The sequence below is a fragment of the Corvus cornix genome, chromosome 1 (genome assembly GCF_000738735.6).
Source record: "Corvus cornix cornix isolate S_Up_H32 chromosome 1, ASM73873v5, whole genome shotgun sequence".
In the NCBI taxonomy this organism is placed as follows: Eukaryota; Metazoa; Chordata; class Aves; order Passeriformes; family Corvidae; genus Corvus; species Corvus cornix.
The window spans coordinates 111,753,952-111,825,730 of record NC_046332.1 but is presented as its reverse complement, the minus strand read 5'-3'; the positions used below and the strand labels follow the sequence as shown (position 1 = coordinate 111,825,730).

Below are 71,779 nucleotides of genomic sequence, written 5' to 3'. Positions count from 1 at the left end.
CAAGGAGATCCACATTTGTGGATGGTGCAGAACTCTTCAGAACAGCCAACAGCAAACAATTGCAGGAGGATCTCACTCACTCCCAGCTGGGTGACCAGGATCAAAGGCCAGTAGGAAGCCAGTGCTGGGAAGAGCAAAGTAGTGAAACAGAGGGGAAGAGACAAAATGACCACTGCTCAGCCAGCAGCTGGCAGTCAGCATGCTGTTGCCTTTCAGAAAGGAGTTTGGGATATTGATGGGAAATTCTCTAAAAGCACAGTTCTGATACTCAGCAATGGAAGGAAGAAATAGTTAAATTAAGTACTGGATACTACCAGGAGAGGAAGTTGTCATATGAATCATAAGCCCAAGCAATGCCACACTTGAACCACCCAAAAAAGGTATGGGAGAGCGAGAGGTAGAGAGAGAATTAAAACAAGAACAAGGAGGCTGTGACCAAGCTTGCACAAGAAGGGTGATGAAACAACTTATAAAATGGCCTGTTCAGGGGAAAAAAGGCAATTCAGTGTTTCTCATAATTTAAGAACAAAGAGTCTTCTAAGGACATGACCAGGTTTAAAAAGAGGGTGAGGATGTGCTGATTTCACAGTGCAGCTGCCTCGTGCCGGTGCCCTCCCCACAAGATTCTGCAAAGGCCAAGAGGGAAGAGGGGCTCCAAATCAGGCAAATTCAGAGAGGACCAGGCTGTTGGTGACTGTCAAACACAGCATTTCAGCTCCAGCTCAGGAATCCCTGTGACTATGGAGTGGTGGGAGCACTGCAGGGACACCAGGAAAGGCCCGATGGCACTGGTCCTGTTTCTTCTCTGCTGCGCTCTGAGCATCTGCTACCAGGCATGGTCAGAAACAGGATCCAGGGATGGATCAACCCTTGTACCGACCTCACAGGGCAGCTCTTGTGTCCCTCTGTCTCACCGAGAAGTGAGACAGTTTGTGGAAGTGCTGTGCTGATAACAAAATAAAATAAAATAAAATAAAATAGTCTAACTCTTAATAAACAGCATGTTCTCCTTGAACTTAAAAAACAAAGCAAAAAAAAGCCCCAAAATAAAACCAAGACAATGTTTATACTGGGAAATGTGCATTTTTTTCTTCCTGGATAACTCAAAAACAGCTGTAGGGGTTTTATTCAGACTCCCCCTCTCCAAAGTTCAATTTTAGGTTGAGACAAATGTTTTCAGTGCCAAAGAAGACATTTGAAGAAGACCGTAAATGAGAGAAAACAGAGTTAAGATGCAAATGGAGTTTTGCTGCAACCAAAACCAGAAATCTCATGATTTACAGTCATTTCGCTAACATTTGCTTATCTTCAAGGAGAAGGCTCTGGTTTAGCGGAAGCTGTGTTTTACCAGGAGGATAAACAATGGTCTTACTGACTAACCAGCATTTCCCAATGTTGTCTTGTGAAGATTTCAGGAAAAATCTCCTCAGAATAATGCTCTTGATGCTAGGGTGGAGAGATTTGAAAGAGAGCATTAGACCTGATAGCACTTAAGCAGTGCTGGGACAGATCCTGTGCATGTCACAAGAACCTAAGGAAATCTGGAACTAATCTTGGTGGCAGGCTCAGTGGGGGATTTTGCCTTCAGTAAAGACAGGATTGCCCAACACTTCCCACTATAATCTCTTGCTTATGCTTTCTCATAACATTGGCAAGCTTTAGCTCTTCAGGCTAGTATTATGTGCACTGGATATCTTGCCCTAGCTTACAAATTTGGGAAAATGTCAGTGTAGATGAAAAATTCTGAGGAGGAGGAGAGAAAGGAAGGAGAAATGGGGGTTTCCAACCCACCTGCCAGCTCATTCCTGTAAAAGTTACCAAGTCCCTGTAGAGGTGTGGCAGTGATTTGAAACCTGGGAAAAGAGCTGGTGTCAAGGAAGAGTTTTCTTGCTGTCACCACAAAAACTAGCTGTCATTTAGATCTGTGATCCTCTAAAGTCCCATTTTTACATGCTCAGAGATGAGCAGAGGTTGCCATTGCATCAGCAGAACCAGCAATGCTCCTATCCCATTATACCATTCCTGGTTGGTGTGCGCTGTGCTAGAGGAGTTATCCTGAACAGTGTTTTGGGGGGTAGGATGAACCATGCGTACTTGGTTTGGCTCTTCCCCTTGCAGGTAACTGGAAGGTGATTTTGTAAGAGCAACAGTGGTGTGACTTCAGGCCCTGCTGCATGAGGGAGTGCTGGAACAGAATGTGCAACCTTGGCAAGGATGGATTTCAAGGACAAGCTCCCAGAACTTCAAGAAGTCCCAGCACTCTTCCATCTTCCAGGTGGGGTCAGCCTGGTTCTCCAGTGTCAGAGGCAAAATTGTGTGTTAGCAGGCATGGTCCTCCCCCTCTGAAGGGGAGATGAGAAATGACCAAGGGTGATAAGTACCAAAAAGCTGTTGACATGCATTCAGGACTCTGGGAGAGAATGTAGGAAATTTGTGTTTCCTGTTCTGCCAGAGACACATTTGATGAAATAACCATAATATATACGTCCAGAAGGTCTGAATGAAGGGTCATTATATGTTAAATTAACTGTATTGCAAGAACATTAAAGAAAACAAGAACAGGAGAAACTCTTCAATCCATGAGAGGATTTGTGTGATGCCTCAGAAAAACAGATCTTCGTGTTAGCAGGAGGCCTATCATTCTTGTGGGGTCATTGGAAGACACCCAGGGCCTTTTGCACTCTGCATGTGCAGTGTAAAATAGCTTTGCATTTGCTTGATCTTTTTCATTATATTATACAACCTTGAAGAAAGAAAAGCAAGCATCGAATTTGTGATTTATGGCTTGATATTTACTTGCTGTATCCGGGTGCGAGACCTAGTCCAAGAAACAAAAAGAGACCATGAGCCCAGAATGAAAAATACATGCTTAAGGACTAAATGTATTTTTCTTGGAGCGCAGTCCCAGCGAGCTCTGCTTGGAAAGCCGACCGCCTGCTCACCCTGCGAGAGTTTCCAAGTTCAGCTTCCACGCTGGATTCTCTCTCTCTCAACACTCTTTGCACTTGGCTCAGCAGACCTTAACCCCCATCCTCACTGCTCCTTGTGGAGGAGATCCCTGCACCCCTCAGCTGGGCTGAGAAAACCCCTTTTTAATAAATTAACACAGTGCAATGGGATGCGGGAGCATCTGGTGCTCCCAGTCCTGATTTATTTCTGCAGCAGCACACAAAGCATGGGGTGATAAATTATTGAGAGTCAATGGGCCCTTGGAGAACAGGGCCGTGATGAATAGTGAGCAGTTGGCATCCCACATAACTGTGGCTCCCAGAGGGCTACCTAGGGAGAGGGTAAGGGGAAAGAAAAGGCCAAAGCCTTTGAAGGATACAGCTGTTGGGAAAGTCTTCCTTTCAGTGAGAGATTACTTTTATTTTTAACGCCTTTTTCAGCAGTGGGAAGTGAGGTTAGGAATCATCTGGGGATAAACAGTAACCACTAAACCCATGTTACCTGCAGCCTGGTGTAATATAGGACAACAATGAAGCTGAGTATTGATCTACCTAAGTGAGTTTTTCATTAAGAACATCAGGGGCTCATTTAAAAGATGCTGCAGTTACCAAAGCTGTCTTTTGCAAATTCCAAGGCAGAGAAATCCACAGTCTGTGTCTCACCAGCAAAGAGGCCACAATGTGCTTGTTTAGTATGGAAATCAGAATTATTTTGGAGTCAGTGTTCAAAGATGTAGGAACAAAGGCCAGGTAATGTAAATCCTTCCCAATTGCCCTTATTTTGTAGCACTTTCACAAGAAGCAGTGGAAAAACCACTGAGAAATACCTTTCCTTAATGATCCTGGAAGTTGTAGTCATGGGGAAAAGTTCCCCAGGCAAGGGGATGCGGTAACTGGCGTCACTGCAGGGGCCTGCTAGGTGGCACTGGGGCAGGAAATCACTCCCTGTGCCTCTATCCCATCACTTGGGAGCTGGGTGCAGAAAAAACACCATGGGTCATGAAAGACCAGTTGGCAGAAGGTTTGTTGTACATCAGGTTGTTAGAGCAGCCTTTTCCAAGCCCGTACATATCATGAGCTTCACTACGCCCTCTGAAGCAAAATACACCCATATCTGGCATGCAGGGGTGTGAGAGTTAAAATGAGCCTTGTGCCCAGAAGTAAGAAGATTGATCCAGAACGAGAGCTAAAAAGGGCAGTGCACTGGACACTGACCTCCCCACCTGACTCCAGCTTTTCACGCTGGATTTCCCTTCAGGAGGGCATGAAGGAACCTGTTCACGGACCACTGGAGCATCCTTGTGCAAGCATTTTGAAAATCTTGAGCTGCTTCTTCAGCCTGTCATGCTTTCTGACTTACCTATATTATAGCTGGCAGACAGATTATATCCCACGCTCACATGGCCATTAGTGATAACTTCACTTTGGCTCGAAAACTTTCATTTTAATTGCCACAGAAGCCATCAAATGCTACATCTTCCTGGCTGCTTCTGCTTCAGACAGCTCTGCTTTCACATACTTGAATTTGGGGGAGTTGTTCACACGCATAACTACCACAGAGAGAAAAAAAAAAAAGAGTACAACATTTTGGTGCTTGTTTTCTCTTGTTTGCATCTGCAGCTGGTCACATGTGACAGCATGTTGGCTGATGAAATTTAGCTTTGACTGTGCTAACTGAAGAGTCACTGATCTGGTGCAGAGTCTGGAGCAGATGAACTTGTACAACTCCTCTGGAGGGCTTCACAGCCCAGGCTGGGCTCTGGGCTGGCAGGGGTCAGTTCTGGCTCCCTCCAGTGTTTCAGGCTATATCCATTTCTATTTACACCCCTAGCACTATTTTACTGCAGCTGTCACAAGGGAGTGGCTTCTGAATTGCCCCTAGGAGGGTGTTTATAACACAGCCATGTCAGGGCATTTTGGTGCCCATTTAAAACCTTCCTTGTTGCCTTTCTCGCTCTCTGATTTTCACAATTCCCAGCCTCCCTTCCTTCTGCAGTGACATTGGCACAGGTTGTCCATACTGCCTTGCCTCTTCTCCCCTCCATCCTTGCTGTCAGCCTGCATTTAAAGCTCCAGCAGAGACCAGGGTCTGAAGGGACATTACAGCCTGAATTACTTCTGGCAGTCTATCCCCTTTGCCAGCCCTCTGAATGCACTGCCTGCCTCCTGGGCTGGGAAACACTGTCAGGGTGTCCACTAGAAGGTACCTACCCTGCTCATTCACGACTTTATTTTTATCAGAGTTAAACCAGTGATTTTCATTCATGCACTGCATGAAAGAAAAACACAGCACAGATATGTCATTTAGAATATTAATTAGAATAAATTCACCACTGATGTTACCAATAACGTCCTTCTTAGAGCATGAAAACAAAACATTTGCTCTTTTTAATGGAGCATTTTTTCCCCTCTGCTTCCCAAGTGAACAGGGGTTTACTATCATCGTTTCCACTCCTGTATTCCATATGTGACTCCAAATCAAACTCTGAGGTATTTCATCTCTTACCTGGCAGGGCCAGTTTAACGTATTGAAATCAGCCTGACTTACATCTGCTTTGCAGATCATCACTGGCATCTTTAAAAATTGTTATAAGTCTATAACGATGCCTTTCTCCCCTCCCCCAGTGCTCCAGTAATGTCAAGATTTATTGAATCTGAAGGTCCAGTTGTGACCTTGGCTCCCACTCGCTAAATCTGAACCTCTGGGGTCCATAAATCTTTGTGTGCTGTTCAATTTATAGAAGTGAACATCTGCTTATCATACAATATTGAAGTTGCAGGTGTATTCTACCAGTAAAATAAACACATGGGTTCAGTTGCCTGGGCTGTAGGACATTAGACAGATGTTGAAGGGATGGTGATGGTTTTGCCTGTTGGGACAGCCCTCACTGTTGGCAGAGCTGCTGGGTGGTGAGGTGGCTCTCAGGACTCTGCACCCCTGAGAAGTGAGGGTGGCACAGCTTTTACCCCAAAACTCAGCCTAATCCTGCTTGAGAGCAATGCCTGAGATACACACAAATCACAGAAGGGAAAAACTCCTGTCTTCCTGCCCCTCCTATGTCTGGTGGGAAAGGCATCAGCCCACGTAAAGATGGTTAACTTTCTGCACAACCCAGGGAATGAGAGGCAGAGCAGTGGCTCTGTTTCTTCATTCATGTGATGAAAAATATGGTGCACGAGAGAACCCTATCTCAGAGCAAGCACAAAGAGGGAGAGGCCTACAAACACCTGAATATGATGAGAAAGGCTGAAGAATCCAACTCCATAGTGTAAGCAAAGCATTGCTGACCACAAATCATTGGGAAGAAAGAAAAAAAGGAGCAGAAAGTATCCACTGTGGAAAGGAGGAAAGAGGAGGTGACCAAGCAAGTATAGGGTCAGTGGTGACTGAGCTGGGAAACTGAAAGGCAGCAGAAAACCAAGGTCCCTTTGTATGACCCATAGGAGATGACAGGACACAGGATTTTTGACAGCAACCGAGGAAACCAGAGGAGTTCCACTACAGTTCCACTACAAAAAGAGGGAGATGGGACAGTGGGATCCCTTCACCCAGCTGCTCTGCTCTACCCATGACTTGTACACTCACACTGTACACAGAAGTGCCTCTCCAAGCAGTGTCTGGAGAGTAACTGAGCTCTGAGTGTTGTGGGCATACACAGAGGCTGGGGCAGCATTTCTGGTAGCCTTCCATCCCAACAGCTGGCTGGGACAGAGCCTTTGTCCTGTTTTGCCCAGGAGACTCCTTCTAAAGGTCTTTGGCCCAGTGCAGGGTAAAGTGTCAATTGCAAGCAGGTCATAAAATTGTCCTTGGGCATGAAGCATTTTAAAAAGCAGATTTGCATTTTCAAAAGTGCTCATGCTCCCTTTGTGGGAGAAAGGGCCCCTCTGCCAGCAGCCCAGCTCCCACACTGGAGAATGGGGCTCTCTCCTCCCTGTGAGCAGCTGCCTGGGAAGAGAACTCTGGAATGCAGGCAGCTCCACAGCATGACATGGTGCTGAGTGAGGAACTGAGGGGGGTCCCATGTGGCTGTGTCAGCAGTGGGCTGGCACCCAGCTCAGTAGCCCCGTTTTTCAGGAGGACAAAGGAGGAGCAGCACTGGAGTATTTCCAAGGCAGACCCTAGTCAGTCCAGGCACAGGGTTGGACACTGTCTTTCTTCCTGCTCACTCCTCCCTTGATGCTCCAGGGTGTCCACGTGGCCCTGGAGCAGCCTGTGACACTGCTAGAGATACTTTGCACAGACTTTCACTGAAAATTCACTAATTGGACATGAGTTGCAGTGGTGCAAGATGTATTTTCCATCGCTTTTGTCCCTGCTACCAGAGGTGTGCTCATCAGCCCATTGTACACATGTTGGAGGGTGACCAGCTCAGATCATTGTTGCCCACAAAGAAGGGCAAGAGGGTGTCTAGTTAACAATAACAAAGCACCTGAAGAAAAAATATTATGAAATGTTGGAGCCCTACTTCAATAAAAACATCTATTAATATATTTCAAGACCTTCCACAGTTGTTTTCTCCTCCCTCCAGGGTAGTCTAACCCCAGCCATAATTTAGCATGAGGCACAAATATCTTCACTTTTTGTACCCATAAAAGAAGAAAATTGGGAATTTGCTCAGACTGCCAGGAATCTGGAATTTGTTGATGAATGGACATTTGGCTGAACATAGTAAATTCCCTGCTAATTGAAAGCAGATAACGAAATAATGCATTTACCTTGAAAAATATAATTTTCTTAATAAATAATTGAAACTGCATTCTTCTGACAGATGAAATAAGAAAAAAAAAGTGAATTCAGGATTAATTCCTGTCCTATATATTATAACGTCAGTCATACCTTAGGAGGAGATTAAAAACCGTAAATCTTTTTTTTCAGCACAGTGCCAGAGAGTGCTTTGGTCTAGAAAATGCAAGGGCCATCCTGTTCAGGGGAGTGTGGTTTCAGTCATCATCAGCCTCTGCTTGTCTCCAAGTAACATACCTAGGGAGAAGAATGGAGAGGCCAGGGGGAAGAAAACAACCTCAGAAAAATGTAAGGGATATCCAGCATGATTACAAATACTCGAATTAACATGTTTGTAGGTGTTCACCCTTCTTATCTCCTTCTCGTCCTTGGGTTGGGCCAGCAAACCTGCTTCACATTGCACTGGTGGGAATCTGTGGCTAGGAATTACACTTCAGTCAAGGAGAAATGATTTTCAGCTGAAGGGAGGTTAACAGCTGAAAACATGTCAGCTTGAAACATTTGCAGATGATCTGATCACACCCTCCATTTTAAGGAAAAGATTAGCAAAGGATCCAAGTAAAAGCATATGGGTCCAAGTACCCCAATCTGGGTAGGGCTATGACTTGGAAACCCTTCTGGATCTAGAAGTAGGTTCCTCCCATATTTATGCAACAGGACAAAATTAAACTGCAGAACTGAACTCCAAAGTGTGGAACTTAAAAAATGCAAAGGTGGATTTTTTTTTAAATTGCTTTAGTTTGACAGTAATAATTTCTTGTCAGATTGTGGTTTGAGTAGAACACAATGTTCCCAAAGAGACACGAGACCTGACAAATTTTAATCTGCTAAACTGCAAAACTTGGCTATCCTAATTAGAAGTGTTATTAATCCAGGTTAAGCTTAGAATTATTTTTCAGTGAATTTGCAGCAGGTTGTGGTTTTGGGCAAAAGGCATGGAAAAATTGGTAGTTTCACAGATTATTAATGGAAATAAGGGGAAAACCACAGTGATTTTTCTTGAGTTGTGATTTAGAACCTTTAACATCACCAAATTGATGGGCTGTGAGGCCGTGTGAAATAAAAGAACAAGTTTTGTAAATGGAAACTTCCCCACCAAGTACAGCAGATCTGCTCACAGAGATGCTCCCCCTCAGATCAGCTCCTGAGCTGTTCAGCACCAAGACATGTCCAACTTCTTCTTAAAATCAGTGGGAAAGAAGACCTACAAGGCCACAAAAGGAGTTGGGGAGAATGAAGAAATGGGATAGACGGTTTTGAACCTCTAGCTTCCTTGCTACTAATGTTCACTGATTTGCAACACCTGTAAGTCCTGCTGCCTTGAAGAAATTTCTGTGTGGTCAAGACAGAATAAAAATAACAACAGCTGAAAAGCTTAACATTGACTAAACATGGTGGTTGCATGAGCTAAGACATCTTACTTTGTTTGTCTGTAAGAGCATCTATCTGGTAAAAGCAAAGAGTAACTTTGGGAATGTTTGAGTGCTCTAAGGTGTAGAAAAGGGTCTTCCCAGTTGTCTCAGAGGTGAGACAGTCTGATGGTTGAAAGACTCACTGAAAGAAAGTGTGTGTCACCATTGACAATCTATTTTCTCAGATTTTTCTGGGATTAGAATAGACCTTAGGACCTTCTTGAATGATCTTCATTGTAATACAGCCCATGGAACCTACATCAGTTTCTTCAAAGTCAGCTTTAAATTCCCAAAGTCAATATTTTAGAATACCTTTTTTTTGTTTGTTTTTGGTTTTTTTTTAGTTTAGGGAATACTCAAGGCTTTATTAGAAACTGATTAATAACAAGTACTGATAAGTTCTTCTGGCAGTTAATTATTTCCCCCTCTGAAGAACAATGTCTTATTTCCATCAGAATGAATCTCTCCATCATCAGACCATGAGCTTTGTTAAACATTTGTCCAACATGTGAAGGATTTTGGGAAAGTTCTGCTGTCTGTGCAGCCGTAACTCATTAAGATCATTCCATCCTTGAGCCTTCCTCTGGCTGTGTCACATAAATGGAGCCCTTGAGTCTCTCAGAATAAGGAGTGCTTTCCTATCCTTAACTGAGTTAGTGTGGTTTTTTTCTGAATCCTCTCCATATTTTTTTCCGAACACCAAAACAACTGTAGGAGCTGTCCCACCACTGTGAAACACAGTGGATACCTGCTCCATGATGGACCCTGATTTGCACAGCCAAAAGCTGTCTTGGCCCCTTCAGACTCTGTGCTGAAATTTGTCTGACTTTCTACCAGGATCTGGAGATCTCTGCAGAATCACCAATCTACTCACCTGGAAAGTCTGGCCTCCTTTGCTCTCCCTGACTGTGGTCTGCCACAGTTAAGGAGCAAATGGCCTCTGCCATTCACCAGTCTCTCACAGCCTCTGTCTTATTTGCCATCAGCAGGGAACAGTTGAACAGTGATGAGCCAAGAACCCAGCTCCTTAAATTGGGCAATTCCCCAAACACAGTTTTATCTGAGGTAAAATAGTCCATTTGGTAAAATAGTCCAACAGTGTCATTTATATCCACTCTATCACCTTTACTGATTAAACATGTTCATGTTCCAGCATTATAAAATTATTTTGACAGGGTCTGTTTTTGATAATCTCATGATAATTTCAATGCAATTCTATTTTCCCCCTGTAATTCTTAAGAGATTTCCCAAATAACCGTTCTATTATTTTGTTCAGATTGGTGTCAGGCTGACAAGTCTATATTTATTCACATCATCCTAGTTACTGTGTTTAAGTGCTGGCACAACTTTATCTCTGCTTCACATCTGTAACTTCTCTAGTGTTCCAAGACTTATTCAAAATCAGCAGCAGGGGTTCAGTAAATATCTTCCCCTTTTGGATGCAAATTATTCAGGAACTGCCAATTAAAAATTTCTAAGTTTAGAAGGCATTGTTATAAAAGAAAGGGTTGTTTTTCTTACATAAGATGCAGCACATTTTCTGGCTTTTTCCCAAACAGAAGTGGGAAATATTTACTCATCATTTTTACTGCCTTGGGTTTATTATTGGCAGTCTTAGCCAATAGACTTTGTCCATTTAGAAGTAATCTGGTACCTTTCTGGTGATCCCATTTGTAACTAACATGCTTTTAAAGCTCCTGCTGACCATAGATATCCACATTTGTCCTTCTCTTACCATGATGCTATAATTTACAGCCTGTAATTCATAGTCATTACCATCAATTTACTCAGGTTTTTTTGATTAATGACTTCTCTAGACTTAGGTCTTTAGTACAGGTTCTCAGCTGACTAGACATCAGAAAACTCACTTCAGAATGTTTGTTCCCAGGTTGCTAGAAATATGGAAGCAGACCAAAACCTTTCTCACCAACAGTGCAAGTCCTCCTCAGATGGTGCTCAGCTGATCCTCGTGAATTACCCAATAAAGATTGATTGAAACTTTCCAGCCATGGGAGTCTTCCTGCCAGATTTCAGCCGCAGTGACCAGGTAAAACTTGTGTTTCTAAAGGAGTAAAAATCATTCCCAATTCACTCTATGAGCAATTGCAGATTTTTTTTTCCTGTACTTTCTGCTTTGGTGCTAAATAAATGGTTGGATCTTCTCTTGCTCATCACCCCTCTGCTCCAGTGAGCCTGGGAGGTTGGTCCCTTCCTGAGACAGAGGCTCCCTATCCCACCACAGCCCCTGCACCAGAGAACGGGACCAGCCAAACCACAATGTCCTGACAGCTCTCTTGGTATTTTAAAATGGCCAGTGGTGTTTTTGCTTATGAAATAAAATTTCTAGCTGTTTCTCACGTAACACAGGGGACAGCCTGTCTCAGTGCAGATTGAATTATTATAATGAAGCAGTCATCCTTTTACTGCAAGTCTACCCAAGTGATAAACAGAAACAATAACAAACGCAGCTGAAATATTGGCTGGCTCCCTCCAAAAAGTCCCCCCAGGTCTTTACAGAGACATGGAAAATTAGTCTAGGTTAGGCCAATGTTCTGCAATAATTAGGATAAAGAAGGGAAACATGAAGTCATTCTTCTTTGAGTGTTTCATTCGTCCTACTCATTAGGATTATCCGGCTGGTTTTCATGTTGATTTAATGGGAATGTATCACTTAAAATTCTCAGCTTTATTTTCTTGTTGATATTCAGTTTTGGATGAAAAACACAGAAAGAATAATACAGCTTGAAACAAACTGGTCATCATATTAGCAAAGGCTTATTCTGCATTTTGTACATACAAAAGTTGGATGGTACTGGTAAGGCTGAGCACAGTCATCTTAAAAATCATTTTCCAGAATAAAACCTCTTGGGAGTCATGGCTTGCTCTGACCAGGTGCTTCAGGTGGAATCTACCCAAAGCAAGTAGGCACTGAAGGCTCAAATAAATTGAGAGCAGTATTCATCTCACCTGGTTTTAGGAAGCTGAAAGGAAACTTTTCTGTCATCACTGGAGAACGGCAGGTTTGTCAGTTTTCCTTTTCTGTTACAGGTATCCACATAGCCTTCAGTTTTAATTAACCATTACTGTTCATTCTCAGCTGTCCCAAACTCTGTGGACAGTTCTGGTCCCCTCAAAAGGACTGTCCCAGGAGCAGAGTCCTGCCCAAACTGGGTGGGGTGGGCAGAGAGCAGGTCTAAGCCAGCTCATCATTGTGCACTGAAAATGTGATTTGATCTGCTTGCATTTCAGAGTTTGAGAGGCAACAATGGAATTCCCACAGCTCTTCCCTCCCAACTGTCCTGCCAGACTTGGAATGCTCTTCAGCCATTTGGGAAGGTATTAGACTTGCAAATCAATTTATTACTTTGACTTTGGCATTCTCATTAGGGCCCTGGCTGTACATCTGAACTGTTACCCTGGCTCAGTTTACCTTCTTGTAAACTTTGCTGATATGTGAAGTGCTGGATGGGTCCTTTCTAAAGCATATTGTCCTATTAAAACACATTTAAAGAGTCTTGTAAACCCTGGAGATTAACCCCAATGTTTATGGAGAGTTATAGATGCTAATTCTTGCATATTTGTCATTCCAAAGCATGGCCTGGTGGCAAACTTTCTTCCTACACCACAGCATTTGCATTAACGGGATTTGTCCATGCTCTGATTCCTTAGGACAGAGAAAAGAAATGGTGGGAAAGTGAGGAACATGGGCATTTACCATCCTAGACTACATTAGCTGGTCAAAAAATCTTAGAGCTAGCCCATAGCAGGAGACTGGAAAATAGAAGGACCATCCCCAGAGGATGGTTTTTGTTAAAAACATCTCAATAAGAGATGGTCTTACTCTGAAGAAGAAGTAGAACACTCTCCTTCAGTTTTTGTTAATGTTCCAGTCTTGGAGCACCTTTGGGTATGATCTCTCCTCCTTGTCTTGCCAAACACACTGAGCTAGCTGCAGCAACCCCACAAACCTTCAGCTTCCTCAGCAGCTGTAGGTGTCTTAATCTGCCCAGCACACATCAGTTCCTTCTCTTCTTGGGATGGAAGATTTTTAATATCTGCAAGCCTCTGTCTGGTGGTGAAATAGTAGATAAAACAGTGACAGACTCAACTGTTTGGTGTATATGGGTGTAACTGTAGGGAAATATGTCCTGTGTGATCGTAAAAATATGTGTATTGGTTTTGTGTGTGTATATATATAATATATGTACACGTAATATATATAATATATATTTATATATATATTACATATATAAAAATATTTGTGTGCACACACACACGAAGAGTTTGGTGCATATTTATATGGCCAACACAAATCTGAGCAAATTCAATTTGTCTTAGTTAACACTTTACTGTACCCCTGACTTTGGTGATATCTTTAACAAGTAACTTTGTAGATCTCCATAAATCTAATCCTAGGAACTTCTTCTGAGGAACAGAAAGCACGTTTTGGGTGATATAGTTTCTTTAGGAGACAGCAGATGTATCAATTATGACTCTCAGAGGAGTTACAACTAGCTCAAGAGTTTAAACCCTATGGATAGATGGGCTCTTTGGGGAGAACTGAGGTTTAAAAGAGAGATCACTATGTAAGGAAACATGATGATGATGATGATGATGATGGAAAGGTAGCACAGCTCTGACCAAGTCCTTTGTAAACAGCTGCTGTCCAGAAAGGTTGTGAGGGGTGCCCGCAAGGAGCTCCCTTCCTGATGTTGATTATTCTGACCTTCAGGAGAACAGGTCTTTATTGTTTTGGTGGGATTTTCCTTCATGCCTAATTTGTTAGATAAACAGATGCCTTCAATAAGTCAACTGGCTTTATTAGCTATTTAATTTGACAGTCTTCTGGATCCCAAATTTTGGCTGACTGCTCTGAGTGAAGTAGATGGAAATTAATCATCCTCAGGCTAGCCAACTCAAATCCAATTTTTTTCTTTTTGATGGAAGATTCTTTTAAGCTCCAACAAAGAGAAGAAGTTCTGTATACAACTGGGAAACCAAGAGGCAATTACAGGACAGTTAAAGGAAAGTAGATCATGCAGTCTTTTTTTGCTACTTGACAAAGTTGTGTTAGTAATTTGTCAGCAAAAATAAATCTGATAAATTTATTATTTTTTTTCCCCCCTTTTTAATGCATTTCCACCAGAGCTCATTACTTTGAATACATTCATTAATCAACAACATTTTCTGGGTAACTTTTCAAAAACATTTCTTACTCTCTTGGCCTACAGCAGGCCACATTGAATAGTAAATATTTACAATGTCTTGGTCATATGTTTCACCATGTTTCACACTTCTGCTCTCTGCCAAAGGAAGTGCAGTTCAAAAAATCAGGTTTCTAGCAACCATCTCTCTTACCCAGCTATACCTGTGATGTAACACAGAGAAAGGTGCATTCATCTGTTTAAAAAAATTTGATGTGCAGCATAGGTGGTAAAAAGACACGTTCCTTTTGGCTTTTGGAGCAAGCTGGGGCTCTGGGTTTCTAATAACAGTGAAATCTTTGGAAGCTCTTTCCCTTAATCCCTTTGCTGTGGCCAGCCTCAATAAACAGATATGACTAAGAGAGGGCAGCCTGTGAGCAGCAATGCAAACCCCAGCACACTTTTCTATCCGATTATTTGGTTATACTTCATTAACCAAGTTCTCCTGTTAATGGTTGTGTGGGCACTGCATGGAAATTTTACTGATAATGCTTGAAATTCACCTCTTGCCCTTCCTCAACATCTCATTTAGGAAACTTGCCTCGTGTGGGAGCAGCTTCTGTGTCCTGCTAATCCAAGAGCACAGGTCAGAGCGAAAATGAAGCCATAATATAAAGATGGTTTGGCCTTAGGATGACTAAGAAATTTGAGTTTGTTATCTCAAATAGCTAAAACGCAGGGAGCCAAAATTACTTCATCTTGGAGCAGCACAGAGTTGGATGAAGACAGCTCCTCCATGGACAGAGAAGAGGGAAGGCTCCCCCTCCCAATAATTTATTAATTTCACTCCTTCCATGGGATGGGTGATAGCTTCAAATAACAAATCCAGTCATTGCATTTCCTTGTGGGAGCAGACTGCAGCAGTTGATCCTGCAGCAGGGTGTGGACCAGGGAGCTGCCTGCCTTTCCCAGGACTGTGCAGGATCCTTCCAGGCACCACAGCTTGGGCCCTGGGGCTGCCAAAACAGAGCCAAGGGTGCTGCACCCTGACTAGGTACAATCTCTTCACCCAAAGACAGGAAAGTTTTTTAACTGGTAAAGAGTTCAGTAACAAAAGGCTGGCAAGTTTTGCTTGTATTCTGGGAGTCACAGTGGCCCCTCAATGTTTGTGTCCCTACTGTTTCTCTCAGTAGAGTCAATTTAGACCTTTATTTTGCAACACATGTTATGCGCAGGCTCCTTATGCTCTGCCTGAGCTGGAATTCCTTCCATGGTCACAGCAGGTCTCTGTGTGGGCAAGGGTGGTCGTGGAAGTGATTGCAGTCTCACTTCTCGAACAAGTCCAGGAAGGGTGGAAAAGCCTCCAGGCTGCTGTGTGGCCTCCCTCTGCAAAGGCCTTGGGACAAGGTGCTGGGCAGCAGGAATCAGGCTCTCAGCATTACAGGGAGAACCCAAAACTCCAGGATTTCCCAGTCGCTAACAAATGTACCCTGACTGTATCTGGTTTCTTCCTTCCTTACTGAAGAAAAGAGAAGATGTTATTTATTGAGTCTACAATGAAGACTAATGGGGTAGACACCAGAATACTGAATGTCTAACAAGTTAAAGCAACTTGTAGTTTGTGCAGCTACTGCAAAACATAGTGTGGGTGCCTGTGCAAACAGTTTGCCATAAAGCCTTGGGGAACACTGCATTCCCAGTAACCAGAGGCTCCCTCTCCTCTGCTGTTAGGGAGGGAGCCTCTGGAAAGGCATTCAGTTCCATGGCAGAAGGTGGAAAGCAGTGCAGACCCTGAGAATTCTGGCTGTCCTTAAGACCACCAGGAGTCAGGAAAGCCAGAGGAGATTCCTGTCAGGATCACAAGCTCTTTGTGGAATCCAAGGCTGCAGAACCATCAAGGGAATAAAAAGTGGCAGCTTCAAATGAAAACAGGCCTCTCTGCCTTTCTGCTTGCGAGGGCGAGGCCACAATGCCACCACAGAGACAACCACCAGCTCACTGTTTGCAAGGATGGGCCTGTGTTAATTCCTTGCTATCCCAAGCAATTTCTTGTTCCAATTAAACTGCAGCTCTTTCTCCCTGACTGGAGCTTTTGCTGCAGGGCTTTAGCTGGTTGGGCTGCAATAGGATGACTTTAGCATTTGTACCACCTTCAACCTCCCAGGGCTTGTGTCAGCATTGAATGGCTTGGCCAGGCTGCCCACAATTGCTTCTCTGCTTCAACTCCGCATGGGAGTGTTGCAGTGGGGATACTGCAACACACATATATCAAACCAGGAGTCCCGTGGAAAGGAAATATATATGGACAGACAGATTCTTGATAGATGTTTCAGAGAGATGTTTATTTCTCCAGCCGCATGGCCGGAGCTCTGCTGAGGAACTGTTCCAGTCACGGGACCAAGGGTCCTTCTGCCCGCGCAGGGAACACAAACCAACCAGTGGGAACGAGGCTGAGCAGGGACAGGGAAGCCCCGTGTCTGTGCCCTCAGGGCCCCTCTGCCAGGGCTACACGGCAGGGGAGGGACCCCAACATGGGAGCTCCTTTGGATGAGCAGGGCTGGAGGGATGAGTAAGTCAGCTTGTCTGGGCTGAGCCCTGGATGGTGTTCCCCTGCTTGGATGAGCACAGGGGGAGAAAGAAGGTGCAGGTCATGGGAAAGTGGTGAGAACCACCCTCGATGAGCCAATTACTCAAACTTTCCCCCTTGGATTGTGTCAGGTGCCTCTTTCAAAAACCTTAACTCACACTGTTAGGAGTTTAATTTTAGGTTCTTGCCTCCCACATATGGCTTTTATACTGTGGGAAGCCTTCAGACATATCACACTTAATCATTGTTTATCCTTACTCATTTTCTTGCCATGCTGGATATTTGTTTTTAATCAAGAACAACTTTTCTGTGTCATGCATTCATCCAGCTAAATGATAATGTGCAGTTCTGCTCCAAGAAGCCACTCTGTCTTGCTGCATCAGTTCAAAGCAGGACTTGCTGCGTTGGGTAACGATCTGGCTTTTTCTTCTGCCACCCCGGGGCAGCTGGCACAATACAGAGGCAATGAAATAGATTATTTCTTGGTTTTTTTCCTTGTCAAAAGGAATCAAACATAAATTCTTTATCTCTGGCCAGCTGTGTGGCATTTTTGGGACATAGGACTTTTCCTAGGAGAGGAGTAAGGACAGAAAGATTCCTGTTTGGGTGGCACTGTCCCTCTGTTAAATAGAAAAACCACAGAGAGTGAAATCTTGGCCCTTCAGAAGATAGCTTTGCTGCAGACTTTCATAAAACCAGGTTAAACTCACCTATTTTTAACACTAATAGAGCAAATTTTGCATCCAAAACACCTGACACATTTCTCATTGAATTTACTAGTAGCCCAAGTGGGATATTTGGTCTGAGAGTTAGTCAACTCCAAACCACAACCATATTCCACTGGGGAGCCAGTGCTCTCATACCACAGCTGACGTTGCCAGGGCAGAAGTATGTGGAAGACAAATGCAGTTTTAGCTCTGTAAACCTTGGATTCAAACTGGAGGAAGAACTGGATTAAAGGAAAATACATTCTTGAGTCCCCCACAGTCATTGAAACCATGACAGAGAAAAAGGAAAATGCTTGTCCACAATGTGTGTCAATACAAACATGAGTTTGCAGGGTATTAGGGGAAGCAACTTCTATGAAAACAGCTGTGTAAAAAGATAAGGAAAAGACATATATATATGTGTTGTTTGTTGCTGGGTTTTTTGGTTTTGTTTTTGTTCAGCCATCGCATTTTAATCTGCTTCTCTACTTCCACTGGCTATTTCCAGGCATGTGAGTTGTTTGGGAATACCTGACACACACATCATGTATTTTCCATGTCAGAATCACCAGTAGGAGATATCATTATGTTTTTGAGCATTCATTTTTATCTGTTAGTGAAAGAGATGAGTGAATGAATCTGTGTTCCCAGCAGAGCTGCCTGGGTGGGATGGACATCCTGTACAGACACCAGCTCTTTAAAACTGCTTATCTTTCACCTTCTTTCTTGCCTACAACACACCCTGCAAAAAGTGCATGTTCTGGAGGGATCAAGGGTTAGGTGAGACATAACCATACCTCATTACTCTTCTACCCTTACCCTCTCACAGCCACCACCCTCCAAACCTCAGCTTTTAACATCAGCCTTGGTCTGGTTTATAAAGGGTGTTTTTCTGTGTGGCCAAGTTTTACAGCACTTGCATTGATGTTGGGCAGCTCCTTCTCTGCTCCTGGGAGCATCAGCTCAGACACAAGTGGCCAAGAGGGCAGAGCTGGGGTGACCCTGCTGTGCACAGGGGAGGACAGGGCACATGGGGGCTGCTGCTTCACTCAGCCATAGATGCAAGAACAAGTTTTAGCTGACCTGTGTGTAACCCTAGGGAGAGCAAGGCCCTGGCCTGAGGCTTTTTATCTTCTTGGGGCCTAAAGCCTTGGCACTGCCTCAGTTCTCATGTGATTTCTGGAGCTGACAAATAAAAAAACCTTGCATTCCTGGAAGGTGCTGCATTTGTGGGACAGCTGGGAAAGTGGTGGCATTACAAAAACCAGGGTGACCACAGGGCAGCTCTAAGGGAGGAGATGCCCAGTCAGATAGTTTGCTCTTCACTGGGTCAGAAATGCTCCCCTGCTGAGGAGATATCCCAGTGTCAATTCAATCTGTCTCCTGTTCTGGTGACAGACAATTTTGATTTTGGTTTCTGTCAGCGCTCACATAAGTCAGTGACTACTTCTTTATGGAAATAACCATTAAGGACTCAAACCATCTGACACTTCACAGGCATGTGTAAATGACCAGTAAAAAATAATCCATAATACCATCAAAACTTCTAGAACAAAGATGAGATTTGATTTTTTTTTTTGGGGGGGGTTTTTTTCCAGACAGAGACAGAAAGCACATCTTTAAACTTTGATCTTCTTATATGTCATTAGCTAAAGCAACTATAATCCTAGGTTAAAATAAAATACCCTTCTCAAGTCCTCATTAAGTTAGTCTTACTTTTCAGTCAGGTGCTGGAAAAGCAAAACAAAGCAAAGTAGCTCATAAATCCAAAAGCTTTTCCCATCTTACTAAAGTTTTGTACCAGAATTTATTTAATAGATAAATGTACACATATGCTCTGTCTGAAACACCCACTACTGCTAGAAAGCACAGAGAGGCTTTGAAGGATTAAAACAGAGCACGGGACCTGCAAATAAAGATGGGATAATTAGGGGGGTTTTCAGTTCACTGACAGTACTGAAAGAATTAAACCACCATGTTTTTCCAGGTTACCCCAAAATTAGAATATTCAAAGTGTTTTAGATGAACCAAAGAGTGAAAAAAACCAAATTGTGACTGAACAAAATGACTTTTTGTGCCTGAAATTAAACATTACAAGTACTTAACTGAAACTGGAACTGTGTTTTCAGACATGAAAGCATAGCATTTCATTCTTGAAATGTGAACATTTCATTACTTTTTTCACTTTTTTTGGGTTTTTTAGTGTCTTATTTATCTGACCAGTCCAAGGCAACATTGGACATAAATTAGAACTTATTCTTGTCAATTTGTGCCAGCATTTTCTAGGAAAAAATCTATAGTTGTAAACAACATTCCTCTGTCCAGCCAGAAACCATGATGTTACCTGCTTCTAATTTGTATGACAAGTGTGATTCACCAATGACATACAACTGTTTGGAAATTATCATAAATTCTCACCCTTACAGCAGACCTCTAGTTTTCCATCCTCCTACAGTAACATTGTACTGAAGAGAAGACAGATGAGCCTGGTCTCTGTCACCTCTGTGGGAGATGGCTTTTCCCTGAACTCCATCTCCCATGCAGTTATGTGAATCATGCAATTCACTAGGGCTGCCTGGCTTGAATAAGTTTGTAGACCTCAAGTGAACAAGTTCTTGAATGTTGTAATCAACCAGCATTTTTTAATGCTGGGAAATCTCCCATCTTGCAATGGATTCTTATCTAAAATTCTGTACAGGACAGATTTTACCATCCAGTCCTGAGGTTATGCAGAAAGCTTTTGAAAATGCATAATACATGTTATTTTACACACTTAAGTTTTATGTGCAGCACATATTCCAAGTTATTTTCTGTGCAAAGACCTGTGGTAACACTACATTGACTCCAGCAACATTTCCTTAGACCAATGTCCATGGCTGTTGAAGAGCCAGAACTTTGCTATCCATGACAGCTGCCTTGCATTTGAGAGCCAGTGTGGGAACAGAAGGTTCATATAATGCAGAATGAAGATACCTACCAACTTCATAAGTCTTTATGATGCCTTAGGTTTTAACTTTTATATTTTTCAAATCCTGTACTGCTTAGTGTGTTACTCTGAAGTTTCTTGTAGCCTGTTAATTTCTGCTCTCTCGTGCTCGGTTGACATAACAAAGCCTCTCCAGGCCTGCTCTCCAAGGACACCCGGACCGTCCTAGGCCCAAAAAGTATAAACCAAAAGCCTCTGAAAGGGGGGCAAGCTGAGGGGAATTACATAATTAACTGAAGCTTTAATTGGAGACTTAACCCTGATATGCAAATGCACCAAACCTATCAAAGTGTGAAAAACTCATGACCTGTTGTCCATCTTGGGGTCCATCTTGGCAGTGGCCTCTGGCTCCCCAGGGGGTACCTTTGAAGGCCTTTCAAATAATACCTACCTTATTCCCTTACTCCTGTCTAGTGTCTGTGTATAGGAGGCCTCTTCAAGCATCATTTATGACATATTAATGCACTTCAGGGGGGCAGAGCCTCAGTTGCTGAATATTTGGCCCCAATATTGAGCAATTTTTTGCTTTGTGTTGTTCTGTACAATGTACGGTGAAGTCCAAAATGTAATTCAACAAAGCAAACCCACTGAGCCTGGAGCAACTGCAGAGTTTCATAACCCAGAACATGAACACAGTGGGATATTGCCAGGACTGTCAAAGCAGCTGTCCAGACTCACAATTCCTGATGAGTTAAAGGCTGCACCTCGCTCAATGGAAATGAGGACTTTGTGGGAGTCAGCATTTGCATTAATTAGAATAAACCGAGATGCTTGTCTGTTTTTTTCGTTTGATCTGTACCTTCCATGGATACGTGTGCTCAAGCTGAAGAGTATTCCTCGGACTAGGAAGCCCACAGTGCTTTTTATTTCTTCGTATTGTCTCTCAGGACTAGCTCTTTGGACACAGTGGAGGAAGATTTTCAAAGGGAATAATCTTTTTATTCCCTTTACATAAATCTTTCTTTTCCCTTTTTCAAAGGGAAAAATCTTTTCTTTGCTGGGGACTGTGTACAGCCCCAGGAAACAAACACAGGGCAGGGCTGGGAAAAGCAGCAGACACTGAAAGCACTGTCACATGCTTCTCTTCTGTTCTCAGAAAGCCTGCCTGTATACACTGCTTGCTCCCTATGGGGAAGAAGTCATGGGGGTGAGGACAGGGAGGGTATCTTTCAGTTCTGTGAGGAAACAACTTCTCCCTGCCCTTCTCCAAGTTGGACTGGGAACCCTCCAAGAGAATCCAAAGGGATGCACAGCCCCAGAAGATGTGCTAGCAGTAAAATACAAGGCTTTGCACAGCTTAAGAAATGTAGCAGACGTGCATTAAATCATGTCCTTTGATGGGAAAGACTTTTCTACCCTGGGTAAGATCACAGTGTTGCAGATTTACTGCTCGGTTGGGGCGGGCTTGTGGAAAGCCCTGAGTATTCTGGTATGAGCTGTGCTGTGGAGGTGGGGAAGGTCTACACCTGCCTAGGGCTGTGTTGGGGTCCCTCCCCTGCCATGGAGCCCTGGCAGAGGGGCCCTGAGGGCACAGACACGGGGCTTCCCTGTCCCTGCTCAGCCTCGTTCCCACTGGTTGGTTTGTGTTCCCTGCGCGGGCAGAAGGACCCTTGGTCCCGTGACTGGGACAGTTCCTGGGCAGAGCTCCGGCCATGCGGCTGGAGAAATAAACATCTCTCTGAAACAGCTAGCAAGAATCTGTCTGTCCATATATATTTCCTTTCCACGGGACTCCTGGTTTGATATATGCGTGTTGCAGGATCCCCACTGCAACAAATGGTGGAGAATTGAGAGCAGAACGATCCCCGATCCCTAAGCGACTGATTTGTGTGAGTAAACCCTGGAAACTTTGGATTCCTCTTCTTGGTTTTGCTTTGCTATTCCGTATCTAAACTATGGAGGAACGGTGGGAAGACTCTTGGCTCTCAGAGCCGCATATGGACATTTATCTTAAACTTAAAATGATTCTTGAACAACGATTTGTAAATTTTAGCTTGATTCAAGCTCAGAAAGAACTGAAACACTTCCTGGCATGGTTGTTTAAGAACTTTTTCTATGTTTCTTGGGATTTAATTCTTACCAAGGGCTTTTGGAAAACCGTTTGGACACAGTTAATACTGGAGTCAAAATATATGCCGATGGAAGAATATTTTCGTGAATATTATTTAGTTACCGAGACTGTTGAACAATGTCAGCTGTGTCTTGGCGAAGGGAAGCCTGGTGCAGGGACCGTGCGGCCCAGGCCACGTGCACCGAGCGCTCTGCGAGCAGCAGCGAGGCAGTTCCCGCGCGCGGGCGGAGCCACGCGAGCCGCAGTGTCGGTGGCGGAGCGAGGCGCGGCGGGACCCGGCGGTGCCCGCCCGGCCCAGCACAGCGCGTGGTGGAGCGAGCCCCGTGAACGCCCGGCCGAGAGGGGCGGCGCGCGGGCGGCGGCTGGCGGCGATGGCGGTGGAGCGGAGCCGCGCCCAGCCGAAACGCGCGCTGGAGCAGGGCGCGGGGGAGCCATCGCTCGGGGGCCCGGCCGAGACGTGGGTGCAGCGCCCGGCAGCGGCAGCGAAGCTGCGACCAGAGGAGGCGACGCACGGAGAACTGAGCGGCGCGGCCCGGCCCGGCCCGCGCGGCCCCGAACGCGACCCCGGGAAGAGCGCGCAGGCACCAGCAGCCCCGACAATTCCAACACGGGAGCGACCGAAGGAGAGAGCAAAGACGCAGCGAGACAGAAAACAGCAGCCACTCGGAAAAAGGAGAAGATCATAGTAACTAAGACCTTAGGGATAGTAAAATGGTATAATGTTAAGCAAAATTATGGTTTTATAACAAGGTGTGACAACCAGCAAGACATATTCGTGCATAGAACTGCTATTAAAAACAATAACCCTGAAAAATGCATCCCAAGCTTGGGAGATGGAGAGGTGGTGGAATTTAATATTGTACTAGGGAGAAAAGGGTTACAAGCATCGCAGGTCACTGGGCCTGGTGGTGTTTCTGTAAAAGGCAGTATATATGCAAAAAATCGTAGTCATGTTAGACAATATCTCCATTGTAAGCCCCCCCTACAGTTTCCCTTTCCTAATCCCACCTTTCCCTTTTACCCTATGTCCTATTACCCCCAGTGTATTCCCAATCCGTTTTTTCACCCATGGTTTCCCTCACAAAACCATGCTTTTGCCAATTGTTTCCCCAAAAATCCCTTTCCAATGCCGAGTGGGGGATGAAAAGGGGGAGGGAAGAAGTTAAACCCTCTCCTGCCTCAGTTTCCCCACAAAGCATGCTCAGAGAGTCCTGTCTCCCTTCTGTCAGCCCTAAGATGTTCCACAGAATCTGATTGGACATTTAAAGACTCAGGAGGGTGGCTTGTTTTGTTTTGAAACTGTTCTTGTTACGTTTATCCAGTTGTTTTCATTCTCCTTTTATTAAAATAAAACGGGTGAGGTGTTGGGGTCCCTCCCCTGCCATGGAGCCCTGGCAGAGGGGCCCTGAGGGCACAGACACGGGGTTTCCCTGCCCCTGCTCAGCCTCGTTCCCATGGGTTGGTTTGTGTTCCCTGCGCGGGCAGAAGGACCCTTGGTCCCGTGACTGGAACAGTTCCTGGGCAGAGCCCCGGCCATGCGGCTGGAGAAATAAACATCTCTCTGAAACAGCTAGCAAGAATCTGTCTGTCCATATATATTTCCTTTCCACGGGACTCCTGGTTTGATATATGCGTGTTGCAGTATCCCCACTGCAACAGGGCTGGACCACTGTCAGAGGGTAGTGGAATTCTCTAATGTGATCCAGTCCTGCACTACAGAGGACAGTTACTCAGAAAATTAGTCTGAAAACAGGCAGTTGATGAAAACCACAGAAATCAATAAAAAAAAAGTCCTCTTCAGTTCCAGAATCAGTCTTGAATCATTTATCACAAACCTTCTTTCACCAGGAGAGGTGTATGGGTGAGGGAAGACTGAAGGGCAGCATAAAAGCAGCCAAGGTGAAGTTTGTGAGTAAGAAAATCCCTGGACTCATTGGTCTGTACAGCACAGCACCAGCCAAATAGTGACACCATGCTTTTGTTACCATGATCTGCAAAGCAAGCAAAATTCATGGTCACCTTCGATTTTGCAAAAAAGACCCAGGCAGAGAGGAATGGCCTGTGAAGCACAGGAAAAGTGAGTGGATTTTGATTTTCCAAAGGCAAGCAAGCCCGATTTTGGCAACTGCCAGAGGCATGTGATCTGCCCTTTACCCTCCCACCCCCAAATGAGTGGTACTTGGCAGAGACAACGCCAGACTGTATTGCTGGGAGGAAGGCACCCTGTCCTCACCCTCCAGGCTGATGACTGTTCATAGGAAGACAGTCCTGGTCAAGAGCAATAACCTCCAGCTCAACCTCTCTCAGCTGACTGGTTCACTATTTATATGGAGCTAGCACACCTGAAGATGTCCTTTGCTTCACATCCGGAAATTACTTGCTGTTGTCTTTGTTAGTTTTTGGTGGTGGTGGTTTGGTTTGGTTCAGCTTTTTGGGGATTTTGGTGGGTTTTTTTGGGTTTTTTTTTGGGTTTTTTTTGGGGGGTGGTTGGGGGGGTTGGTTGTTTTTTGTTGTTTTTTGTTTATTTGGGTTTTTTGTTTGTTTATAGGTTTGGTTTTGGTTTGGTTTTGGGTTTTGGTTTTTTGGGGCTTTTGGTTTGTTGGTTGGTTGGTTGGTTTGGTTTTTTGTTTGTTTGATGATTTTTTTTTTGCAGGAGAGTACTCTTGCTGCACTCCTGCCTAGCCACCCTAAGCGTGCCATGTGCCAGAAGACAGACTGAGAGTGGGGTCCTGTCCTTCCCACCCTGCATGCCCAAAGCTCATCATGGCATCCTCAGGGGCTCAGCATTTCCTAATGAGGTCACACATTGAAATGCACAGCATGGGACTTGGTCCCCTTTGCTCCTTTCACCAGAAGTATCAGCTCAGACCAGGGGTTTCACGGAAGGTGGTAGCTCTGGTGGGTTTGGATCTTGGTCAAGAAGAGCGTGGGACTCTGAAGCAATGGCCTGGGAGGTCAGCAAGCCCCAGTGTATCTGCCTTGTCCCTGGCAGCCTGTTTGTTCCCAAGCATTTTGGACCAGTTCCCCAGTTCTGTGCCTGACATCTCTCACAGACCACCAGCGTAGCTGCCCCATGCCAGCAAACCCATGAATTTCCTCATTTAATATTATTCTGTGTATTATTTACGGCAGAACACTTTTTCTAGCCTGAACAAATTACTCCTTCATCCTTTCCCCATAAATAATGCATTTCAGTCCCTCGCAACTCCTCTTGCTCCTCTTCCCTATATGTTCCCTCTGCCTAAATCCTTGGCAGAACCTGGTGCCAAGGTCTGGGCACAGGGCTGCTCCTCAGGCTTCTTCAAAGCAGAGCAGAGTGGAGTAATTGTTTACAGCACTTGCTGGCATGTCCCAGAATGACATTTGCCTTTTTTCCAATAATATCACATTGTCAATTGATGCTTGATCCCCGCTTTTCTCTGGCCCCTAGACCGGTTTGTGCAGCAGCCCAGTCCATCTGCCCAGCCTGGCCTTCTTCTGGGCACCTGATTTTCCTTCCTGAATGCGGCCCTCTCACTGAGTTTCACTCTGCTGATTTTAGATCCATTTTATTTTTTTTTATCAGGGCTGCTTTGAATTCCAGTTTTATCTGTGAAAGTGCTGCTCAGACCTCTCCAGCCTCATGCTGCTGAAAATCTTACTGGAGCCAAGATGTACCACATCCACAGCATACCCCTACCCACCAGCCCTGTGACCCTGCCAGAGAAGGAAATTTGGTTGGTTTGACTCAATTTGCTGTTCACAAAACCACATTGGCTGTTTCCCTTCCCTTTATGCTCTCAGAGTCACTGACTGGTTGTCAATAATTCAGCAGAGTATTTTCCATGTTGAACTTCAATTGACTGCTTTATCATTGTCCATGTGGTCTTTCTCTTCCTTTCTAAAGCCAGGTACAGTGCTTTTCCCCTTGGTTAGCGAATCCCACACATCAAAACTCATTCATACCTGACTTTTTGGGAGCACTGTTCCTGGGATTGCCAGGAGTGCCAGCAGCACTCAATGGGTACGTGGCCAGTCCTGCAGGTAGATCAACATATCCTTACTGGCCAGATTTGAATGAGCTGTGTGTTCCTAAAAAGCAGTTTGTTGCTTTCCAAAACACTGCAAAACTGATGTCATTGGAAGAAAGACTACTGCAAATAAGTCAAGTTAAAAACTTGTGTGTAATTCTGTGACCTGAATTTGTCCCACAAGAGGTGGGTCTCTGCATATGGGTTTGGGAGTGATCCCTGAGCTGACCAACTGTCTGTCCTGCTGTATTTTTTGATAGCCTCATAGGAAGGCAGCTCAAAAAACCCCCAACAAACCCATAAAAAAACCCCACAAAACAACAACAAAAAACTCACCAACCAAAAAAGTGCAACATCCTTGCATTCACCTCTGTCCTAAAACATTTTCTATTGGAGTTCTCCCCCACTATTTTGAGATTCACTCCTGAGTTTTCTGAATTTGGGAATGATGTAACTTCCTTAATCTTAGCCTGGTCCCCCAGCCACCTAATCCTGTGCTACTTGCACCTACCCACATGAGTTAAATCCCTGTGCAATACCTTTCACAGGCGCCTTCTTTAAAGATAAACACATGTTACAATAACAGTAAAATAACACATTACCTTCGCACTCGTTACCACTCGTCTGGATCTATGCAACCTCAGTTTTACATCTATAATTTTATTTCCATAAATTTTAAATCCATACCTGGGCCATGGGATTTAATCACAGGTAACAAATGGCTTTCTTTATGAATCTTATTGTTGGTGCACTTCAGTGTAGTGCAGAGTACAAAGTGGAAGAGAAAATGTCTTTCCTGGGGACCATATGGTAAAAGAATAAAGCTCTGAGTTAATGCCCTTTCTTTGCAGAGTAGCACAGCCAACAAACCCCTGTTAGATCATGGGATAAATATCGACAAGTTCCAGAGTATAGTGTCCGCCTGTTGCTATAGTAATTTGAAATTTTGTTCTGTGAGCCATATAAAAAAGGGGGTGAAACAACACATTACTATTTAATTATTACCAAATTTGCTGCACTGATACCACTCAAACCGGAATCATCTGCATTTAAAAAAAAGTGGGATGTGGACATTTCTAGGCCAAATTGCTGTATAGGCTTCCATCCTGGAAATTATTTATTCACATTAGTGGAGAAGAACAGGCTTTTCCCTGGTCATTAAGTCAATGATTTAAGGTTTATAACTCCAAACCAGATGACACTGCCCATTTTGGGAGCCACATGGGTTTATAATTTCATGTGAAGGATAAGTGCTTTAGTGGGTAGTCACAGAAGGGCACGGGGTCATGTAGTGAACTTCCCCGAGCAGTGAGTGCTGAGGCTCTCAGGCACAGTTCAGGAAGGCATGTATCATCCATAATGCATGGACTGCCCCTGAGCAGGCTCTCTGTGGTGTGAAAAGATGGTGTGAGTGCATCAGGAACAGCAGAGACAAAGGTCAGGAACCAGGGCAAGCCTGACGGGACCAGATCAATTGCAGGATGTGACATGGGATCAAGCACTGACTCTTGTCCAAGTTACTTCTTCATAGCTATAGCAACTGTGTGAAGCTCAAGTTCCTTAGCAGGACCTGACAAACTGACCAGTAATATTTTTAACTTATGCATTTCCTTCCAAACCCATAGTAAATCACAGTGGAATCTTCTGAGGCTGTTTCAGTCCCTTCCTGCTCACACAAGTTACTACAAAGTGTGTTTAATTTGCATTTTCTCTGAAGTAGGTGATACTCTTTAGCCCTTCTGTATTTTGACTGCTACCTTTATAACAGGTTAGAGATGGCCTGCTAGGCTGTTTCTAAGGATTTTTTGGTTGCTCTTTCTTAATATAAAGCTGTAGTTTAGCTCAGCATTTTGTAATGCCAAGGCTTTGGAAGGGAAAGGAAAGTGCTTTTCAGTCTGTGGTGCACAACCCATTGTGCAGCTCTGTGAGGCAGCAGACAGGTGGTCTGTGGATGGATAAAAGAAGTAAGAAAATCAAAGCATGTCCTTACACATCTGACAAACAAATAAACTGCATGTGGATGTGGGTGGGAAACAGACTTAAAGTTTAGCACTGAAGATCAGCTGCATTTGGATGCAGAGGAAAAGTAAACTGGCAGCACTATATAAGCTGTCCTTGCCTTCTCTTTTGCAAGATGATGCATATTTTTTGGAATGAGGAATGCTGAGTAGCACTGTAGAGCACTATGGGACACACAGCTGCATAGAATTATGGAGACTGCAGCACCACTGTGTGAAATACAGTCAGTGTCTAAATGCCTGGGGATAGTACAATTGCTGTCGTGCCTTTGATTTGGCACCACGCTGAAAATTATTAAATTCATGTCTGTCTGCTCTGGAGGTGCTGCATAAGGGTTTTTGATGCCAAACACTTAAAAAAGTGAGCTTCATCAGCTTGTACTAGACAGGATTTATCACTGGTGGGTTTTGGTACACTCGGCACACTTGCTGCCCCTGTCACAGTCTGCAAAACCAACCAACCCTGGAAGGGTTAAATCTTTCCAGTGCCTGGATCCAGCCTTCCTCCAAGGAGCAGCCTTTCCCCCTTCAGAAACAGGCAGCTGGCACCCTGCCCACAGCTTGTTTGTCAGAAATCGGGCTCCTTTCTTTGCTGAGGGCATGGCCCAGGAGTGGCGAGAGAGCCTGGCTTGGCCGGGCACTGCCCTGCCCGGCTGGGGCTGCAGCGAGGTTCTCACGGCTCTGGGGACTCACTGCTGCTGTGCTGACAGGTCTGGAGATCCACTGGATGACTTTTTTTTCTTTTTCCTTTTCTTTCTTTTTTTCTTCCTTGCAGTAGTCCTGGGAGGTACAAATCTTCTATTCATGTCTTGTTAAGTCTCATTTTTCACAAGGAAATGTTTTGTCCCCTCCTGTGCACTGCTCTTGACATGCATCACCCAGAATTGAAGGAGTGGAAAGAAAGGGGAGCAGAAACTCTGCTCTCACCTTGAGAACTGGTCATGAAGACCTCTGCAGTCTTCCCCACAAAGCTGAATTTCATGCAAAACGGGTAAAGAGAACTTAAATGGTCTTAATTGCACCTGCAAATCATTTGTAAAGTGCCATGTTTCAGGTGCAACTGAAAGGTTCAGGACCAGTTTTTTAAATAATCTGCCCTGAAGCACTGCTTGGGCTGCTGGCAAAATCACTGGCTCAGTGATGGGGCCAACAAATGCTCTTGTACATTCATTAGCTTTCATAAGTGCAGGGCTCCACACACAGTACTCATCTGGATCCTGGCACAAAGTTTATAAACAAAGTTCAAAAGTTGACAATCTAGGGGTTTTTTTTGCATAAGTAAGTTGTCTGGGCAGTACTAGCTGGGAAGAGGAAGAACATGGTCCACTAAAAATCAGCATTGTTGGGCAGGTTGAACTCTGGGGCAGCACTTTTTTGCAGATGCCAGTGGCAGTTTCAGTGAGAATTAGAGGGAAATCTGGAGCACTTTGTGAAGCAGTATTTTGAATACAGAGCAAGGAAAGCAATATTTAATGAAGCTGTGCTTTATGAATGAGAGGAAAATATGCTCCAAAAAAAGTATGAATTAAATAGCTGAGAGGACAGTTCATCTAAGTCCCACAGGCAAAAATATTTGGACACCCTTAGCTCACTAGCACACCCAAGAAAGTCTTGAAGGTGTTAGCCTTCTTCAGATATGACCTATTTTTCTGTTTTTAGCATGAATTCTTTGTAATGCAAGGATAGTCTCTGCAGTGCTTCTGTAGGGAACTGTAACTCTATATATGGTATCTGTGGGTTTAGGGAGGGAACAGAAGCAGGCAGATTTAATTGTCCTCTAGAGAAAAGACTCTTGAAAAGTGAAAAGTGACCCTGTAAAACTGAGATGCTCTCTAATAATTAGGAGCTGTTGGCAGGTCTAAGCATTGGACAGGGCTGGAGGCAGGTATGCATAAGCAAACATGAAAACAGATATGGAACCAGATAATATTTATTTTGCTTAATCCTTGGTAGGGGCACATTCCTGAAAGTAACTGGAGCACCAGGTCTCACGTGCATTTCAGGAAAGCTGTTTCTGCAGCAGAGACTGTGCCAAAGAGGCACACAGCCTCAGAATTATAGCTGGCCTGCCACGGCACGGGAAACATGGGCATGGGAATGGACATGGGTGGCAAGAGCAAACACTGCCGTGGGTGCCACAAGGCACAGCCAGTGCATCCAAACTCCTGGAGGGGGGATGAGGTTCCCTATGGTTCAAGGCGTGGGAGTGGAGACTTTGTCCAAGCTCTCAGAGTCACAATTTGCTTTCTATCCTGAACTTTTTTTGGTAAGAAGTCTATCAACTTCTACCTCATTTGAGTGTACCTTTCATTTCTCACTGAGCACAGGCCTATGGGCACGAGAAGCACCTGAACTCTGTTCCTTGTGGCCTAAGGAAGAAGGTGTGTGGCACATGTGTGACATGTTCTTCCCCAGCAGTATTCCCTGGACACCTCATCATGGGGTGAAGGGCTCAAGTGCATTGTGAAATCTTTCATTAGACCAGCTGAAATACAAAAAAAAACCACACCAAAGACGGACAGTTATGTTGGTGGACACACAGCTCTCACCTCATGACTCAGAAACCAGTAGCAGCATCTTCCAAACAGGAAGTCAAAACACAGGTGAGAGACAACAACTCTTTGTTCAACGCAGTTGTGCCAGATGACCAGTCAGCTTGAGGGAAAAAGGGTGGTTACAGTCGGTGACCAGATGAGGTTTTAGCTGATAAAATGTTCATTTTATAATGTTGATAAAATGTTCATTTCTTCAGAGAAAAGCAGGGGGAAATATGCTGGCAGGCAGCCCATGTGGAACGAGCTTCATTCAGCCAGACAGAAGGAAGATCAAAGTAGGCCTTAAGTACCTGGACTTTGTCAAGTCCATAACTTCTTCTTTATTTTACTCTAGTAGATTTGAGCATTTTCCTTTCCGGTGTTGCCTTTTTGGAGTTGTATCAGAAGTCACTTCTCAGGATGGTCCTTTGAGACGTCAGTGGGAACAGTTAGTGGAAGAATATCCTCTAAATGGTAACTGGGTGCTCTGGTCCTTTATTGATTGTCCAGCAGAGTTCACTCCAGCACGTAGGTGTGGTCTAACTGCACAGTTTCCATCAGTCCTGAAGTGCACAGGTGTGGTGCGTGTCAGGTTTCATGTGAAGGCTCCCAGGATTGCAGTGGGGCTGCCTGGAGGGCAGTTGTGGTGGTGGCTGCAGAAATGGGTTTACAGGTTATTTCTTTTCTGCTTGTTGCTGTTCATTTTTTCGAGGGCAGGTTTGGTTTGTTTTGCTTCTGGTTATGAGTTTGTTGAGAGTGGCAGTTATTTAAAAGTTTGAAAGTTAGATGCTGGGGAAATTTCTTTCAAAACACATGGCATTCTGTTGCTGGTTTTAGTTATTTGATGATCTTCCATTTGGATCCCGTTAGGGTTTAGTATGTGAAAACTGAGGGATAGAGGCAGTCAGTTGGCTTGGGTTTCTGCACTGAAGCAAGCTTCTGGTTCTGCATAGAATAAGCTGAGTTGGAAGGGACCCACAGGGATCACTGAGTCCAGCTCCTGGCCCAGCACAGGACAGCCCAGGAGTCACACCCTGTGCCTGAGAGCATTGCCTAAACACTTCTTGAGCTCTGTCAGGCTTGGGGCTGTGACCACTGACCTGGGGAGCCTGTTCCAGTGCCCAGCCACCCTCTGGGTGAAAAACTTTTTCCTGATATCCAAAATAAACCTCCACTGACTCAGAGACATGGCATTTCCTCAAGTCCTGTCACTGGTCACCAGAGAGAAGAAATCAGTGCCTGCCCCTCTGCTTCCCCTCATGAGGACGTTGAAGACACAGTGAGGTCACTGGAGGATAAGAGCAGTTCTTTTGATAAGCAAAGCCCAGTCTTACACCAGCAAAGCAAGTGCCATCCTTGCTCTCCTCCAAGTGACTAGTGATCCCTGAGAGTCTCCTCTAAGGCACAGCAGTGAGATATGTTTTGAATATATTTGGTTGCAAGTTCAGTGGCAATATGTGGGTTGATCTGCAGGCATGCTTGTGCATGGAAGATTTAGGGTCTCACTTCACTAATGATAGTGCCCCTGAAGTTGATAGAGGTGTAAGAATATTTCAGAGACAGCTTGATGGCATTGTTGATGACTGAATTTGCAATGGGAACCAAAAATAAAATACAGGCTTCCAATCCAGCTGGTGAGCATGTGATTTCTGAATGCTGGTTAAAGCACAGGCTTGGTGACATAGTTATTTAAAAAGAAAAATCTTCTGTGAAGTTGGTTTATATAGAAGTTGGTATCTTTTGGGGTAAACCGGGTTCCTGTAGCCTGAATTTATTGAAAAAAAAATTGGTGGAGTAAGAGATGCAGTGGGTGAGTTTGGTGGTGTGTTTGAGTTGGAAATCTGTGGTTACATTTTATTTTGTAGGTTCTTAAGAGAGGCTGCAACACTCTTCCTGGGGATGTTGTTCCACAGGCAGAGCTTGGCTGTGGCAGCATGAATGGTGCCAATCTGGGGTGCTTCATTTTACACAGACCATGGGAAAAATCCTCAGCTTTCTGAGTGAGGAAGGGCTGAGGATGATTTCTCTTCCTTACATAATTCATCAGGAAAGCTGGAAGCAGTTGATCTGCCAGAGTTGGGGGGTGGATATTTTTCATTGGCTCAGGAGAGCAAAATCACTGAATTCAGGATTGTTGTCTCAGTGCAACCTTTGTGCGCCGCAGGGCTTCCCAAACTCTGCAGCCAGGCAGCCTCTGCCGGCAGCCAGGCTCCTGATGGCCAGGGCTACGTGTGCATGCATGCAAAGAGCTCTCCTGCTCCTCCCACTGCCTGAGCTCCCACATCTCCCCCTCTTTTCCATTCAAATCCTCCCACCGAGGAAGAAGTTGCTGCACGGCTGAGGAGTTGCACAGGCAGGGAGCTCAGGGGATGTACTGGGATTTTTGGTCATGTTATTCTGACTTGGGGAGCTGTTTGTCCTCCTTCAGTATTCCAGGCAGTCAGCCTGAAAAGAAGTCCTGATCCTGTGCTGCAGGCCAGTCGTGTTCACAAAGATCTCTTTGTTACACCCGTGTCTGTGGCATTGTTCCTCTCCAACAAAACTCCCCTGCCAAAGCCCTGATGCACTTGGCTCTGAAAGTGCCAGGCTGGTAATGCAAGGGGTGAATTCCTGCTCATTCACCCCATCCTGCCTCCTGCATCCTCCTGCCCTGCAGCTTTCCACTCTCTCAGGCTATGGTGGGTGGGAGAATACAGGCAAGACATGGTGGTTTATCCTCCATGCAGCCCATGTCTTACACAGGCTCCACATTATCAAGTGTGCAGAAGTCCTGCTCTCCAGTCAGGTTTGGATAAAATCATAGAATCATTAAGGTTGGAAAAGACCTCTAGGATCATCAAGTCCATCTGTCAACCTAGAACCACCACCATGTTCACCACTAAACCATGTCCTCAGGTACCATATCCACATGTTTGGAATACTTCCACTGATTGTACCCCTTTCCTTGGGCAGCCTGTTCCAATGCCTGACAACACTTTCTGTGGAGAAATTTTTCTTAATATCTAATAAAAACCTCCCCTGGTGCAACTTGAGGCCTCCTTTCAGGTAGTTGTAGAGAGCATTAAGGTCTCCCCTCAGCCTCTAGGTTTGCCCACTGTCAGACCCAGCACTTGGTTTCAGAGCAGGTGATGGTGAATGGGCTTTCAGAACCAGGGCTGGCCCGTCAGCCTGTGGGCAACAGAAGCACTAAACTCTTCATCATACTGAGGGTTTCAATGCCCATGTGGAGGGATCCTTGGTGTGTGTACAAACCACAGTGCCAGACACCTGGGAGCACTTGACAGATTTTTAATCTAATGCACCCATTTCTGTCCCCTGGGGCAGGACACACAGTCATGACAATGGACTCTGCAATCCCAGCACAGCCAAAGGTTGGAACTCAACCCTGAGTTCCTGTTGCTGGAAGCTTTACCTGGATTGCCAATCAATATTGTTTTTTCTACTTGCTCTGTACTCCTTCACATATTCACTACCGCACTTTTCACTATATTAGAGGACAATCTGGAGCCTTTTCCAATCAGTATTTCTGTGCTGACTTGTATTTCATAACAGGAGGCTTAATGGGGAGGGAACACAGGTAGGGAACAGTAGAGACCCTCACCCTTTCCTCCCCTCTGCCTCCACACTGAAAGGTTCCTCTAAGGCATCCATCTGCTCCTGACAAACACCAGTCACACACCTGTGAGCCAGATGCAAATAGCTGCATGGTAGGTGTCACTTGTAATCCAGACTTAATACAAACCATGCCAAGGATTGGTTACAAATGGCTCCATTAAAAAAAAAAAAAAACAAAAGACAAAATGAATAGCACAGGTAAGTAGCACCTCTTTTCTTATTTCAACTTTCCTTTTATCTTATTTGCTTTCATATCTGTGGTATGGAGGACACTCTTGTGGGGTGGGATGAATAGCAGTTGAATTTCATTAATCTGGCCTGAGTGTATTAAATTGCTTAAATAAACACTTAAGCAAGATGCAGTCTAAACATTTGTTTAAGTTCTTACCTGAGCAGGCATACTTCAGTGCTATTACTTTCCTTCACCAACCCCAGTGACTAACCTGGCAGGGCTGGCTAGTTCTCTCTTTGATATTTCACTTAGTGCATGTAAAATTTTCTAGTCCAAGAGTTTCTAACAGCAAATCCCTTTAAATATTGCAAGGGCATTGCCTTACAGCAAAGCACCTTCTGAAGACCCCTCCAGGTAAGGGTAATATACCTGTTGTTTTTCAGATATCAGTGCTGCAGTTGCCCTTGTTCACCTCTCCACCCTGGCTTTTCACTACTTGTTTCCCATTAAATTTTCTATTTTTGAATACTTTGGATTGATATAAGAACACTTAATTTATTTTTACTTTAAACTTGCAACTTCTTGCCTTATTCAAAGAATGCTGTTAGCAACTGTAGGGAATGCACTGACTGTTTTCCAATAGTCTGTGTTGCTTTACTGGCAGCTTTAACAAATATATCGATTTTCAATCTAGATAATGATATTTTATCATCTCACATTTTATAGTCTCACATTCCAGACAGCAACAGTTTGATTCTCCTGTCATTATGAGCTATTCATAGTTTTCGGCTGCTGAATAGTTCATGCTGTGTCAGATCATGCTGGTTTCTCTGTAGTAGCTGCATTATAAACCCCCAAGGAAATATATTCTGTATAACAGGCTCAGACAGGGTTTTGAATCAAGGTTATAAAAAAAGCTTGCACTTTCTTTTCTGCATTTCTCTTATTTGAATTCCTACCCTTCTCTTTTCCTTCCTTCCTTCCTTCCTTCCTTCCTTCCTTCCTTCCTTCCTTCCTTCCTTCCTTCCTTCCGAATTCCGAATTCCTTCCTTCCTTCCGAATTCCTTCCTTTTTGTTTCTGCCTGCCTGCCTTCTTTCCCTCCCATTCCCCTCTCCATCCATGTCTGACTCAACTGTTTCCAGTCTCCATACAGAATGAGAATCCTCAGGAAAAATAACTCCTTGAGTCTGTTCTCACCATCAGCAATAGTTGCTTGTACTTGTAGCTGCAAGAAGTAGGACCAGAAGTAAATGACAATAAAGGCAAGGTCAATATTCTGCTTTCACAAGCCAGCCTCAGATACCTTTCAGAAACCTTTAGAAAGTGGAGTGCCTTTAAGGAGATTTTAGTGGTTTTCTAATCAGGTTTCAGTAAAGCACTGGGGACTCAATATTTACTGTCAATTGCTTCACATTTACTTTATAAAACAAAGAGTAGTCAAGAACTGGTATCCTTACTAAAAACTGGAGAGGTAAATAAACACAAATCTAGAGATAACAAGCACATGCCTATAAGGTAGGTTTGCACATGAACATAGGCCTATAGCAACTGCTCAGCACAGAAGGGAAGCAGAGCTGGAGATTATGTCAGTGCTCCCTTAAATCAGTAGGTTAATTAATTGTGGTTGTCTCCTGCATGGGTGTGTATTCCTGGCCATCTCCTGATGCTGTTTCCATAGCATCCCTTTGGTGACAGATCCTGAAGAGGTGGGGAGAGATTGGAGTCGAGTGTGTGCTGGTACTATCACACATAAACATGATCTACTTAATCTTCAAATGTCAAAAGAAAATGTGTAAACATCAGGCTTGGCTGGCAACAGCACTTGTAGGTTGGACACTCAATAATTAGAGATTCAGTAGATACAAGATTATTTTTTTGCCTTGTATGCTTAGTATCTCCCTGCTCTTTTCCCACCAAGCGCTTCTCTTCCCAGCAACAATTTGAATCGTTTTTGTTCCGGTTCCAGGAGTTTCTAAGAACAAACTTCAAACTTTGATAGAAAGCAAGAAATTAGATTTTTTTTCTTGAGAAAATTTTGCAGAGCAGTAGCAGGACAATCTACTTTATAAGGACAAAACAGAAAATGGAAGATGACATTTAAACATGTTTAGTGTCTGGGCAAATTCATAACATGAAAAAATCACTTAGGCTTTCTTTGAATTTCTTGCATTAAGACTGAGGTTTACTACTGAAAGAACAAAAAAATGAAAAAGGTACAATAGACATGTTGGTTTTCCCCATCAAAAATGCTACTGAAAAATATTTTTCATTTGGAAAGCAAACAAGAAAAAAACTCGACTTTGCAGGGTTGAGAAACCCTTGCTACCAGTTTCTGGCACTGTACTTGAATCTAAATGAGAAGTGAACGCTGCATTGGTCTGTGTGTCCACCCTCTGCAGCTCCACAGCAAGGGAGGAAAACAAAGTTGTGACACCTCTGTGTTTGAGCTACAACCTCTGGCTTGTTTTGGGAAAAGGAGTGATAGAGTAGTACAGATGGACTAAGTTAAAAAAAACCATCATGCAATGATTCCTGAAAAATTCCAAGCCTGTGTGCTGCTTTCCAGACCTATATGTGTAAAAATGACCTGTTTCAAAACTGCAAGACCCCATAGATGCCAAAGGCAGTCACTCTCTGGTCCTTGGTGTTTGGTGCCTGGAGGGTGGCTGGACAGTGCAGGCATCCCATGGATGTGTTGGGAGGTTGCATAAGTCCTTTTTCTTACGTCCCTTCCTGGGCTGTGGGACAAGTGCCCTCCTGAGAAAGCCTATTGCTGCCTAATGCAAGGCAGAGCTACTCCAACCATCCCCTTTGGGTTTTGCTTTCTCACAAATGGTTTCAGTTCCGAGATGCCAAAATTTTGCCATTGCTTTGTGGGTGGCAGTGCCCCACGGCATATTTCTGGTGAGGGCACTGGGTACAAAGATTGAAGTTGGGAAGTAAGTTTTGGGGGAGAAATGCTCTCAACTGACCCTACCACCCCTCTGTAAGGGTAAAGCAGGATGCCAGACCGTACTTCAGCCAGACTGCTCTGCATGAGGGCCGAAGGGGCTGTTCATCCTTCCCAGCCTTCGTGTGAGTTGAAGACCAGAATGAAAACTTTCAAATGAGGTTCACAAGCCCCTGTTGTGTCTTACTTCTGAGTCTTGCAGCATGCATGATGACAAGTAGGGATTTGTTATCTATCAAGGACGTTCACCCTCTCGCCCCAGATATAAAGCTAAATTTGAGGGACACAGCAGGGATGACAATGAAATACACTGAGTTGTTGCAGTTAATATGTCTTTGGTCTACCTGAAAGACAGTGCCCCACAAACATGCCATGTCTATAAAGGAATGGGAGTGCAGGATCCTGAGGCTCTGGATGTCATGAGGGGATGTGCCTGGAGCCTCCCAGTGCAGTGACTGCAAAGTGCTGCTGGGATTGCCCCATCCCTGACACCACAGCCCCCAAGCCTGTTCCACCAGATTCCTCTGGCAGCAAACACTTGTTTTCCCTCTGCCCATTTTTTAAGATGGCCCCTCCCCATCTAGAATCTGCTAATGAACAGAAGCATTTTGGTTTCCTTTTGGGAGCTGGATGGTACCTCTGGAACATCTGAGGGACCTGGACGTGGAGATGTCTGTCAGTGGGAGCTGGAACTCATCTTTCCAGATAATGCTCCTGCTCATTCCTGTGCATCTGGGAGGGTGCTGGGGTATTGCTGCTAATGGAGTTCTACCACCTGAAGATCTGAAAATTAATTACATGTTGACTGGTGGGTTTATCTCTTATCTTTAGATTTCTGGTCTTTTGTACACATGAGACTGACCAGACAAGTTTACCAGATCTTCTGGATCTTTGTATTTTTTATTTGGTAGCACTGTATTGACTACAGGCATTCTTTTCATTTAAGACCATATAAATCAAATCACTGCACAGCTCCTGGAAAGAGCTGTGTATTTGGGAGAAAAACTATTTTATTAAGTCTGCCATAAATTAAAGATATTTGTGCCTGCGACTACAGTTACAAAATTTTTTTTCTTCTTGTTCTCTTATGTGATTCTTTTATGTCAGACAAGATGGTAATGTACATAAATTAAATTTTATATAGTCTGTCAAGCTTCATAGCAGGTGGTGCTTTGTCTTACTACACCGTAGATAGAATGCTTTGGGATCAAAGCATATCTTGCTGCACAGGAGGATGCCAAGAGACTCTCTCCCTCATGACAGGTGATAAATGTTTTCAACATTTGTGCAAGGTGGCTGCCTTTACCTGGAAAATCAGAATTGGCAATGGTAATTAAAGAAGCTGCTTATATAGAGACATCAGTGCTTGAGTGTTATGAGCAGTTTGAGACTGCTGTGGGGAACAGGGATGCTCATCAATTCATTACAAACTGGATGGATAGACCTGGCCTCTCCAGCTCTGCAGACCAGGCCGTTAAAATAAATGTGTTTGATTTACAACTACAGAGAATGTGAATTGCAATTTTACTATTGCAAAACTCCAGAAGAGATAAATTATGTTTTCTAATGACATAGTTTTCTCCAGGAAAGTACAGCATAAATGCAAATGAAAAGTTCTGTGAAAATGTAACAATCTCAGAAAAAAGCACAACACAAATCTGTAGAAAAACAAAGTCAACAAACCATGATATTGCATTTCTTTATCAGAAGGCTTCATTTTAATTATTTTGAGAATTTCTGTTCTGAAGAAGCAAAACCATTTTGTTTGGACTTCACTATGTGATTCTCCTAATTCAGTAAATGATTGTGCTGTGATACAACACATCTTACTGCATCAGTCACAGAGCCCTACGTGAGGACGTGCTGCAGCAGGCAGATGTCCACCCAGCCAGCATCCTGCTCCACAGTGACCAGCAGTGGATGCTGGTGCTAAGGAGCAGCCAAACTTGGGGGAGGACTGATCCTGGGAGCAGCCTCACAGTTTGGAGCCCTCCGTAGGATGCAGCACCAGGGCTGGTGTTTGTGCTGCCCTGCTGTGGTGGCAAAGCCCTGCTGCCCTCAGCACTTTCTGAGGGGCTTGGCACTACAACTTTTCACTGCTGTGGAAGCTGCAGTTTGGATCTGGAAGCTGCAATTCATCCCCAGTAACAACAGGAGAGAGATTTGGATGAAGAAAGGAGGACAGGTATTTCTCCTGCCTGTAAGCAGCTTTAGAAGATGCAGTACCAAAGATGCTGGTGTCTTGTCTACACTACAGCTCCTTGTCCTCCACGTAGTTGAATGGGCTTGACCTACTTCCAGAGTGGCCCTACAGCCTTAACTCTCACTTCAGAAGCACCAGAAAGGTGAGTTGGCATGGCTATTTGCAGGTGACAGATGTGGGGACAGGCAGCTCAGGCACGCAGGAACTGCAGCTGTGATAGCAGGGACCGAGGTGCACTCATTGTGTGCACCATTCCCAGAGCCTTCATTGTACCATGGTCTTCTCTGTGGCATTGAAATGGTTGGTCTTGTTGGTTATGAGTGTATCTCTCTTTTGACAACTAATTTTGAAGACCTCTCATTTTTTGAGAACATCAACAACAAAAGAAAAAAAATGACAACAGTTCCTACAGACTGATCATCCCTTTTCTGTGTTCAACACCAGTATAGTAAACTGGAGGTACATGCAGGTACCATATTCCCAATCTCCAGAGGGAAGCTCAGAGCACAGCCATGATTCCTTTCCAAAATTACCATGGGAAATCAACATCCTACAGTACTATGTTTGAAGCATTGAAACAATGCAGTTGTACCATCCCATTCATTGGATTCTTTAGATCAATAAGTATTGAAAATACCAAAATAGGTACTATCACTGTATGGCTGGAAGGGGAAATTCAGTGCTGGTGTGAATTCAGGAGACTCACTGATGGAATTCACGTGAGCCCTCCTGTTTTGCCAACAAGGGATACAGCCTGGCTGCTTTACTTTCCAGGTGGCTTTTTGAAATGGAAGGAACAGGATGAGTCCATCCAGTTCCAAAGCTCCACTGCAGTCATTCCAAAGAGATATTCCAAGCTGGTAGAAGATTGTGACCTCAACCAAGTCTTACAGAAGCTGTAGCTACCCAGGGTCTCAGTGCAGCCAAGGGAAGGTACAGCTGAGGATGGGATGAAGCATCCACAACTTCCTTGGGCAATCTGTTCCAATGTCTCACCACCCTCACAGTGAAGAATTTCTTCCCAATATGTAAGCCTACCCTCTTTTAGTTTAAAGCTATCACCCCTTGTCCTATCCCTATATTGCCTTTTGAAAGTTCCTTTCCAGTTTAGATCTCTTTTCAGGCACTGAAAGGCTGCAGTAAGGTTGCCTTGGAACCTTCTGTTCTCCAGGCGGAAAAATCCCAATTCTCTCAGCCTTTTCTCCTGTTAGAGCTGTTCCATCTCTCTAATCATCTTCATGTCCCTCCTCTGGACTCTCAATACCAGCTCCTGCCCCAGAACACTGCCTGGTGTGTCAGGTGTGGTATGTGCTGTCAACTGTCTCCTAGAAGCCATTCCCTCTGGGAGGAGAGGAGAACTTGCCCTGTTCACATAATGACTTGATTTTCCTTATTTGTTAAGAAAGCAATATTTCTTGCTGTGGATGGATGTGGAATGTCTCCAGGGCTGAGTTTCTCCCTGGACCACTGATTCTCACAGCAGTGTGCTTCAAACCTCACCCTGGGCTGGGGGTGCAAGGCTCCAGCTACCCCTGTGGAGTGGGGATGGGGACAGTGAGGTGTTTTTGTGCTCTGTTCTGCAGTTTAAGGAGTCCCTCTGCCATTTCTGCTGTTTTTCTGAATCCAGTGCACTCACCCTGGGGTTGAGATCAAGGATGTGACATTTTAAAAATCCCTGACATTATTATGAACTGTCATTTGCACATGCCTTTATCTCCTTCAGTGGGAAACAGTCCTTCTGAGCCCTTTCTTCTCTTACCTTATGCCGCCTGTAGCTTTTCTTTCAGTGCTCATAACCCTGTCAGACCCTTATCAGCTTGTGCGGCTCTGTCCAGCTGAAAATTGATTATTGCCATTTGCCTACAGGCTGGTCGTTCTTTTATCTTGCACCACAGCATTTTTCATGGCTCCTGTAAATAAGCCCCTTGCCTCTAATGGTGCTGTCACCATTCTCCTCTCCCATGCTGTGCACCATAGGTTCACGTTGATTCTTTCCCAGAAAAGGTAATCTGCTATTTCTCTTTTCCCAAATACTGAGCTCAGCCGTGGCTTGCCAAGGTTTGTACATGAAATGTGTTTTCAGTGTCTCCCACTGCAGTAGACTGGTCTTTCCCTTCCATTTCAGGGCTCTTTTCAGTCTCTGTGTACTCTTGCATCAGCCCCAGCCTGTTCTGATTGACATCCTTTGCTTGGGAAATCCTAGTTCCTTACTCCAGAGTTAATTCTGCTTCCTGCAGTAGCCTCCAAGTTCTACCCCAGGCAGTAATTCCAAGAGAGGCTCTTGCCAGGGGTGTGTTCCTGAAGCTCCTGGAGCTGCGCTGTAGCTTTGGCTCTGCTGAGGGAGGGCAAACTTTCCTTTTTCTAGCCTCTGTTTGATAACCTCTTGTTTATCTTTTTAGCTTTCAGATAAAGTACAGGACTCTCACATTTCTACAATGCTTCCTTTGCCCAGCAGAACTGAAGATTATTTGGAACCACCAATGAATAGCTCTTTCTCCTGCCTCTTCTGCCTTTGTCTTGCCAGCTCTCTCACCCTTTACCATGATCACTCTCAGTACACCACAGTTTATACCCTTTTCTGGTATCCTTTTCAACTCCAGCATGCTTCAACTCTGCCAGGACTTTCTGCACCTCTGGTCTCACACAAAGAATGTTTTCTCAGTTTGTTTTGTTCCTGAGGCTCTTGCTACCCCCCAAAAAAATCCCTTTGTTGTGTCACTTATCACAGCCCAAGTAGCAGCCCAAGGAGGATGGTGAATCCCTTGGCTTTCCATGATCTGTCACCTCTCTGTGCCCTGAGCATCCACTGCAGTCCGTAGGGCTCCAGGAACTTGATCAGCTGTGGAGAGTGACTGGATTTTCTTCTGGGGTCCTTGGTCATGCCCAGCACTGGGGCTGCAGAGCATCTCTCCTTGTAGAGAGGAATCCAAATCCCTCTTTTCTAAAGGTAATAATGAGGCAGTGGTTTAGAGTGCTTTTCTCAAGCTCAAAGGTACTTAAATTTATGGGTCCTTAATCTCTTTCTTTACCTGAAGCCTGCCTGATTTACATTTGCAGTTTAAGGCATACTCTATATTAGAAAGGTGTTTCTGCTTCTATTTGGAAAAAAACAAAAATCAAAAGAAGTCGCATAAAATGCCAAAGCTTTACTTACACCAAAATCCATAACAAGACCTATTTAATTCCTTATTCTAGGCCAATATTATGGTGGAATAATAAAGTTCATATGTCCATTTGGGCTGAGTAAAGGGCAGTACTCTGAGGAACTTCAGTGAGCTTCACCTCTGCTGTGGAGACAACGTGGCAAAGCATCCAGCTGTCAAGGACCAGGCAGTGGTGGCACCAGATTTGCCCCTGGTGCAAGGTCACAGCTTACAGGAAAAGCCACAGAGTATTGCTGGCTTTCATTAGGTGATGGACCCAGCCCCTGGGCTGTCTCATTCCATGGTCTGAATTGCAGCATTCTGCAATTTTGGTATCTGCCAAAGTTGCCTTGAGGCCAGGTCCTCATGCAGCTGTGTGTGGGCACGTCCTTGTGGCTCTGCTCCCACCTCCTCCAGGAGTTCCTCTGAGATCACAGGGACTTGTGAGTGTGAAACTGGGGACCAGCAGAGATTTCAGTGCAATTAGGGAGTTCTGGAAAAGGACTTGTTTCTGGATCTGTCCAGTAGGTGGGAGATTTGACTGAGAGAGTGGTGAAGCTGGGATTTCAGTGAATTGGCCAAAGTGACCAAATGTCTGAAGAGCTACCTGCAAAGAGGTATTAAAACGCACAGGCTTTGCAGCTGAGGGCACAGTCTGAGCATCTGACCATTCCACTGCAATGACTTTTGTCCTAATAGTAACTTAAATGGTTTCCTAAACATTAACTTGAACTTGCTCAAGGGAATGGCCTTTCTTTCCTTATAATAATTTCACATGAAGTACAGCATGAACATTGGAGGGTAACTGGAGTTAATGTCAATTATGAATCACCAATTTCCTGCTCTAAATAGCATTTCTTCTCAGCAACTTCCCATACGATGAGCTGCCCTGCAGATTTAACCCAAACTGATTAGCTGAGACTGAATTTCATTTAGTGCTTAGTTTTAAAACATAAGGTGTTGCACAGGGAGTGGCCACAAAAACCTGAGTCATAGACAAATGATTTCACTTTAATTTTTCAAAGTAAATAGCATAGAAAAACATCTTCTCCACTTCACTTATTGCATTTTTACTGCAAGAAAATCATATTGTGTGGGTATTGGCAGGAGACTGCAATAAAAAGAGGTTGCCTTTGTTAGTAGCTGGCTGTATCTTGCCAGGTCAGTTTTGCAGCTCTAAGCAAATTTATGGGTAGTTTTTTGTCATTATGGAAATGTTTAAGCTACAATCAGGAAATTATACTGAGAAAAGCAGTGATGCTTTTCTCAATTGAGTGGAGATATTCCTGACACCATAGAGTTTTCTCTGTCTTGTGCAAATCATCCTAGAAATGAAGCTGCAGTTTGATGCTCAGTGACATGCAAGTTTCAAGGGAGTCCTCAGGATCTGACCCTTGCTGAGGGAAGCTACTTCAAATCACATTTAGAATCTTTAACCCCCAGCTTGTATTCATGCAAAACTTCCAGCTGTACCTCTGGGTGCTGTTTAGGACTTTCTGACAAACTCTGACCTCTTGAGGAACACAGGGGACAACAGGAATCAGCAGAAATGTTATTGCTTGTGGTTTGGGATAATGGGGTAGAGAGATCAGGGTTGATGCCCAAGGTGCACCACACATCACCCAGATGGGGAGGTGGAGACAGAAATGCTGGAGAAGCATGGGAGAAATTGCCATAAATCCCACATGTATGCTGTACCCCAAAGTCCCAAACTCCACACTGGAAGCTTAGGGGCCATGACTAACTCCTTGCTGCAAGAGACTGGGCTTAATACAGCCTGCTTTTCAATGTGGCTTGAGGATCCTGTAGGACACATCCCAACTGTTCTTCGGTACTCAGATAAACATCTGATGCATTACAAGTTTTCACAGAGAGACCCATTCTCTATCAGGTGGAAGATGTATGCTGCAAATTGCACACTGCACATCAGGTGTCGTTATCCCACACTGTTTGATGCAAAACTTGCCCTGCAGCCTTGGAAAAAAGTGAGATATTTCACACTGACCTACGTGCAACTCTAGATTGTTAGCTGGTAGGTTAAGCATCTACTGCATATGCTTATAAGATCATTTGAAATAACCTTAAAGGTGGAATTCACCTGCCCTAACCAAGGCATTCAGCATCTGGATGACTAAATCAAGATGACTCTTGGCTCCTTTTGTTCTTAATAAACAGATACTACCAAAAGGCAGTTCCACCTCATCCCATCATGAGCAAAATGAGCAGCCCTTCGGGCAGTACCTGTTTGTTGTTTCCACTGACAATAAGAGTACCCTAGCTGAAACTGAGACAGCTGCCTTCAGGAAGGGTGGTTAGACCTCACAGGTGTCTGCAGAACTGTTGATCCATGTTGTTGAAATTCAGGAAAACACAGTAGCTTTCCTCTTTCTCCTTTGAGGCATAAAGTAGTGGCAGAGGACACCAGAGAGTTGCAGCCAGTGACTGCAAAAGGGATGGGGACAGGGATCAGGGTGACAACAGTCTCTTCTGGGAAAAAGGCACTCTACCTTCCTGCAGCCTGAAGGTGGAAAAGAGACATTTTTACTCTCTTGTTTTTGAGTTTCTCATAGACTTGAGTTGCCTTTTGTCTCTTGGCCCTGATGTTAGTGTCTCCCTGCAGCTTTTCATCCAGCTGCTCAAATTCAATCAATTTCAACAGCAAGGCTGAGATGTCACAGAGAAAACTAAGTTTCTGGACAATTTCTTGGACATGTGAGGAGGTGTGGTGCTTAGGCGGGAATGTTGCATCCTATTGCTGTTCTGCAAAGGGAAACCAAAGCATCCACAGTTTGCAGCCTGAGGAAGCACAGCACATGTTTGCTATCCAGTGAGGGTGTGCTGCCCCTTGCTCAGCCAGCAGTCTTGTAGGGGCTTTAAAAATGGTTGAAAAATTTGTGGGAGGGAGCAAAGGGCAAAGAGTTTAACTATGCATAATCAAGAGATGTGGGGATCAAGGAGCTGATGGTTATGTAGGGGAAAAACCTGAGTGGGTAACCATGAGGGACATAGGGTAAAAATGTGTAGGAATGCAGGCTTCTTCACTTGTCCTGTACGAACTGTCCTTGGGGCTCTGGGTGAGTGCAGGGCAGCCTGGCTGTGACTGAGCTCAAGGCTGTGACTTTGTGTGCCCAGATCACTCATGAAAACCTTCCTGTGCCAGAGCATCACCCGCCTCCCCCAGACATGTCCAAGATGTTGTTCATCCAAGATCTCCCCTTGGGACATTCCTTTTATTGTCAGGCTCCTCAGCTTGCCTTTTTAAAGCACTGATAGTCCACAGTGATTTGTGCCTTGCGGGCAGCACACCTCAGAGGAACTCTACCTGACCAACTGCTTCTTCCTGCTGAGGGAGCCAGGGGGACACCAACTTCTGGTCCTTCTGCAGCTGCATTTTCAAGTCAGACTGAAGGCTAAGTATTGTCCACAGACAATATGTCTTTCTGAATTCTATCTTAAAACTAATAACCATGTAGTTTAGACCAAATTTTCACAGTCTTCACCATAGCAGCCTTATCCCCTAGCCTTGCTGTAATAATGTTATTTGTGTAAATAACTGAATAAACATTTCCATTTACAGTTTCTTAACAACACACATTGATTAATACACACAAACATTGAAAGAAGAGACCCACTTAGGTTACAGAAGATTATGTGTGTTTAGGTATTTAAATATCCTGGCATAACAAATCTGAGATAAAACACCATGGGGAGAAAGAAGAGACAAAAACCATTAACAGACTTTTGTGCCACCTGCTCCTGCATTGCTGTATGTGGTTGTGTAGTTTTATTTATCGGCAGTATTATTTGCCTAATATTTATTTCTATTTTTAAAATGATAGAAAATATTTCCTGTAAGAATTCTGGGTACCTCATACAAAGTAGAAATTCATTATATAAGTATTACATTTTTTGTTGCTGCAGACTGCCATTACAATGCTTTCAGTTCCTCCTACATTCCCAACTATGAGAGGAATACTGCTGGCCAATCCCCAAATATAAACCCTCCTTCATCAATTCAATAATGGGACAAAGCATGGCCTTTCCCTGAACTGCATTCCTGCGCATCCCACTCCCTCTAACTGCTTGCAGCAAAAGGGTGCAATGTTTATGTCTGTGTGTGAGTATGTATCTACATTTAAAGGTTGTCCTTGCATTTGTACTCCTTTTCGGGTCATTGCAGACACAACCAGCACAGATACTAAGCAATGCCTCTTCTGACAGCATGTTCGATGATTTGGAGGTCTGTTACCTGCTGTCTCAGAATGTAAAAATTGCCTGGGGGAGACTTGAGAGTGGCAGCACTGGGAAATCCCTAAGATGAAAATGAAACATTGAGTTTTCTGCATGAGTGTTGTAACCACTAGATTTTGCTTAGCAGGCTGTAGCTTCCTGGGAGCTCAGCGAGATTTCTTAGGGCAACGCGACCCGGTCACATCCTGTAGTCCATCTCAGACGATCCCACAATCTTGCACTGGCAGCTAGCAGCGTTACAACCAGTGATGATGAAGGAGGTGAGAAGGGTCTCCCATGAGGGCTTGAGAGGACTTTATTCACATCTTGTCCCCGCAATCCCCAGAGGCAGAGAGACCTCGTGATTCGAGCACAGGGGGGTTTTGTCAGGGACCCAGGGGCATTCCCTGGGCGGGGTTGGGGCATGGGAACCAATGGGGAGAGCCCGAGGGAGTGGCCAGGCTTAGGGCAGGGAACAGTGGGAGAACCATGTGAAATAGGAAAAGCAATGGGTTAAGAGCTCGCCACACGAGTCTGAATGCATTTCACAAGACATGCATGATGGAAAGGCGAAATCCTCGTCCTTTGAAGAAGGAACATGGAGATTGATGATGCCAACAGAGCAAACATTTGGGTCCCCCTGAACTGCAGGTAATGGTTCCAATGCTATTCTGAGGACAAACACGAGTCTAGTAGGTCATATGGTGATGGTGGAATAAGGAATAGGGTTGCAGATCTTCACTGCATTTTATGGGGATTGAACTAGGGAGGTTGGTAGAACTCCATGCAGGAGTGGATCTCCATCTCTTCAAAATTACATCCCGAGACTTCAAGGAGGGATTTATGTCACCTGATTTCTCTATTAAAAAAAATATACATGTTTAGTTCAACTGAGTCAGCAGAATATCTGTGGTTGTTCACAGAGAGAAAAATTGCTATTGACGCCAATCTGAATTGGGCCTGTACTGAAAGTAATTTGGAATGGAAACTCTACATTTGCTGCTGGAAGAGCCTAAACTTAGTTTTCAGGCAAGTACTTGTAAGTGAGATAAACTTCTTTTGAAGGGAACTCAGGTCAGAACTGATGGCAGAAGAACACCTTAGATTTCTGTAAATATTATCTTGTATCTGGGGTCATCTCAGATGTCTAGTGGTCTTTGAAAACTGAGCTCCGAGCTCCTGTACTTTCTGCTTTTGTTTCTTCAAAATGTCTGGTTTTATGGGTGGGATTAAGTCAGAGCGTTTGAGAGAGGCTAAAGATTTATGAACAGCTATGAAAAAGTTATGGGCCACAGTGTTCTTGAGGTGGGGGGAGGCTACATTAGATATTTCTACTTTTGTGCTTGTGATCATGTGCAAGTTCATTCAGAAGGCCACAAATGAGAGTGTCAGTTTATAAGTCACCAGGCTGTGCAGTCAATTAATTGCTGATTAACTTCTACTGGCTGCCAAACAGAGCCTGGAAGCTGAAGATAAAAATATTGAAAATCCCTTTTGCTGATTTTCCTGTACTAGGAATTTATGTTGTGGTAGCAAATTGCTGAGCACTACATCTCAAAAATACCACTGTTTGAGGAATTATTGATAATTGTTGAGTATGCTTAGCACCCAACAAAAAATTAATACAGATATTGTCACCTGCAGATGACACAACGATAAAAAACCTAAGCAGTGCCAGTAAAACAAACCTAACGCATCATTTTCATGGTGAGGACCATGAGTAGGATATCCACTGTCTCCTGGAGGTTTTCATCCAGGAGCTACTTTGTCTTGCACGTGATAGGTTCTTGGTGCAAGGAAATGGAGTATGTAAATCACTTTCTTGCCAGTGGAAAAAGACAGACAACACAGCAGTACAATGACCAAAGGGCCAATAGCCTTCATTTTAAAGGAGGGTGTTGGCTAAATTAAAAAAGATTGCTGTGTGTGATCTCTCTGTTTAAAGTGAGTGCAGTGCCAGAGCAGCAGTCTCAGTCTGTGGTTGCAGCAAGGTGAAGCTGCTGCTGAGCTTTGCCACCACCCACCCTGGGTGACCACGGTGGCATCTGTGAGCAAACAGAGAGCTGGGACACACTTGGTCAGGGAGAGAAACACAAGGTTGACATAAGGGGAAAAACAATGTAAACACTGAATATGAAGGGAAAAATATGCAGCAAAACTCACATCCTAAGAATTTCAGTCCTAAGTGGGTCGTTTGTTTATCCCACCAGTCAAACCTGGCTGTGCAGCAAAGCAAGCCAAAGAAAGTCTCCTTTATTGTTTCCATGATGCTTACTCATCTAAAAGCCATTCCCCTTTTAAAATATTCTATTTTTAAGGCATAATTCCCACCTGTTCTTTGATCTTATACCACATAAGACATTTAGCTAATAACATCATCCATCAAATACCAACTTTCCTTTAGAGTTCAAACACAATCGACACAGAACCCTGTCCATCTGCTGGCCAGTGCCTCTGAACAGATCCATCTTGTGAATGGCCAGCTATGTTGCCTATTTTTTAATTAACCAGCTTAGGTCTGTGCTTCCCATAATCCTGCAGGATGACTAGGAGGCATTCCACAGGGAAGTGAAACACCCTCCTCTGCAGAGAAGAGAGTTCGGTGCATCCAGAGCTGTGATGTGCTTGTTGCAAGTGGGGTTTTCCAGTGGATGGAGCCTGCCTTCAGCCCCTCAGGGAATTTTTTTTTTTTTTTTTGGCATAAAATCACAACATTTTATAAAAAATTTTAAGGATAACTACTTTCAAACTTGGCATTCTTCAGACAAAGGTGTGTAAAGTAGAAAGACAATGCTTTCTTCTCTGACCAAACTTCTGAGTTTATTTGACAGAAACTTCAGAATTTCAGGACAGGTTGTCTGAAGCAGGGAAATTGCAGATTTGCAGACATATAGTTATACAGAAAATGCTCACCTGCTTACCCAACTGGAGAGGCAGGGAATGTCAGATGACTCAGCCGACCAATTGTAGTCAAGCAGCACAGCTTGAATTGAGGATACCTGAGATCAATCACAGTTAAAAAAGCCTAAGAAAAACTGGTTAGAAAAAAAAAGGAGATTAATGAGTAATCCAGGGAGCAGGTAGCTTTTCTGTGGATATTTTCCGAGTGCAAACAGTTATCAAATTCTTTAAATCATTACTGTAATATTCTTTACTTAGCTCCATTATCTTGCTTCTCAGTGGTTTGCTTTATCTTGCACATGGTGCATTTGTTCAGGAAGGAATTTGATTCAGGATTTATATTCCACTGCCTTACACATGGCACAGCGTCCTTATCTCCAGATCTGAAACAATAACAGCAATCAAAAAAGCGCCTACATTTCCTTCTATTTCCTGGCTTGCCAATAATAAGTCCCTGCAGAGGGGAGCTTGGCTGGTGGTGTTTTGTGATTTCTCAGATAACAAGAGCTTCACATTTCTGTGGAATTCCCATTTGCCAGCGAGCTGCTGCTGCTGCTGCTGCCCTGATTGATATATGACTGCAATGGCACTTTTCCATTTGACATGCCCCCTCTCTCCCTCACTCTCCCTCTCTCTCTTAAACAACAGCCCTAACTTTTGTGTGTTGCAAATATAAAAGGCAAGCCATGTGACAGAGGGACAGAAGAACAAAAGCATTTGGAAGTAACAGGACCTCTTCTTATCTCTACAAAGAGTTCGAGGAAAGGAAGGACTGGTGCATTTTCCAGAGGTAAGCATGCAAATAAGAGATTCCTACAGATTTTGAGTGTTATGTGGACTTAAGATGAGTGCTTAATCTCTTTATCTGACAAAGATATGTTCTCCTTGTACTGTTTTTTAAATTAAACTGTGCTTAAATTGAATCAACACAGCTCTAGTCCCTGTGTCTCCTTATCATTGTGTCCTTATCTCCTGTCTGAAGGTTGCCTGTATGTGGTCAAATAGGTAGCCCAGGGTGCTTTTGAGCACCTTGGTTAAACACCTACTCTTGTGAGCACGCTGAGCTCCAGTCTGCAGCTCTGTGCTGGTCCTAGCTGTGTGGCTCTGGAGTGAATGGACATGCTGGACTCTGCCCTGAATTCACCGAGAGAGCGCTCATATCGGCAGCACCCTCTTTGTCCCACTACGATAGGGCTCTATGAGCACCGGCAAGCCTGCTACTTTAAAGTTTGGCTGTTTACTTTTGTCACAACTTACGCCTGCTGTTCCCTTGCCAGTCATCTGCTGGAATGCTCAGAATAATTTGAAACACCAGTTTCTAATGTTTATTTAAAAAAAAAAAAAGCAATATTTATTTCTAGCTTTGTGTCTCACGCTTCGCGGGAGCACTCATAATTCGCACACTATTATTCATCCAAACTTCCGCCAGGCTTTCCAATGGACCGGACAGCACTGGCTGTGGATTAGGACAGATTTAGCATACACTCTTTATTGGCTGTGAGCTGCGAGGAAAGCCCCGGTGCTTTGCTGTAGCGCCCGGGGTATATTTGGTAGGTGGCCGGCGTGACACGCAGCGCGGCGTGGCTGTGCCGCCCGGAGCGAACACGGGAGGATGCTGACCCCAGACCGCCCGCTGAAGGAGAGGGAGGCTCTCCTCCGTTCCCGGCAGATCGTTTCCCTGTGTGTCAGCGCCAGAGGCACGAGCATGACTGTTCTCTGTTTCTGTGGGACGAAAGAAGAATTTCCCTGCGGTGAGCCCGGTGGCCAAGTGTCAGTGTAGTGTCACAGCGAGGCTCGGGAGCGGACACTGCCCCGAGAGAGCGCGGCTGAGGAGGAGAGCCCCGGCTCCCTGCGGGGACTCAGGTGAGTGAATTCATCCTACGAAAGTTCGATTGAATGGGTCCAGCAGCAAAGAACAGGGTAACAAAGAGGACCAGTCTCAGCACGGGGTTAGCTACTGCTGCAGTGTCACACAAAGTGTGTGCTGAGGGGGGCAATTTTCTTGTGACAAATCTGAATTTGCAAGATGTGTGTGTGTCTGTGTGAGCACTGACTCTTGTGGCACTGCCAGGCAGATTTCCTACCCTACACTGCAGTTCATTGAAATTTCTCTTATAGCCTCCCCATAACACATCTTGTTTGTTTCTGCCTGGGAGAGATGGCATGGCAAGTAACTTCTTAAGGTTTCTGCAGATCTTTAGAGACGAAAAATATGTTTCCTATATGCTACATGTTACTTACAGGTCCTAAAGCTTTGTAACAGTGGCTGAGAGGTGGGAACTCTGCCTGTTGAAAAAGGACTGGCAAAAGGTTTTCTAAAACCAGAATTAGGACAAACTCACTTGAAGGCAAATGATTATTTAAAACCAGCAGTGGGGAAAAACTCACTTCAAATCAGTACTTTATTGCAAAGTTATTTTCTAATAGAAGCAGCCCAGCTGCCTGGTGGGGTCAGTAAATGTGGCTGTAATAATCATGGTGCTATTATTTGTCCCTCCTCAAAAGAATATAATAGCTACATTTGGGACATTTACCTTTTATTTTTTCCCCCTTCCTTCTAAATTACTAATGATGCTCACTTTTTTTCATGCTGTGGGACCTTACTCATATATGTGAGTAGTTATACACATGAATAATTTCCTGGACCTAAACAGAACTCTTTGGTGAGTAATTACTTACCAGCTTGAATCAGGGGTTCCCAATGTGACTTATATATACATTGATATGCCCTTGCTGCTAATGAAATCTTATTTTGTATTATAAAACAATGCTTTAAGACTTTCCGGTTAAAAACAAATGTGGAAGGAATAGGTATTTCAAGCTAACAAAATAAAATGCAATTTGATTTAGGGACAGGGTATAATTAGGGGCTGCTGATGATTAGTTACAGGCTCATTTCTCTACCTGAAGGTGTCCCATGTAGGTTTCCTGGGTCTGTGCAGTCAGATTAATGCATGCTGAAGACTGGCCTTTGCAGAGCAGGATATTTGTTATGGACAGTCTTGGGTAGAGTTTGCAGTAGCAGTACCCCAGGTAGCTCCTTAGGCATGGCTGTTTCCCACAAAAGCCATCTGCCCCACTGGAACTGTCCCTTATGCACCTTTGAGGTTTGTGACAGCATTTTCATGTTCTTGGCTTCTTGCCTTGCCAGGACTGCAGTCTCTCTTGCCCAGGTGGGAGGGAAATAAGCCACCTCCTTGGCAGCTCACACTGATGCCTGCTGTGACTTACTTGACAGGGAGTCCTCCTGTGGTTGGCTTCATTCCCCATTTCTCCTGGGGCTGACTTTGTTCCCTTCCTGGCTTGTCTGCTCTCAGATGCACTAGGAAGTGCTCAAGGTTGTCCTTGGAACTTGAAGAGAATTGACTATCTGTGGTGAAAGCTTGCATGAAAACACTGAGACAGTCATTTTTGCAACTTGTCTGGTGGATTATTTGTTTAACCGAAGGAAAACAAAATTCTCTGCACCCCCCCAATGATTACTGTAATTACAATTATAAATATTTGATAGTTGTATTACAAGTATTACAAATTCCTCTGTCTCTAATGTCCTTCTGAGTATGAGGAGGGAATTGTCCCTGTGAGTTTTAGAAAAGTTTTGCTACATGAGACTGTGCCACAGCCCCCTGTTATTTGAGCAATCCACCTCTTGGAGCATGGCTGGAAGAGGCCACATCAAAGAAAGTCACAGACCCTGTGGCTGCAGCTATGGGGTAACTTGCTGGGGCAAAGGATTTTCCCTAACCCCATCCACTGAACTCTCAGAGACCTGAGGGTTTATAACCCTTCCAAAAACTCTTTAGAAATTAAACCCTAGTGGCTGTAACCCCCCCATACACAACAGGTCCTTTTGCTGTGCCCAGCTAAACTCTTGCCCTCTGCGATATCTTGTTCCACCGGATCATTGTTGGTTGTGTAAACACGTGTTTCTTTTCATCAGTGTTAGGTGTTCTGCCTCTCAGCTCCCCTGCCCTTCTCCATGTCCTGGTATCTTGGGATGGGGTGAGCAGCCATGTCCAGATCACCTCTTTTTCTGCTGCCTGACTTCACACTTGACGGTCCTTTTGCTGAAACTGAACTCAGTGGCAGGAGAAAGGTTTAGTTGGGTCAGGTTAGCTCAGGTGCCCCAGCCAAGAGCACCCCACTTTGACCACACTTCTGTGCATGCATATGAAGAGATGTTGCAGTCTCTGCTGGCTGTGATCAGCTGTTATTTCCTTTTTATATGTGTCAGTGTGGAACATATTAAAATTTCTCAGTAGTGGTATGTTAGGAATCCCTCTGATGCCCCACCTCTAACTTAGCAGAACAATAAAAGCAAGGTTGTAGTAAGCCATTGAGCAGCTGGTCGTCTATATATTCCTCCTTTTCTCACATAATCTAATTCAGACTATTATCTGGGTAGCAGTGGCACTACCACTTCCAGACACCATCAGTCCTTGTCCTGTTTGCTGGAATTTCATTGTGTGGCATCAAGATCCCTTCTACTACAGGAGAGTGTAGCCTCTCTTCTGGTGTGAGAGTAGGGGGCTGCTGGTGCCATGGAGACACTGGTCCCAGGAATTCCTCCTCCCCATTACTATTTTTCAGCTTCTCTTTGTTATTTTTCTAGTTGCATCAATCATTGTTACCGCTTTCACTTGTCACATTTTCGTGCTTGTTATTACTGAGCTGCAGACTGTGTCGGGCTGAGGCAGCACAGGTTATGTTGCCCTTTAAGACATGTGGGTTGAGGATCTGAGTTAATGCCTCAGCTCTGGTTTGGCAAAGGTTAAGCATACCATGGCAGTGACAATCACATTGCTGTCATAGCAGCACGGCTGAAAGGGAGTGGGACCTAGGGGAACGCTGCTCCGCTTGTTAGAAGACATAGAATTGTTACCATGGGCCAAATATTTAGGTTCCCTAATTATCAGAGGATAAGGTATATGGATGGTGGTCTGAATGTTGCCTGTGTATAAAAGAGGAAAGGATTTTGCCCCTGGGGTCAGAAGAGAGGGAACATCCCCTTCAATCATGTGCTGTCTCCGGCATGCATAACACTCTCTGCTGGTCCTAGCAGCAGGGATGTGTTTGCTTAGTGTTAAAGAATAGAAAGACCCATTCCTACTCCTGCATCTGTTGATAACTACAGGCCTTTGAGTTCTCTGGAAAATATGCAAAAGACAGGGAACAAAAACTGCCCACCTGCTTGTAACACACTCCAACAGGTAGAGGACACATGCCTGAATGCCCTAGACCTCTCAGCAACTTGTAATTTGGCCAAGAGTAATTTTGCCTCATGTTGGGTCATAAGACTGAAGTAGAGGTAATTACTGAAGCAAATCCTATAGCTAATGCTTGGCTGGGAACATTTGCACTGTAGCCAGCAGCCACCCTTCCTGCTTTGCCTCCTGAGAGGGATGGGCAGCCCTAGACTGCTCAGCTCTGCACCTGGTGCTTCACCGAGGAGTAATCCCATCCAGCACCCTCTGGATGGATGACCAAGTGGAAAATTGTATTCCTCTGCTGTCTGAGACTCAAGACCATGACTACTCTGATATTCAGTGAGACATACAAGAATAAAAAAAGAATCCAAGGCTGGCATCACCTTGCTATTAAATGGCTCTACTCCCTCATTAGAGAGATATCCCATGCATGCCCCTAATCAATCTATTTAAAGCTCCCTGGAAGCAGGAAAAGGAAAGAATAAAAATACAAGCACTCTTTTGTCCCCCAGCAGTTATTCTGTGCGAGTGTATTAAACCCTTTTCTCCGTGTTGGCCTGTGCCTGTCTGCTGGCGGGATGCCAGCCTGCAGTACCCACTGGAGTTTGTTATTTCAACCACCGAGCAGGAAGGCACCTCCTGCTCCCCCTCTCCTACTACCTGAAGGGCTGGAAATATTCTTGGGAACTTCAAAAGCAGAGGGAAGTTCAGACAGCTCAAGTGCCATTCAGCTGGATTTGTTCCACCTCACGCACCAGGTCGCCACGGCAGGAACAATTTTGGGGCCTTAAATAAGCCCGGGGAATCAGTCCTGTTTATGCTCATCCCATGAGTGCTGAGGCTCCCAGGGTGCTTCCATTATGTTTGCTGCAATTGCTGTGTTGCTTCTTATGCTTCAAATGCCATGGTCTTCCTATGTTTTCTTTTTCAGTCTGCTTACAGTCACAGGTATTCCTCTCCTGAAATATTAAAAAACTTAAGGCAGTCTCACAGCAAAAAATGGTTTGCAGGAGTTTCTCTCATTTACCGTATTGGTAAACAGTGGGTTTGCCATTTCTGACTGCTCAGAGGCAGCATCTCTTTTATCTTCTCGGGTTTGGAGGGACGATGCCTGCAGTCACTGGCAGTCACACAGTAGGACAGCACAGCCTTCGTAGGACCAGAAGATGGGCTTCTCTACCATGGATTACCAGATGAAGAGGCCTAAATTTCCTTCTTTTGAGCCTGTTTTCCTTCTTACTGCCTTTTTCCTTCCTCTCTCCTCTTCCCCACCAGCTGCTGCCAGCTCTGGCCAGGGGTGTGTGTTGTTTGTGTACCCTCCTTGCTGGCACACAGTGCCCTGCTGTGTAATGGGTGGATGGAGCTCCTGTACCACGGATGAAGACATTCCCTTGGCATGGAAGGGGACAAGCTCCATCACAGCTGGATGTCAGTCAAGCAAACCCTCTTTAGCATAATGAGACCTTGGGGGAACATTCACTTATTTAGACCTGTAAGGGTCTCACTCAAAATATTTGGTTTGGTAGTTGCCCTGCCTCAGGATGGGAAGAAACCTGTTCAAATGCTGTGTGGAGGCATTTCTCAAATAACTGGGGTTGCTTGTGTTCACCTGCTGCTGCCTGGCTGCCACATGGCCACACAGTGGCTCTGTCAGGTGTTTTGACAGGCAGCTGCAGAGTGGAGTGAGGATTTTTGACAGCATATACAGGAGGCCAGCTCCTTCACTGCTGTAAAAGAAATGGCCACAGTAAAACAGCTAGATAAGAAGATGATTGCATTTATTTACAGAGCTAAAAGATACACTGGAACTGACAAAGACTCTGAGGTGGTTCTACAGAAAGCAGGCTCAGACGCAGCATCTCATCTCAGGTTGTCTCTCCTACTTGATGAACTGTCCTCTGGAATGGCTCAGATTGTCACTGGTGCAATTCAGTCCCACAGCTCCCAGTGCTTCCCAAGCTGTTCCCAGGCATGGTGTGGATGGCTGCGTGGTCTGGAAGCCACCTGAGTGCTGTGGATGCCAAAGGATCTTTGGGAACAGACCGTGCTGCCCTTGTCATGGCGGTGGAGAATTTCACCCTGTGGAACAAACCCTGGTGGAGCCTGACTGAATGATTTGCCCATCACAGTTGTTTCCACTCCAATCCAGATCTTGGAGAGTGAAGCCCCCAAATCTTTATCTTCCTGGAAAATCTAAACTTTTCCAAATTTGATAAAGTTCTTCAGAAATCCATTTTGGTCTCATGAAGAACTTTGTGGCTTTTTTTTTTTTTGTTAGAACAGCAACAGTGAATTTACACATATGTCCATATATATACGCATACATGGTTAGTGACACTTTTTTAGGTCTGGAGTTTGGAGAAACTGAGCAGTCTTGCAACTCTTCTGTTTACATAAAATTCAGAATGAGGGAGCCACATGGTAGGATCCAAGTAATTGTGTTTACTAAATATGCACAGCATGCAAGGCCAGGCTTAAGTTATGTACACACACCACTACTTTAACGGGATTTTGGCAGCCTCCAAAACATAAAAAGCATTGAGTGACCTAAACTGTGCCCTCATCTTCAAGCAGGAGTCTCAAACACAGAAAATGCACAGCAAATGAAGGCCAAGCTGAGCATACGTGCATGGCTAACACAGGGGGCTCAGGGAACAACTAACTAGAAGTACACCATAAATGAGCTTGTCCACTGCTCCCTTCCTACCTTCCAGGGTAAAAGCTGAGCAGATCCAATAGACCTTTGGAGAACTGCTCAGCTCCTTATTTTTTCCAAGATACATAGCAAAAAGGGAATTTCTGTTTATGTTCTCACAAAGTGACTGGCTAAATCATTCCAGATGATGGAATGTTCTTCTGTCCTTAAAGCAAAACAAAACTTTAATCTTCACCACTCTCTAAATGATATTAAAACTATGATAAGAAATCTCCATTATTCAGAAAGCGGTCAATAAGAACGTGGAGTTGGAAAACCAACCCCACCTCTGCCCATATGTCCACATGTAGAACAGTCTTAGACTGTATGTTAATATAGTTTTTCTTTGGGTTGTCTTCTATTTTTCCCTGAAGTTTTTAGGTTAACAGCTGTAGCAGTTTTAGGTAACAGCTGTAACAAGTTTTAGTATGTTATGTCTGTATGAAATCCTGAAAGTTAGTTACATGGAAAGGGCACTAAGCCTGTAGCTAACAAAACCTCCTATATCTCAGTGAATTCTGAAAAACGTGAACTAGTGATTTTCATCCACTGTTAGGCCATATATTTCTGTAGCAAATTTTCAGCCTGAGGATATGAAGTCACCTTTGCATTTTTTTCTTCACAGGATGCCATAAAGAGGGAGGGTTTAGGCTTCCTTTTTGTTAGCTTGGCAGGTGAGCTGTCTACCACAGATTTTACGTGAAAAGAAAGTGAGGAAAAACCAGACGAAGTAGAATAACAAAATTTCTCTGTGGAATTGTTGATTTTAATAAAAAAGCGTGAATGAAATGAAACAAAATGTCATTGTAATGATGATTGATGATCACAATTGTATTTGCTTCTGTTTTTTGGACAGAAGTATAGACTGGAAACTACTTATGCCAATCCTGACAGCATGTGCTATAATTATATAATTATTTTTAATTTCAGACAGCATTTCAAAAGGAATGGAATTTTTAACTTAAAAAAAAATAGAATGCTAAGTTCAAGTGAAATGCCATTGCACAACAACAGCTGGAAATGGAAAATGTCACGGCAACATACCTCATCATGGTGATGTACCTAAGTGAAAATATTTTGACTTTTTTCTTACAGAATTAAAAATCTACACCCTAACTTCTATGTGTTTAAATGTCCCTCTAAGACTTTTTCTGCCATATATATTATATATCATATATGTGCTTGAAAAACGTTGGTGCACACTTCCCATAGGTGTGTCAGGAGATACACCTACACATTTTGCCAGTGTGTCTGCAAAGAACAGTAACCAGCTATTTCACAGGAGATGGATCACATTCACAGTGGTTTTCTCTCTTTTTTCTTATAAATATGTGATACTTTTTACTTCTTTCAAAGTATTGTTACCAAAGCCTGCTACATTTCTTTGTTAGTAGAGTGTCAGGGCAATTTTTAAAGACTGTGGAAGTGTTAATACTTTTTGTACTGTGCTTATCCTGAAGAAGGTACAGCCATATTCCTTTTCTCACACTTTTCCCTGTGTCTTTCCAGCTTTCTCAGAGTGTTTTCATGAGGCAGACTCTGTGTCATCCAATTATTTCCTGAAGAAAACTAAGGAGATAAGCCTTTGAAAACTGAGCCAGGACTTCAGATTTCTCTCACTGTATTAAATCATACTGATCAAAACCAGGGAAAGATATAGAAGCACAGAATTAACAGTGGGACAGAGAGAATGGGAAATGGGGATCCCTGGGTGTAATATCACATGAAATGAGACCGTCTAATATCAAGTAAATTTATTTGGACGGAGAGGGAATTACTGGGTGTGTAATAATGATAAACTATGTTGGAGGGAGACCTTGCCAAGCAGCATGTTTTGGTCAGCCTCTTTATAAAAAAGAATAGGAATGTAGGTAAAAGGTTAAACATGGAGAAAAAAATAGTGCATCCCTCCTCCTGTTAGCTAATCCTTGGGCATCATCTGCATGAACTGGAGTAGCAGAGTTCACTTCAGGGAGGGAGTCTGTCCCTGCTCCCATGACCGAGAGATTTCTCTCCTATGCTGCTAAAATGTTTGGAGGGATATTTATTGACATGAATGAGGCTGTGCATAAATATATCTGAGATCCTAAGTGTTTAATGTTGTTTGTTTAAGTTCTCTATATTGCAAAAGCATATGTTTTTTATGCATAAATTGCAAAGTATGTTTTTAATACCCCATTTGCTGAGGAAAATATACCAGGTCATATGTCAGACTCTGGGAAAAAAACATATTGTCATTTAAATCCACAGTCACATAATTTTTCCTCTCCTACTTAAGCACATGGATAATAGCCTGAAGCAAGAACAACAACAATGTCTAATACACAGAGCACCTTTGTCTCTCTAACACACAGAGCATCCCTAATAACATTTCTTCCCAGCATGAGACTTCGGATGTCACATCAGCACCATCCCAACTTGGATGAACTCTGGAAGTGTTTGTCGCTGCTAGGCACTCCTCTCACAGAAGCGCTGGAGGAGGCTACAAAGCAGAACACAAGTCATCAAGCACTCTGGTGGGGAGGCTGTTCGGGAGATGAGTATCAGTCGGTTTAGAGGACTGCCAGCAAACCAGAAAACAGTTTTGAAAGAGGCTTGTATAAGGCAATAAAGGCACACATCCGCTCTTTAAATACTCAAGAGGCTCTGCCGGAGCATTTCTTTGTGAGCAGGGAACTGTTTTATCTTAAGTTTTTTCAGAAAATCTTTGCACTTTTAACTGGACTGATGAGTATCCTTTGACTATCCTTCATCAGGCTGTGTTTAGATGGATAATTCACAGCTCTTTCAAGTTATATCTGTTTGTAGTAAAAGCGAAATTAATCACCCAGTTGGGACTAAGGGCTTTGTGAGAAGGATCAAGGGACTGTGAAGAAGCAGCTGAGGGAGATATTCTCCTTCCCCTGCTGGCACAAAGCTCTGGGCAGCGTTTCAAGGGCTGTCCTTTGCCTTTTCCCTAGGGAATCTTCTGATCTCCAATATGAACCAGAAACCCAGATGCCTGGGTAGATAGCCATATGTCTCCACCTAAACAAACTTATTCCTTGGATATTATGGAATAATAAATTTATTTTTCAGGTGCTGCTCTTTAATTAGTGGGGAAGAGGCTGACACTGAGCAAGTGCTGCCTGACAAGTAGGTAAGTAAAGCCTGTCTATGTGTGTGCATGGGAGTTTGGTACTCAGAGGGCAGGGCAGCCAGAGGCCCAGGTATTTCCTCATGCAGTGCAGGTTGGTGCTCAGCAAGTTCTCTGGGAGTCCACTTTCTTCATGCCTGGGCTTGGACCTTCAGCATCCCTCCATCCTGTTCCTTGTCCCTGCAGCACACCAGAGACAGGCAGCCTCTAGAGCCACAGCTCAGCCTGCCTCCAGCCTTTCCATGTGCTATCTAGGCCAGAAATTCCCATCTGTAACATGGAAGGCAGCCAAGCTTTGCCCCTCTTTGGCACTTTGAGTGGATACAGAGTCCTTTCGAATTGCAGAAATTTCTGATGTATTACTAATCACCAGTTTTGAGGGGAACACATTAGGGTCATCACCAAGTGGAAAAGAATGGCACTGCACCACTTGCGATGCTAAAAGTCAAAAGGTTCTCCCTGAAATGATAGAACAGTGCTAAAAGTAACAAGGCCTTGACATCTCCTTCCTTAATGCCATATTCCCTACCTACTCTGGGAATGATGCTCACTCAGAGCATGTATTTTGGCTAGGAAAGGTCCTGAGTGTCTTAATATTATTTATATCTATTTTCTCCAGAGGTCTTTTTGCTCAGGATTGTGATTTACGTTGCTTTTATTCCAGCTGGGCAGGAGTTTCTTTGATGGATTACAATTTCGGCAGACTCCAACCTGAGAAGAAGAATGACAGCTCAGACACTTAAACCAGACTTCTCACCATCCTGGAAAGGAACTGGCTTCCAGAATTTGGTGGGTTTTTAATGCTCTACCTCCCTCTGCTGTTACCAGCGAGAAGTTCCTCGACAATGGGAAATCATGTACTCGCGGCTTCGATTTCCATGCTCTCGCTGCTGGTGATGATGGGAGACACGGACAGTAAAACAGACGGCTCCTTCCTGATCGACTCCGACCCCAGCCGCTGTATGAGGCACCACTACGTCGACTCCATCAGCCACCCTCTCTACAAGTGCAGCTCCAAGGTAAGGCCTCCCCTCACCTCCTCACAGCACAATGCTGTGAGGGAAGAGTTGTTCAAAAGAGCCATTCTGGGTGATTTTCTCTGCTTAAGTTCTTATCCACCAAAATCGAGCTGCAGGGGGATGCAGATGTGGAGACATCTTGTGTGTACATAAGAACTGGGACTGGAGATAAAGGCTCTTGACTCTCACCTTTTCAAAAGGAGAAATGCATGATGATGGTAAAATTTACATGCAGTAAATTAAAAGTTTCAAAGGACCCCATTTGGGATCTCAGCTGATGGTCCCAAGGAGATGGGCTAGTTTGGGAGTTTAGATCACCCCAGTCACCCATCCTTCAAGTGGGTGTTTAATCTGGAGCATGTAAATTCATAGCTACCATAAGTGAAGTACTGAGATAAAGAACCAAACTCTAAAATGGTAATTAAACAAGGTTGTGAAGAACATTGTTTATTTTCTCCCTGCCCACTCCCTTTTCAAAGCCTTTTTTTTCATGCAGAATGACACTTGGATGGTAACTGTAGGGCTTAGGAGTAGATAGAAATACAAGATTGACTTTCCTTTGGGATTTCAAGCCTGAAAAGTTTTGTGTCAAAATGGTTTAGCAGCCTGTGCATGTAGCCTACAGACATTTATTTCATTATGTGGAGAAAAAGAATTGGGAGAAACAATGGGAAAATCCTTACTGGTCTCTTTTGTCTTGTCCTAATTTGTTCGGTCTGAGTTAATACAGTCTGTACATTCAGATGAGGGGGCCATCCCTCTGTCCCATGGGAAGCAGCTTTGCCTCAGGCGCTCACATCCCTGGATTAAGGAAAGGGAACAGCTGCCAGCACCAGTGCCTTTGCCAGCCCTGTGTTGGGTAAGAGAGTGATGGGAGGCCGGAGTGTGACAGGGTTTATGACAAGTGGGGTGCCTGCCTGATGACAAACCCCAGCAGCAGGGATCCTGGGAGCATTCATTTACAAGGAGAGAGGACTTACAGAGTTGAGATGGATGCAGCACTGGCTGCAGACACCCCCAGATGCCTTCGTGTGCAGAACGAGTTCCTTGCTTTCCATAATCAGTGCAGGGGTGAGGGAATGCCACAGGTAGCTGCAGGTCATAAAACCTAAAATAAAGCACAAAGAGAAGTGTCCACAGCAAGTAAGACCCACTCGGTGCTCTGTGCACCAGGACAGCTGCTGTGCACTGGGACAGCCGGGCTTGTCCTGTGCCTGCTCAACAGAGAGGAGCTGACAGCCTCAGAATTGCACACAGGGAGCCCTGCTCTGCTCTGGGCTGCCTTACACTGTTCTCTCAGCAGAGCTGTCTGCCTGGCTTTGCACAACCATGCCTGATTCACAGCAGTGGGAGCCCAGAGACTTTTGCCCTACTTCTTCTGAATCCAAACAGTAAAATCATACATTATTTGAGATTCAGGAGAGGCCTTTTGATTTGCCTGTAGCCTAGACTAGACTTTCTTACCATGTGGGAGACATCTGGCATTATCAGAGAGAACTGCAGAGGTGCATCTCTTTGTGCACTATTGATTTTGTCACAGTTGACTCCAGCGAGAGGCAAAGGTGACAAAATGTAGGTGTGTGGGTGGTGTGGATGACTTTTGCTTACTGGTATCTGTGTGCTACCAGTCCTCCCCTCTCTTCATGTTTCTGATCACCTGTTAGACCAGGCAGAGAGGGAGGAAGGGAGGAAGGGAGGGAGGGAGGGAGGGAGGGAGGGAGGAAGGAAGGAATTCGGAAGGAAGGAAGGAATTCGGAAGGAAGGAAGGAAGGAAGGAAGGAAGGAAGGAAGGAAGGAAGGAAGGAAGGAAGGAAGGAAGGAAGGAAGGAAGGAATTCGGAAGGAAGAAAGGAAGGAATTCGGAAGGAAGGAAGGAAGGAAGGAATTCGGAAGGAAGGAAGGAAGGAAGGAAGGAAGGAAGGAAGGAAGGAATTCGGAAGGAAGAAAGGAAGGAATTCGGAAGGAAGGAAGGAAGGAAGGAATTCGGAAGGAAGAAAGGAAGGAATTCGGAAGGAAGGAAGGAAGGAAGGAATTCGGAAGGAAGAAAGGAAGGAATTCGGAAGGAATTCGGAAGGAAGGAAGGAAGGAAGGAAGGAAGGAAGGAAGGAAGGAAGGAAGGAAGGAAAGAAGGAAGGAAAAACGGAAAAGAACCCATCAACAATTCACTTTTTTAATCATCCCCAATGACATAGAAAAGCAAAAAAGCAATCAGGCCTTTAGGAGTGGGGCTGATGGAAATGAGGACATTTCGGTTAGATTTCATCATAATGAAAAACATATAATTTCAAAACTGAGCTTTGAGGGAAAAGTTGTTGACATAAACATTCTCAATTCTGGCTACAAAAGTCAGTGATTCTTTTTAAATCAAGCTTTTAATGGAAATCATATTTGAAAATATTATCACATCTTTTGGCTTCCCAAATTCCACAATGGTTTCAAGAACACTTTTATAACAGTACAGTGATTTGTATGGACTTTCTCACGAAATGGAAAATGAAAACAGTTTCCATACGAAGTGAAATAATTTCCTAGAAAACTTTCTTAATTCAAGCTTTTTTTTTGTTTGTTTGCTTTGTTTTAAGGTCTTGGGGATCTGAATCATCCTGGTAGACATATGGCTTCTGTTCTGGATCTAGCATGTAAACACAGAGGAATATTAGACATGCTAATGGAAACTAGATGCAATGTCTGCTTATATATATATATAGTGATAAAATGTAACCAACACAAAAAATGGAAAGTTCTGGGGAGTAGCTGTGGGAATTGTGGTACCTCTTGTTTCCACCAAGTTTCCACTGTGGAAGCCTGGACTGACAGTGGCAAGCAGAGACTTTGCCCTTTTTTGGGTTGATAGACTGGTTTCACTGAGATATCCTTTCTCACTCCATATGTTTTCCCTTTGGGTGCAGCGTAGAGTTACAGAAGTTAAAAATGGCTTCAGAAATTGCAAGACATATTATGTTTGCTGTCTGTCCTGGTTGAAAAAGGATTATGTCCACCATTATGTGCTTCTCTGTGGAGGCTGCCAATTGTACCCACATGGGAAGCAGTTCTGGTAAACATCCAGCCAATATAATTTAATCATTAAAATCCCTTTTGCTTGTGGCTTCAGGCAGACGATGAAAACAGTTTTCCAAATCCTTTGGAAACATAGTCCATTATAGTAACAAAACATACAAAAGAGACACAAAAGAGAGGTGGAAGAAGGCCATTTATTCCAGAAAAACAGTGTTTTCCTTTGTCTTCAAGGAAATGTTTGTAGCAGTTCATGAGGTATTACCTTTCCTGACTATATTGGATTTACCCTGACCTCTGTCATGGAGACCCATCGATCTCCATCGATGTGCTGGGTTCTCTCACTGCTGCCAGAGACTCCTAAATTCCAATTTTGGCTGTCACAAGTGCTTCGTCCAGATGTGCCAGAAGTGTGCTACCACTGACAGCCTCGCACTCAAGAATCCAGCCCAGAGAGACATGGAGCAGATGAAGAAAAATTCAGCAGATGTTTGAAGACATTTACTCCCGAGGTAGCTCAGGAGATTTTCAGTAATGTCTGCTTGCAGCCAGGCCACAGGAACTATGTGAAAATCTGTTCTCAGGCATCTCAGCCCATCTGCTTTCAGGCTTCAGCTTGTTGCTGAAGGTGAAGAAAAAGGACTACAAAAACCAGTTCACAGCTTCTGGATTTCCAGAATACAGCTCAAATGATTGGAGTCAAATATTGCCTCAGATTCAGGTTGCTCTCTTTTGTACCTATGAGACAGTTGACTTTAAATAATACTGATAATGATAGTGATAATGATAATGACAATAATATTCTTCCCTAGCTGCTCATAGACCCATGTGGTTCCCTTGTGGTAGGACACTGTGCTTCTGGATCCAGCCCTGCAAGGTGACATGCACAAACTCACATGTGCAGGGCTCAAGGGGGGCCAAGAGGTGTCAGGTTATAAAATACCCACATGTTTTTACTATATATACACACCCACTGCATTATTGTGCTATGCCATCATGGCATTACTAGTTATTTAGGTGATAATCTCTATTGCACTATAGTACACAAAGCAATAAGCAGCTGGTGCAATTGATTAAAAGGCAAAGCAAAGCTTTCAAAGTACGTGCTATTTCCAGCTCATTTGCACACCTGTCAAAATCCACTGGTGCTGTTCTGGATTTATGAAGAGGAAGGAAAATTTTGGTTAGGACAAAACCTTCATAGCCCAGAAGGTTAGAAAGCTATGAAAACGGAAAATTTGATATTTTTTTTTAGCCTGAAAGTTCAACTTGATAACCTTGGGTTTGTGCCATTTGTAAGAGTTTACACTGTCATCCAAAAACAAGGTATAAAACCAACACTGTGTGATTCTACATTATATAAATACTGACCTTAATCTTATGAAAAACTAAGTAGCCGGAAAAATTGCAGATTAAAATTAGAGCCTCCTCAGACTAAAGCAAGTCTTTAAAGACAAGGCTTACAATTTATAAATTGTAAATTATAAATTATAAATACACTGGCACATTGACTAAATATTGGCTGGGTTTGCATAAGGAAGCCAGCTGTTTATGAGAAATATATTCAGACAGACATATTGGCACATCAGATAATTCTACCCCATAATTACTCTGGACAACTCTTCTCTAGTCCTGCCAGTTTCTTGAGGGCTTGTTTTAGTTTTATTGGCATTTCTGAAAGTACCTGCAGATACAGGAGCAGATGTGTGCCATAAAAATTCTTAGGGTAACAGTACCAGAAAGTGACTGATTTTTCCAGCTCCAGAAGCATCAACCGCCAGAAGTCAGCCCCAACATACAGCAATGTGTGCTGTCACATTTGGGCTGAAATCATAGAAATGATTGGTTGGAAGGGACTTTAGGGACTCTGAACCTCCCAAAAAGGAATTTCTGGCTGTTGCACATCCCCCTGTACCACTCCAGAGGAGAGTTCAGCTCTGTTGTCTTTGAAGCCTTTAAAGAGTTGTCAGGTGCTGATGGATTGCTCTTCACCTCCAAAATTTATAGGTGATGATCTCAAAGGTCTTTTCCAACCCAGTTAACTCTGTGATTCAGCCAAATGTTTGGGAACAGCCTGTAACACACAGTCTGGTGAACTGGTCAAAGCAGGGGACCTAACAAGAGGTGTCAAGATGCTGGGAAGAAAACTAACTGGGTTAAATGTCTCAATCTGCTCCTTTCCTTTGCAATACAGGCAGGATTAGATACCTGCATAGCTGGTATCTAATTAGACACCTTCACCAGCTGCCTGTCTGGGAAGTGAGTTTTGTTTACCAAGGGGAAAAAAGTGGATCTTTATCTGTGAGTAATGGAGTGACAGCACTGTAGTGATTGTCCCTTTCATGTTCTCTATACACTAAAGGCGCTGCTATTAAGGAGCTTGACAGAGCTGATAGGTCTAAAGCTTGGGTGTGACTCAACCATACACTGAAATTTCCTTCCCACAGCTGAACTTAATTTATGTAGGAATATGCAGTACCACAGGAAGGATACCATAAATTTATGCTACAAATCTTAAAAGATGGCATATTTGTCAGAGGGCAACAAGAACCCATCTCTTAATTTAACTAAGAAGCAAGATGGTCCCAAGCACAGGTCATCAGTTCACGAAGACATCTTCCTTGTGACCTCTATTGACTGGAAGTGTAGTCACTAGTATATCAATACATTAAGACATTTTCAAGCAAAACATTTAGCATGTAAGTGCTCTTGGAAGAGTCATTTTTAAGCACTGCACAATGGATGATCAGAACCTTTTCCATGGATGCAGACAGTGCTGTCATTTCCTACTTGATTTCAGGAATATTCTCTCTCTCTTTTATCTCATCTTTCCTTATGACTCTGACTGAAGAGAAAATTAAACATTCGATGTACCTGCTTGCATGACTTAGAGATTTGCAGCCAGTTGAGCTTCTGTAGAGAAAGAAGCCCAAAAAGGTTTAACACTGTAAAATATTTGCTGTTTTCAGATTGTCTGGAAAAAAGCCATGAGATATGTGCAGCATGGTTAAAATGTAATGTTCTCCCGTGGTCATAGGAAAGACTTGCAACTGTTTTACTGCCTACTTTAGATGATATAATAAGCTGATATTGAAGTTTGTGTTGGTTAAGGATAATTAGCTGACATGGATTTAATATTTCCGTTCCCATGAAAGTATGAGTCTGTTCAAACTTTTACAACACCCGTTATCAAGGTGGTAACAGCTGTTTCCAGCACATCATTTGCTGAGCTTTAGAGGGTCCTTTCCAAGATTTATGTAGTTCTTAATGCTCTATCCATCTCTGCTCAACAAGGGGTTTTTGGGGAATAGGTGACTGACCATGGACTTTCCTTCCTTAGTGACTCCCATTGTGCAAGTTACCTTGTTCTGGTCACAGCTCACATGGTGAACTCAGAAGAAACAAGGAGCTGCACTGCTTTTGGGAAATCTCATGAGTCAACCCTCATGTTTGGCAACCTATTCAACTCTTCTTACATTTTTACTGCCTTATGCTATGCAGTGCATGTTATATAGATACAACTGATGCAATGATATATAGATACACATATAATTGCAAATACATGTTCAAGGTGATCTTTATCAAAGGGCTGAGCTAGAAACATACTTCTTTATATTTCTGCTTTGCATGCTCATAATATCTAAGAACTTGGACATTTCGCTGTCCCTGAGAACCAGTTCTGCTGATCACTGGTGTATATACTCAAAACACTGGTAAATACCCAATCAAAGTATCAGTCTGGCTGATGATTTAAGGGCTTGGCTGCTACAAATCTGGGGTCAGCAACTCGCAGTTGTGGTCACAGTGTCTGGAAAGCAGGGCTGGCTGTGATCATTTGGGGCCCTGAGGTCAGTCCAGGTCCTGCAGTCCTTGCTGGTGTCAGTGCCAGGGACTTCAGGAGGAGCCTTGCTTTTCCTCCTGCCCACATTATCTCCTCCAATCTCTCAGACACAGCGCAGGGGCAAAGCACGGTGTGGGGCTGGGATGCAGTGACAAAACCCCAGCCAGGCTGGAAGGAGGCTCCCACCTGCTGGTGTCAGCTGTGTGCTGGGGACACTTTCCCTAACCCGAGTGTTTTCTTTCACAGATGGTGCTGCTGGCTCGCTGTGAAGGCCGCTGCAGCCAGACCTCGCGCTCGGAGCCGATGGTTTCCTTCAGCACCGTCCTGAAGCAGCCCTTCCGCTCCACCTGCCACTGCTGCCGGCCCCAGACCTCCAAGCTGAAGGCCATGAGGCTGCGGTGCTCGGGGGGCATGCGGCTCACGGCCACCTACCGCTACATCCTCTCCTGCCACTGCGAGGAGTGCAACTCCTAGGGGCCAAGGGGCACAGCAGACGGGGGACGAGGGGGTGCTGCTGTTGGGGAAGACTCCCAAGAAACAATCCTAGGTCAGGCCCGTGCTCCAAGCACACAATTGCAGCGAGGACAGGACTAACCAGGCTGGATTGAATCTGAGAGCAGAAGTACAAAATATCCTGGGTTGCTGGAGGGTGCTGGTACCACAGTGTGGGCTGTGACAAAGGCAAAAGCATGAGGACTTGTTTTTAAGAAGCCTTTCTTTTTTTATGAAAGGATATTTTTGAGAGTTTCTTCTTTTTCTGACTCAGCTCTGACTACAGAGAGGTGCTTTTACTTTAGGCTGTGGGCAGCAGGGGAACAGAGAAGAAGGTCAGCCAGGTATCAGCACTGCAGTCTGGAAGCTGACATTTGGACAGAGGATGGGCATCAGTTCCCACAGACAACCTCTTAACCTATCAATTTATTCTCAGTTTTCTAGTTATACTGGCCTTCAAAGCAAACTGTGCTGTTGGCAAGGGTCATCTGTTACTGACCTAGTGGCCAAATGTTGGATAACTTTAACTGTGGTTTAGCAGAAATTACAAATAAACCATTGAAAAGTGAACTGGATATGAAATGCCATGCTTGGAATACCCAGCCTAGCTGAAACAATTATTTGAACCCTGTGTCATCAGAGTTCAGTGGCTGAGAAACTCTTGGGAAGGGAAAAGTCATGAGGCTCACTATTCCCTTCTAAAAGCCTGTAAGTGTGACACACCATGTCTGTCACAAAAGCCATTATTCAAAAGCTAAAAACTCATCAAATATTAAAATGCCACATACTAAATGGAGTAATTTCTTAACTTGAGTAGACCTGTTGATGTACAGAACCAGAGCCACCAGAATGATGACTAAACCTAGGACTTATTTTCATGTATAGCTCTTAGGCCATTGAGCAAATACCATTTTGCTTTTTAAAGACAGGCAATCCCCAAATCCTAAATCTCAAAGCAACAGGAGATCCAAAGTTTGGGCATGGTGTTTGGTATTTGCTGAGAAACTCTGTCCCTCCTCCATTAACATGAGGTTTTAGGAAGGTTCACTCACAGTCTCTTGTGACTGCAAGGAAACAACATAAGTGTTCTTCTCTCATATTACAATTCTTATCTTATTAAATGGCAGTATATGCAGTCAGCCCGCAGCATGTCTGTGCTGTTCACAGAAACCTGGCTGAGCCATCGTTTTGGTAGAAGTCATGAGAGTGTTGAGAGCATCTTTGCTGTGTAAGAATTCAGGGTCAGTAGCACCCATGAGCACAATCCCACAGTTATTGTCTGGGATAGACAGGATTGGCTCCCATGCACAGCAATGTCTGGCAGGGTCCCATGGTAAGGAGGGAAAGTCCTTTCCAAGAACAGAGTTCAGCCCATCTGTTCAACTCCACCCAGTTCATCTGCAGCAGATGCTATCCACAGCAGCTGGAGGATGCACACTGCTGTGTGTGACAGGGAATCCCCGAGGTCTGACAGAGCACAGCAAGAGGAGTTACTGTGGCTGCTCAGGCAAAGCCTAATTCCTTTGCCTCATGATGAATGCGTATGGGGTGTGAAGGCAGAGGTGACAGACACTGGCCTTGCAAGCCAAACTCTGGAGTAGGATGGCAGTAAGAAGTGGAAAGCCATGGGGGACAGATATGACCACGGACACCAGTTAGAGAGGTTTGTGATACATGGGAAGAACTGTCTCTGTCTTCTGAAGGTGACTTGGAGATGGTCATTTTTCAATAACACAGAGCTGTGGGCAAAAAAAAAGGGTGAACCCAACCCCCAGAAGCTGAGTGGCTCAGATTGAAATGTCAGAACTGGGTGTGATGAGCCCCAGTGAGCTCATTAGGCACCATGTGTTATCCCAGGACTGTCAGTCATTCCTTTCACGTCTGATGCATGGTCTGAACATCAAAGGGCCAGCACAGGGAGTGTGAGCTGGGCATTATCACCAGACTACTTTATATGAAAGATCATATGTGCATCCCTTTTTCACTCTCTTTCAACCTC

General features: G+C 44.2%; 1 protein-coding gene across 5 annotated transcripts; it reads left to right on the top strand.

Moving 5' to 3' along the window:
- The first annotated feature begins 50,829 nt into the window (after positions 1-50,829).
- On the top strand, positions 50,830-70,355 carry LOC104686236 (norrin cystine knot growth factor NDP). Of its 5 annotated transcripts, XM_019283088.3 has the most exons (5): positions 50,830-51,166; positions 51,931-52,239; positions 61,357-61,417; positions 62,087-62,433; positions 69,535-70,355. In XM_019283088.3, the coding sequence occupies exons 4-5, from the start codon at positions 62,215-62,217 to the stop codon at positions 69,760-69,762; spliced, it is 447 nt and encodes a 148-aa protein (XP_019138633.1). In that variant the 5' UTR covers positions 50,830-51,166; positions 51,931-52,239; positions 61,357-61,417; positions 62,087-62,214; the 3' UTR covers positions 69,763-70,355. The 5 variants fall into 5 exon arrangements, with proteins under 5 accessions (XP_019138633.1, XP_010392885.1, XP_010392884.1 ...); XM_010394583.4 differs by lacking the exon at positions 51,931-52,239; XM_010394582.4 differs by lacking the exon at positions 51,931-52,239 and having other exon boundaries at positions 62,079-62,433.
- The last annotated feature ends 1,424 nt before the right edge of the window (positions 70,356-71,779 follow it).

Coding starts and splice junctions, on each gene's coding strand:
- LOC104686236 (XM_010394583.4), top strand. CDS start 62,215: ATGCTCTACCTCCCTCTGCTGTTACCAGCGAGAAGTTCCTCGACAATG. Junction 62,434..69,534: donor TCTACAAGTGCAGCTCCAAG/GTAAGGCCTCCC, acceptor TTTCTTTCACAG/ATGGTGCTGCTGGCTCGCTG.